The sequence below is a fragment of the Orbicella faveolata genome, unplaced genomic scaffold, assembly GCF_042242905.1.
Source record: "Orbicella faveolata isolate gen_17 unplaced genomic scaffold, um_ofav_v1 contig_4, whole genome shotgun sequence".
Lineage (NCBI taxonomy): Eukaryota > Metazoa > Cnidaria > Anthozoa > Scleractinia > Merulinidae > Orbicella > Orbicella faveolata.
In genome coordinates this window covers 9523430-9584377 of record NW_028301569.1, presented here as the reverse complement: position 1 = coordinate 9584377, position 60948 = coordinate 9523430, and the positions used below count along the sequence as shown (strand labels likewise).

General features: G+C 39.3%; 2 protein-coding genes across 2 annotated transcripts; both read right to left on the bottom strand.

Moving 5' to 3' along the window:
* Positions 1–24776: 24776 nt before the first annotated feature.
* On the bottom strand, positions 24777–25434 carry LOC149101371 (uncharacterized). The gene has a single exon (XM_089276439.1). The coding sequence runs from the start codon at positions 25290–25292 to the stop codon at positions 24777–24779; it is 516 nt and encodes a 171-aa protein (XP_089132565.1). The 5' UTR covers positions 25293–25434.
* A 26140-nt stretch (positions 25435–51574) lies between these two features.
* LOC149101370 (uncharacterized) lies at positions 51575–52257 on the bottom strand. The gene has a single exon (XM_089276296.1). It carries the CDS (start codon positions 52211–52213, stop codon positions 51749–51751), a length of 465 nt encoding a protein of 154 aa, XP_089132422.1. The 5' UTR covers positions 52214–52257; the 3' UTR covers positions 51575–51748.
* Positions 52258–60948: the final 8691 nt, after the last annotated feature.

The following is a 60948-nucleotide window of genomic DNA, read 5'->3' as shown; positions in this document are numbered from 1 at the left end:
ACGTCACCGTGTTCAGTTTAATTGTTCTGTCTGAGTGAACTCGCGCGATCAATCAACTATCGGTCAACCATTTCATTTATTTTTTGATCTATTTAAAACCACACTTTTAAATGAACAGGTATACAAACGGACAAATATTTGCGGAAACTTAAAGTAATCCCTTTTTATAAACGGTGATTTTTCTATTTACAATTATCTGGCGAGCTCAAAATTACTATACGCGATAAACTGGTCGTCGAAAAGTTTTAGCAAAGCCCACAAACCTTGAAAACATATTGTTTAACATGTTAAACAATCGAGAAAGCAATTGCCGCTGTACGTTGAGCTAATGTATTTAACTTTCTGAACACTCTGATGGCAGCCTAGTGTACGGTATTGCTCGGCAAATTTAAAGCTATTTGAATTTTCAATATTTTCCAAACACTACTAATCAATTTTTTTCACTGTTCTTAACGACCAAATAGGTTCACTGAAGAACTTACTGTGCTAGAGAGAAATATTTAAAGGAACGGTTAATATCGCTCCGTTGGATTTTCTAAACTTACCTCAGAGTCGTATCGTGTTCAACGTTGACTGAATCAAACGCCAACCGCTGAAGCTTTACGTCAACCACAACCCAGTGACTTCCAAAAGACGAGTCACTATCGCAAATGAAATAAGACAAGCTGTGTAAATACCGTTTATCAATAAATGACCCTGCTCAGTGTCGAATCATTACTTATGCTGCTGACCTACTGTAACACCTATATTTGTCTACTTCCTTATAAGGAATTTCCTTATAAGTATTTTCTCGCGGTTTATTTACGGCCAATCAAAGAAGGACTACTCGGAACACTTGTTTTGTTTTAATGACACGCACTATTCTGTTTGTTTGGTCTCATATATAATTCAAATTCGCAACGAGGTGGAAGTTTGCTTCAAATTTGAAAAGTGAGCAGGTTTTTACTAGATTTATCCCTTGTAAAGGATTCTTGTGTTTCTTCCTTCCTACCGAAGAATATCTCAATGCAGTTGTGCAACCCAGAAACAGATCGCTATCTGAAATTCGCAAAATCACGCTACCACGCGACAAAAGATTCGATATTGTTCTTCTTTCCCACCCTAGGTATCTCAATCCAGTGTGAAAATTATCACTGCATATCACTTCCGATCTTGACGAGAGATTCATTTGTTTATTCCATTTTGCTGAAGGGAGTCTTGCTAATAACATTTTTATGCTAGTCTTCCCTCAATCTTTCCTCTCTCTTTTATTTTAATTTATAGCAGATCTATGAGGGAACTAAAAAGTATTTCTAAACTATAAATAGGTTACGCAAACAGCCCAGATTATGCAAAGGAAGTGCCGACGGCAGACAAATTGTATTTTAATAACAATGGTCATATATCTTTGGGGTCACGTCAAACTTAGCAAAGGAAAGATAACTTTAAACAAAACGTGCTTTAAACGAAATGAACGCAGTACTCGCGCGATCTTTTGTTTTGGCTTCGTGAACACTTGTTTTCAAAACAACGAATCTAATCTGCATTTTAGGCGTTTAATAATTGCGTTGTTGATAGTTTTATTTCACCACGTCTTGGCACCCCGTGGTAATAAATTTATCATCACCATAATTATCACATCGACAAAGCCAAATTCGCAACGGTAAGTTAACCATGCCAAGAGACTAACATCTCTTGGCACATAAAAGTCTGAATTACGAGTACTTTTACAATTAAGGTATCATGGTAGGTGGATTTTTACGAAAAATGCGAAAAATCGTTTTTTGGCTGTTCAAATTGAGAAGACTGAGATAAGTCTTTTGCAAAAAGAATGGGGGAAAGGGCTTTTTTACTTTTTAAGTTAAAGCAAAAAAACTATTTTTGAATATTATTAACCCCTTACAGCGCGTTGACACCTCTAATTAAAATTCATCGCCAGTTGTCACAAGTAACGCGAATTGCGGTGTGATGTTTCATTTGTGCACGCGAACTGTTCTTGATCTGGTTGTTTCATCGCAAGTTGGCTTTCGTTCTTGTCAAATTTTCTTTATGTCGGGACGAAAAATTCTTGCCCATTTTCGTCTTCGAAGAGGCCGAAGAGGCGAAAATCTGGTGGAACCCACAGGTTCAGCGTCGAACAAGATCTTTGGCTCTGAGCGACCGTTAGGCTCGATTACCAGCCGCTGTTCGGGAAAAGAGCCCGGGCTCCTCCCCCGGGGAGGAACGTAGACCGGACTCGAGAAAGCGGCGGAAATCGAGCCTAAGCGACCGTGGGTCGCACTGTAACTAAGAAGAATGGTTGAAGAAACTCGAGGACACTAGTCTCGCCAATGAAGCTAAAGGACAAAATACAACAAGTGCTAGTCGCACGAAATTGTTGTAGAACGGACGCGATTCCGAAACTTCCACAACGAGAGAGTCAAGCGCAGATATAGATGTTGACAATGTAGACCTCGAGATTTCCTCTTTTTCATGCTTTTTGGCTTCACGAGACATGGTTTTCAAAAAATGTCTGGAGAACAAAGGAGTCTAAACTTAAGCAACATAATACCAATGCCGCCGACGACATCTTTTAAGTAAAAGTGATCACGGCAGTTTAACTTGTAGTTTGTCCCTTCTCGGACGACTCCACTGCGACGCGAGTTTCCCCGCCAGAATATTAGTCGTCTGTTTATTTCAAGTTGTCATAACCCATTGTTGTGGTAAACTGACCCATGCCGACATCTGTCAATGAGGAGGGGATTTTTAACACCTATTCATACAAATCTCATAAAAGGTTTTTCGTGGAGGTATGTTCTAGGATACCTCCTCCGAAAAAGCATGTCGGGCTTTGTTTAATTTCCCTTCCGTTCCAAAGTTATGGCCTCTTTTGTAGAAGGAAACGTTCCCATTACAAATATCAAAGTTTAGGAGGGTGTACAAAAAAAACCAAACCACATCTGGAAAATCGCAGGCAGGATTTTTGAGGGTGATGTGTGAGAAAACATTTCCGATGTAAATCGCGCCGCTCCGATAATTCACACGCGGAAGCGAACCAGTTCAAGCGAAGCAGTGTTTCTGGGTATTTCTTTTAATATCACTGCGACAATAACTTTTAAGAAAATTTCAAAGATATAATTGTATTCTATAACTATTAAGCTTTCAGAAAATGTATAGGTTGATGGGGTTTTCTTTCAAAGCGCCAGCATAAGAGCGCGATTTCCAAACACTGTCAATCCCCCTACCATGATACCTTAACACATTTTCAAGTTTTCCGAAGTTAGATGCAATGAGTTGCTATTCCATTTTAAACTTATACATTGATGATTGTATATTCGTAAACTGTACTTGGCGTCTGCAGTGCCAAGAAACTACATGTATCTTATTGAGTCTGTTTTATTACATTTTACAATAAATGATTACATGACTGTAAGGCCCAGTTCAGACGCCGAACTTTTCATGAGCCGAACTTAATTCGAATTTGGACCGACCCAAATTATCAAAAGTACACCTGTTGATTCAGGCGTCGAACTTAATTCGCCGAACTTCATTTAGTTTAAACCAAATCACATCGAAATGTCGGCGATTTTCAGGCAAAGTGAAAACTACTTGTACAATACGTTACAATAATTTATGCATTAGTTTCGGCACATGAAAAGTTCGACGTCTGAATCAAAGCCGTTCCAAAGCCGAAATTCCCGGCTGAGCTAGGCGGGAAGAACGTCTGGGCCGTTCCAAATTCAAATAGCCGTTCTTAACCGATTCAGACGCCGAACTTTTCATGTACTTAATTCAATGTATTTGGTTCGGCTCATGAAAAGTTCGGCGTCTGAACTGGGCCTAACTTGTGGCTTAATTGCATTTAATTTTTTCCACTAGAGAACATACGAGTTGAAAGAGAAATGTTCCAGCTATGTAACTACTTACCGGCTTGCTATATTACTTTAACTGAAGTTACAGGTGTTCTTCATTGCAAAAAAAAAAAAAAAAAGTGCTTGAGCTTAGTGCAGTGCTGAACAGAACAAAATGCGGACGATATTGGGCTTGCATTTACGTGGCTTTGATGTCCATAAAGCCATATGGAAGGATGCCTTTACAGCGCTTTAAAAGGGCATTACGGGCATAGTAAAGTACAGCTTTACGTGACGTGTCCATAAAGCCGTATGAAAGGATGCCTTTACATTGCTTTAAAAAAACTTTACGGACATTGTAAGGAACAGCTTCACGCAACTTTACGATGCGATAAAGTTCCATAAATGTATCCCCTTATGCGTCTTAACAGAAGCCCGTAAAGACGCTTAAAGTTCAACGTCACGATTTCGTAAAGATCCGTAAAGTTCCGTAAATACGAGCTTTATGGCAGCTTTACGGCAGCTTTACGGAACAGTAAAGTTGCCATTTCGTGCTATGTTAACGCTTAGGGAAATAGCAATGTCGGAGAATTTTGATCCAGTTTATGGTGACGACAATTTATTTTCCCAGGAGGCAGACAACAACTTCTTCAAATTTGCAGTTTACTTCAACTCTTAAGGTTACTTCCCACCTTCGCAGGTGCCCCTCGGGAAAAAAATCGTACGCGCGCCAGTTTCAATAAAACCCCAACAAACTATATATCATAAGAAAGCTTAATAAATGTACTTTACGAAAAAAATACAATTTCAGCAAAGTTTTCTTTTAGGAAGTGTCAGGAGGCGGTAAGGCGTGAAACGACCGAGGCTTCTTCTATTGAATTTATTGGGTATCGGATTCCGCAGTACGAGTAAAATGGCTACACAGTCTTATTCACAAGGCATCAATCAACGAAAGTGTGTCGGGCTTTTTCGATATTCTGATTGGTTGTCTAGATATCCACTTCTAAAGTTGGAGTAGCTAAAAATATGCGAGACGTGTTGCGTAAATGGACGCCACGGGAAAAATGTGTTAAATATCAAAATTTCCCGACACACTTTGGTTTGCCATTATCTCTGGAATGTTCTGGCAAAATTTCCCGAAAATCCGACAAATCTGCATACCCTATAAATTCGCCCAAAGTGGATGTATTCCTCCAAAAATCAAATGCGAGATTTTAGCTTGTAAAGGTTCGTAAACAACTCGCGCCACGCCCGGAGATTATCACGCCTAATAAAACCGCAAGCCAATGGAACAACAGGACCTCCTAGTGCCTATGACAATAGATCAAGATTTCCCGGGAAAAGCATCGCATTGCAACAGGGTTTTTTTATCTCGCTCAGTGGAGTTCAATTCAGGACGGCGACGTAATATAATGGGCAAAGACGCCAAAGGCAAAGGCAAAGGCAAAACCCGCGCCAAAAAGGTTAAAGGGGGAAAATGTGCCGCTGAAAAACAAGACGTTAAGGAATCGACGGACAGCTTAAGAAATACCCTTATTGCTGAAATGAGTTCCCCTGGGTAGGTTTCATTTTCTTCATCACTTCCGCCAGATTCCGACGAAGAATCTTGTTCGCAGCCTGCACTGACGTTAACTTTGATTTTTAAGCTACTTGCTCCAAGGATATTCGAACGCTCCGGATCTTCAGCAGACGCCGAAGATTGTCGAAGGCGTTTGGCCAAACCAAGGGCCTTTGTCGCTTTCAGCAAGGTTTTTCTTTTTTCTTTCCTTGACAATATGGAGCTTTTTCTTTCTTCTTTGAGCCGGTTTTTTCGTTTTCTTTACCCAAGGCCTTTTTTCTGCTTTTGATTTTTCCATAGGAGTTAGCGTAAAGAGCTTCCACGTGGGAATTTTTGTCAAGTGCGTGATGTAAATAAAAATATGCAAATGACATGAAATACGAGCGATGAGCGTTTGCCGCGAAAATTTCCCCAGGGTTCTCGCCCGTTGACAAGATTGTGACACCTTCCTAGTTTATTAACTTTATTTTAAAATACGTTTTTTTTCTAATTAACTCGGCCGCTTTTTGAGATCTTTAATGTTTTTCTTTTGGAAACACTAGATAAAATGACGAACTTAAATTTTGTCAAATAAAAGAAAAAACGATTTTTTTGGCCTCTGAAGGTGGGAAGTAACCTTAAGCTTTTGAAAAAAAAAAGAAAACCGGCTTAAATTTCTTTCGTAATTCCTTTCTTTCTTAGTTTTGTTTTGGATCTCAAAGTTATTACGAGAATAAGTCCAACAGGACAAATAATTGTATTGACTTACCTCAAATATTGGTTTTCCGTATTTTCAAGTATTGGTTTTCTGTATACATCAAGTATTGGTTTTACCTTAAGCACTTTGTTTACAGAACAAGTTAACAAAAAGCGACTCTGGTTTTAGCGGGAGTAGAGTCTTGGCCGGCTTATCTGAAAAACGACAAACACTAAATAGTTTTCTTTCTCTGATGACACCAGGATGTTTTGATAACCAATTTTACAACATAATGGGTTATCTGTATCGGAATACGATAATGCCGATTACGTAAAATCCTTCAAATCTTCGTTGTCACTAAGACTGATATCAAAAATTAAGCGCTTACGCAAGCGCTAGCTAAAACATCATTAGCATAAAAACACGAACATTTCATGCACTTGTATGATTCGAATGAATAGAAAACGAACATTTCCATTACTGACTTCTCGCGATCACAGACGCTCTCAGTATTATAACTGAAGCCAAACAAAACCTACAGGTCCTAAAGAACGTTTGGCACTTCTATTTAATCAAGAGAATAGAGGCGCTAATCGGTAGGAAAGCGTCACGTATTCATTGCCGGAATATTTTCGCCACTGAGGTCAAACGAACGAAAATAAAACAATCAGTTGTTTTATTAGTCCCATACCAAGCAAAAAGATCCACAATCTTGTAACTGAAAATATCTCACACAGTGTGCTACTTAATCTATTATTTGACTCATTTTGCGTCATCACGTACACACATCAATATCACATTCTTCTATCAGGACCAATGATATCTTTGTATTTTTGCTGCGGTTTTTAAGAAACTGAACTAATGACTTATCAGTAAGGGTTTTTTAAAACATTTGACAATAAAAATAAACGGAAATCACGTGAAGTCAAGCCGCCAGTCGTTAACCAACAGTCCCTTGTGTACCATTTTAAATGTGACCTGTGCGATGCAGGTTATGTTGGTTTTACGCGCCGGCACTTGCACCAACGCGTCGATGAGCACAAAAAAACCCATCGTCATCAATTGGAAAACATTTTCGCGAGGAACATTCTTTGGTCCCTAAAGATCTTACTAATAACTTTTCGATTTTAAAGAAATGTACAACCAAGTTTGACTGTCTTATTTTTGAAATGTTTTTTATTCACGAACTGAGACCAAGCCTCAATGTACAATCTGACTCTATTCGTGCGAAAGTTTTTAAATAATCTAAATATTTTTTTTTTATTAATTAGTTTTACATGTTTTTTATTGTTTTAAGTACTACTTTGTAAATTCTTTTACATACTTTTTACATATTTTTACTTCCTTAGTAATTTTCACACATTCTTACCTCTTTGTAGCTATATATATCTATGCAAATTTTACTTCTTACATCTTGCTTGATAATGACCGAAGAGCGGTCGAAACGTCGCAAACTTTTACCGTTTATTTTTATTGTCAAATGAACTAATGACGTTTATTTAATTGGAAGTGGCATGCCTTTTTCCCCTCTGAAGCAATTTGACTGGGTGGAAAACTTGCTTCTGACGTCATACTCGAAGGAACTGTTTCATTGCCTACGATATATAACTGATCTGTCACAGCGCTTCTATCGTAATTATTCGCTAGCGTTTTGGGGTTTATTCACGGTCAACTTATTTCATTTTTGATGAATCAATCGATCTGATAGGACAAAGCATCCACCCACTAAGGAACCCTGAAAATAACCAAGGCAAGTCCCTTAGCATCGATATCGAAGATATCGCATGGTCGGGGTTAACAAGCCACAAAAATTTTAGTTATCTTAGCTTGTAGCATTTGATAGTTTACATAACAATTCGATCTGTTGTCGCTAATAATGACTTGTACCTTGACGGCTGTTAGTAAAGCAGTGGCTGTATGTCAGCTTAAGCCTAACACAATTGGAATTTATTTTGAGCCATTTAGTTGTCAGTCTGCTGTTTGGCTCAATGTTGTTACTCGATAAAGAAAACAGGATAAAGAGAACAGTTTTCAATTCTTGTGTTACGTTATCATAGTTTTTTTTTTTTTTTTTTTTTTTTTCCAATAAACAAGGTAATTGAAAATGTGGACACAGTTCTTAAATTCAGTCTCTCTTTAGCTAACACTAATCACATCCAGCCTCTACTTTATGGTAAAGATATTCCGTGTTTTCAAAACCAATTCGAATAGACTTGCGGTCATCTGAGAAATATGGAAACCGACTGTTCAAAATTTCTCCGTTAGTTCCCTAAATTAACCTCTAGAAATTCCAAAAAAAAGAAAAAAAAAAACATTTCTAGCTTACATTAAAATGCAAACATGCAGGTGCAATATTGACTGATTTGTGGTCTGCGGTCTTAAAATTCTTACGAATCAGTCTGAATTAGTGCTAAAATTATGCCACCTTTTTCGGTATTTCTACACTCGATGACGTAAGTTGTACAGGCTGTCATGGGCCATTAGTTTTGTCGTAGTTTATTCAAAGATTGTAATGAGAATGAATCATTTTCCGTGTTGCTTGCATGTGTAGGATTAAAATAAACTGCCTGATGCCAAACACGCGGTTCGAGAGTAAGTTTCTGCCATTTTAGGCCTAACACAAACGGGTTCTGTCCTCGTGTACCGGTCCACAAGAACCGATACAAAAGATCCAACAATGTTCAGCAGCTAGACAAAGGTTCGTAAAGAATGGAGTACAATGGTTATTCCCTCTGTGTACCGATACACCAGGACACAACCCACAAACGTTCCGGTGTTTAGTCAGCATTTCTGAACTGAGAGTTGTTCGAGCGTGAATGTATCTTGGCAGTTGCTCAGGTGATGTATTTTGATCAGCCATAGGCTTCAGTCACGACATCTGTTGGAGACAGTGTAAGCTTGGTGTACATTGATGTTATAGTTATGAACGCTGGTATGCGCTACAGAACAGTGATTGAAGAGATCGAAAATACAATTAATACTTTTCATAGCATGAACCATTCAAGGCAATTTTTTCTCAGCCACCGGATGCTGCTAACTAGGAAGGGAAACGCCCTTCAATCTCGTAGCATTTATTCCTCAGCATCCAATGACAATATTTTGTTTGTCTAGTTAGCTTTTGCAGGTTCTCTATCGTGCTGAATGATTCAGTCTTACTAAACTCTTTAGAAACTACCCTTCAAAATTTCGTTGTACTAAGACATATTAAAAATTTAAGCGCCTACGCAAGCGCTAGCTAAAACATCATTACCATAAAAACACAAACATATCATGCACATGTGTGATTCGAATGACTAGAAAACGAACATTTCCATTTCTGACTTCTCGTGGTCTACAGACGCTCTCAGTGTTTTAACTGAAGTCAATAATACCTACAGGTCCTAAAGAAAGTTTCGCACTTCTCCGCTGCTGAATGGATCATGAAACTGATCCCTAGACCGGTGCTGTTTTGAAATGGCTTCTGCACGTGTGCAAAGAAACTGTCTGAATTACTCGTTGACTGTCAGACTTACCTTAAATATTGCCAATGTCGTTGGGCTGGTTGAAAATCAAATTGCAAGCTTGGTGGTGATCTCTTTGTAGACTCTACTAGAGGACCAGGGTAAATAATGAAGCTGTAACTTCAATATCTTTTTTTTTTTTTTGTAATTCACAGGTACTCCCAATATATATAATCCCTTTTGTTTGGAGGTAGGTAGGAAATAACTAACTAGCCACGGGCGGTAATCATAACCCGTTGACCCTTGAATCAGTGAATTAATCTGAGCTGTATCAATGTTTATCATTTTAAATTCTACTATCCCGATACAAAGTCCGGTCTACGACGAGTTCATCTTAAGCTATCTCAATGATAATGACTAATAATAATGACTTCTACCTTGACGGCTGTTAGTAAAGCAGTGGCTGTATGTCAGCGTAAGCCTAACACAATTGGAATTTATTTTGAGCCATTTAGTTGTCAGTCTGCTGTTTGGCTCAGTATTGTTACTCGATAAGGAAAACAGGATAAAGAGAACAGTTTTCATTTCTTGTGTCACGTTATCAAAGTTTTTTTTTTTCCAATAAACAAGGTACTTGAAAATGTGGACACAGTTCTTAAATTCAGTCTCTCTTTAGCTAGCACTAACCACATCCAGCCTCTACTTTATGGCAAACATATTCCGTGTTTTCAAAACCGATTCGAATGGATTTGCAGTCGTTTTAGAAATATGGAAACCGACTGTTCAAAATTACTCCGTTAGTTCCCTAAATTAACCTCTAGAAATTCAAAAAAAAAAAAAAAAACATTTCCAGCTTACATCAAAGTGCAAACATGCAGGTGCAATATTGACTGATTTGTGGTCTGCGGTCTTAAAATTCTTACGAATCAGTCTGAATTAGTGCTAAAATTATGCTACCTTTTTCGGTATTTCTACACTCGACGATGTAAAAAGCTGGAACAGGCAGGTGACAGCTCGCGTACGTCCCCCGCCGCAGTGGGATCTGACAATAAGGTAAGTCAAATAACCGGACAATAAGAAACAAAGCTTAGGCGTATACGATATTGAGCGAGTTCCGCCCACTCGTCCCTGTCAAACACCCTCGCGTTAATTTGGTATTATTGTTTATATTCCAGCTTTACCAAACTGACATAAGTTAATACGAAAGTTTTCAGTCAAGCCTGCTAATCATTCAGTGGCACCATTCCATGGACACCCTGTTTCTAAACCCAACCTCCACTTTAAGAAACAAAGATTCACAAGGAAAATATAACACCGAAAAACAAACTTGTACAGTAATCGTACGATCGAGTGGCTAGACGCGACAACTTGTTTGTCAAGCGCTGCCTCATGCCTCAATATCAAGGTGCTTCAAGATTGTTTGAAATGAGAGATGAAACAAATTGAACTCAAAACTTGAAACAATTATAATGGAAAAGAGAATGCTTGATACTTGTAGGAGTATGTTCTGTAATCATTGCAAGAATCTATTAGAAGAGACATATCTGCAATCCTTTTGAATATTGTTGTATTTGCAAATTAAGCTCTTTTGCTGATTTATATAATATAACATTATCCTGATAACTAAGATTATTCCCGTGTTTTGCTTCGTCGGAAACTGTTCATAGCATGCGCTCAAAATCGCCATCAATTTATATTTTTGATGAGAGAAAAGCGCCTTACTTGAGTCGACGAGTAAAGGATATCCTTCGAAATACAAATTTACATATACAAAGGAAAATGCAAATACCTCATCATAGGAGCGACAAGCTGTGAGCTGCTGGCCACTCAAAATATCTGGGGAATCCCCGAGAAATTGAACGTTTACATACGCCAATGATATGCTCTCAGCTTTACGTCGCTAGACAAATGTTTTTAGCGATACCGCACCTCTAAATCCCTGCGATAGAGCGACTTTTTTTACTTGCCATCGGGACTTTTGTATCTTTGATAAAGGATTTGATCCACAAAAACGATTTGGAACTATGCCTTTATTTACACAATCTTTCCCGCCGACTTATTTTTAGCTATTTTGACCTCTTAAGATCTTGTGGTCTTCGTTTTGTTTTTTAATCACCCACCAATTAGACAGCTTGATATCTAGATAAGTTTCTCAAAATGTATGTGGTCAGCAAAACATCCCATTTAAAAAGAACAAGAAAAAAAATAGCGAATTAGATTGTTGCATGAAAACAAGGCAGATTAAAAATTGGAAATTCAGAAGGAGTTTTGTTCAGACTTAGGTAAATATCACTCTTTCCTTTCATGCCTTCGCCCGATTGAGCGTGCAGTAGTCGACCTTTCATCGTTTTGTTTGAATGAATAAACATTCCCTGGCATTGCAATTGAATTGAATTTGACAAAACACGTTCAATCTAATATGCGATATCTGTATTTTCAGCATTGAACAGGACTTAAATTGTCAAAAAATACTTTCTCGACATTCCGCCACGAGAAGGATATTTATTTTTTGGAGTGGGGAACGGACCCCTTTAAACGCACCGGATATTATAAATTTGAAGGAGGTCTTCGTATTTCAAACCCATTATTGAACTGAATGTGAATGTCACAAAATTATTCAATCTTGCAAGCTTTCAAGTTCAACTTTCAGCTGTCAAACTGTCAACTTTTTAACCAATGAGATTTTATGGACTATTTTAAGTAGCCAATTAAAAAGCGAGAAAAGCTATTGACAATGTTCGCGTCATTTTGAATATAATTCACTTTGTTTACGGCAAGTTTGCGGCGTTTTTTCCCCTCATTTACTCCCGGAATTTGACCATTTTGGGGTCTTATTATTGTAAAAAACAAATAGACGTCCATTTTTTATGCGTTTGCCCTCTTATTGATGATAAATTTCGTCATAACATTGTCGAAGTGTCTGTGGAACCACGAGGCACAGGCGAGTGGTTCCTCAGTAAACTTTGACAATGTTATGACGAAATTTATCATCAATAACAGGACAGACGCATAAAAAACTGACGTCACTTTGTTAAGTGGCTCCCTACGGTTTTACGACCGCACGCGCGCTGAAGACGAAAGCTTTAGTAATTTGCGTGCGCTCCTCGGAGGAAAACAAGAAAAAACACTGGCAAAGAATTTTCTCTGCCCCTCGAACATGTGACTTCAAGGTTAGCCAGCTGGCGAGCTCGAAGTTTCCATAAACGATAAACTGGTCGTGGAAAAGTTTTAGGAAAGCCCACAAACCTGGAAAACCGCTGTACGTTGAACTAATGTATTTAACTTTCTGAACACTCTGATGGCAGCCTTGTGTACGGTATTGTTTGGCAAATTTAAGCTATTTGAATTTTCAATATTTTCCAAACAGTACTAATCAATGTTTTCACTGTTCTTAACGATTGAAAAGGCTCACTGAAGAACTTACTATGTTAGACAGATTTGTTAAAAGAAACGATTAATACCGTTCGGTTGGATTTTCTAAACTCACCTTAAAGTCGTATCGTGTTCAACGTTGACTGAATCAAACGCCAACTGCTGAAGCTTTACGTCAACCACAAACCAGTGACTTCCAAACGGACGAATCCCTATTGCAAACATAAGACAAGCTGTGTAAATAACTGACGTTTCTCAATTAATGACCCCGCTCAGTGTCGAATCCATACTTTTATGCAACTAGAATCCCGAACTATTGTAACGCCTATATTTGTCTACTTCCTGCAATGGGGCACTTGCGAGAATTGTGACTACGTCGTGAAATTTCATAGCCACTTGAACGAGCCGCGGTAGTGCTCTTCGAAACAGACAAAGTAATCTATTTTTGAGAAATGGGAAACACTTTCCCTCAGTCTAACGAGTTATAGAAACAGACATGGAAGTAATAGAACGAGAATGAGAAAGGAAACTGATATCTCATTCATTAGCCATTATTTCCTCGCGATATATTTACGGCTCGCTCGACGGGCCATCGAAAGAGAGACTAATTGTAGTCTAATTGAAAAGTTGATTTGTTTTGTTTCTCAACTCATTTATCTTTTGACCTTAATGACACGCATTATCCTTTTTGTCTGGTCTCATATATAATTCATATTCGCAACGAAGTGGAAGTTTGCTTCAAACTTGAAACGTGCACAAGAATACAATGCATTCAATAAGAGATACGCCGAGGCAGATTTGGTCCGCCCATTTTTGAAGGCTGCGCGTAGCAACATCCCGTGGTGATTAAAGCATTACACAAACGTTTCCGGTGCTTAGTCAGCATTTTCGACCTGAGAGTTGTTCGAGGTACAGTGGAACCCCGCCTTACGACCACTCCGTTAATACGTCCACCTCGTTATAACGGCCACTTTATTCTGACCCGAAAAAAAGCTCAGTCAGTCATTTTCTTATTTAAAGAACCGCTTTATTACGGCGACCCTGGTCATACGGCCAGATTTTTCTGGCCCGATGGTGACCGGATTAACGGGGTTCCACTGTAATGACTCTTAGCAGTTGGGCAGGTGTTGTATTTTGATCAGACGTAGGTTTCGGCCACGACATTCGTTGGAGACAGTATAAAGCTTGGTGTGCATTGATTTTGCCATGAACGCTCGTATGTGCTTCTTTTTTCAGCCAGCAGTAAAACGCTCTACAATCTCGCAGCATTTATTCCTAAGCATTCAGTGACAATATTTTGTTTGTCTAGTTGGTTCTAACGCGCTGAATGTTTCCTTCTTTCAAAAGTCTTTAGAAACTTTCCTTCAAATTTGACTGATATCAAAAATTTAAGCGCCTACGCTAACATAATTAGAATAAAAACACGAGCATTCCACTCGTGTGGTTCCAATGACATAAACGAACATTTCTCTCGCGTTCTACTCTCTCGCCAAAAGTACGTACCTAAAGGTCTTAGAGAACATTTTGCACTTCTCAATGCTACCTAAATCATGAAACCGATCCTATAAAGTGGAAATGCTGTTTCAAAATGGCTTCTGCCGTCCCGCCCCCCCCCCCTCCCCCCCCAAAAAAACTGTCTGAATTACTCGTAGCATAAGTCATTGATTATTAAAGGTTCTCTTTAGCAACTTCCTGAACAAAAAACCGTTGACTGCCAGGCTTACCTTGGAATATTGTCAAATGAATGCTGTCGCTGGTTGAAAATGAATACAAACTTTGCGCTGATCTTAAGAGTCCTCTTGATAATGAAAGCTGTATCTTCTAAGCAATATTTCATCGAGTGGCAGTTCATGGATTCAATTTGACATGGAGTCAATTTGCCCACTGTCAGTGAGTGCCTTATGATGGGTACATCAATCGCATTGGTTGACATGGCTAATTAAGCACTCAAGGACGATTGTTTAGCCTCACCCACAGACGTCGATATAATATATGTAATATTCTACGCGCGCCCCACTTCAAAATGATCAGTTGTCGTGTCAACAAACTCAAATTAAACGCAAAGAGTTATTAGCTAAACTGATGATAAAACACAAGTTAGTGTAAAACGATTAACACCTTTCGAAGATCATTCATCAATCTTTTAGCACTTGGGGGTGGCTCAAAATTAAACAGCAAGGATCTTAAGAAAACATGCTATAGTAAGCACAATTAGACAGATGCCTCACAGCATTTTTTTTTTTTTTTTTTTTTTTTTTTTTTTTCACCCCACGCAGATGTGCGTGAACAACTTTGCTTACGGTTTGTCAAAGGTATCGATACCGTGTTTACTTTAAATTCCTCTCTCTTCGTGTAAACAAAGTTTTCATGATCTAATATTTGATTTATACCCAGTTGTTATGATCCAAAAAGGAGAAAGATGAAAAGGAATACCGCAAGGTCGATGCGAAGTGACATTAATTAAAATAATCCCATTTGTTTGGGTGTGTGGGTGGGGGAAATAAGTAGTGGGGTTTTAAGCCGTATGTGACAATTATAACCCGTTGACCTTTGACTGTAAATTCTTCTGAGCTGTATCAATGTTTATCATTATAAATTCTACTATTCCAGTACAACGTCCGCTCTACGACGAGTTCATCTCAAGCTATCTCAATAACAGATCAGTGAATACCGGAAAACACAAACCATTTATAATGACTTCTCTTCTTTACGCTGAATCTCAGAAATCGTTTTGAATGTTCAATTTGTTTATTCTTTCCGTTTAGTGCGTTTTAAACCCAATGTTTCAAACTACCGAAACCTTGCATGTTGACAACAAAAGCTAATATGCCTGGGATTGACAAGATGACTTGTGTCCGGCAGGTGGCAGTACAAAATGCGACTGCCCCTCCCCTCCTCCTCCCCCAACAAAAACACCAAGAACTAATTTTTGTGAAGGCAGAGTACTGTAGTACTCTACGTAAGCCAGTCATCATGATGACATACGCTGACCAAATCATGTGATTGTCCAAGAGAGACACGATTAGGGGCATCAAATGGTCTTTGCCATAATTTGCGAGCATGCGAGCAGAGCGTGTATTTTTGCGAGTGATCAAATTTTTAAAATATAATACATACAGCGCGTCCAAATGGTTACTGGTTGAAATGCTGAAGAAAAACTGACAAGCTCAGAGATAAGGATGTGTCAAGCTTTTTGCCTTTAATCAAATCATAACTGATTTCAACAAGTCAAAGCAATCGAGCACACTTAAACGAGAATCCGAGCGTGCGAGCAGTTGGAAAAATTTTGCGAGCACGAGCAGGCGATTTCTCGTCTAATTTTTGGGAGCTCTTCTGAATTAAATGGGACCATTTGATACCCCTATTATTGTTTCAGTCAAAAATAATTACGCAGATTCTTTGCCTGCCCTACGCCGAAGAACACGGAACGTACCGTCGTATTCAAGGTAATTTCACTGCATAATATGGGAATTACTACCGAGGAAACATTTATATGTAGGCCGACAGACTAAATTATTCAGCCCCGAAGGAATAATAAGTCAAGAGTACAACTGGGGTACACACAATGCACTCCTTGAAATGAGTAGATGAATTCATGACTGACAGAAAAATATCAATTTTGCCTGACTGACCTTCAGTGCGAACTTTCCAAACATCGTATTTCGCTCACATTCACCAATAGCGCTCCTAGCCTTACAGAAAGGATCCCCACGTTTTTGAGGTCGTCTGCTTATGTAACGCGCATCAGTCCTTAATAAATGGCAGACTTCTGTACTTATTCTTCCTGTACTTATTCTGTACTTATTTGCTGTCGTGAATCAGACCTAAGTGTCACACGTGCATTAGGCATCGGAACCTGTTTATTTTTCTTTGGTCGGTCACTGTGATCTTCCAGAACGGGTTGAACTATAAACTCTTTAACGGAAGGAAATGCCGATGTGATTGATTTGTTGCGCAAGTTGGATCGTAGTAGTTTAACATTTATTTCTACACGGTAAATAAGCTGTTCATTGAAAAATATTCATACCTTCATAAGGTTAAATAAAGCTAAAAAAAAAGTTAGCTTTGCAAATCCAGAAAGTTTCCAGTGCGTTGCAGTCGGGAAATATGGCAATGACGTTTACAGAAGACATATGAAAGCTTATGGTTCCCCTGCTTCAGAAGAGGTGGTCCTAGAAAGAAGGGCATTTTGTATTCGGTCTGCAGTCTGGATTCGTACTGACCGATTACAAAACCTTTTAACGCTTCGTAAACTACTGCCCTTAGATTCGGATATCGAGCCTTGATTTCAGTGACAAGCTAGTATGTTTCTGCTCGATAAGAAACCGGCCGACAAAGTCTTTATTCAAGACATCTTCTAACGCCGCCAGCTTAGGTTCTTAAATATTTCCGCTTAAACAAAGATGGTCAGTTTCAATGCCATAAACCGAAAACGAAAAACCAGAAACGACTTGTAATCGTTTTCAACATTCGATACGAAAACGAAAAACGAAAGACGGAAAACGACTCGTAATCCGTTTTCCAAATTCTATACGAAAACGAAAAACGAAAAAGAAAATTAAAATCCGTTTTGTTATGGAAGTTGAAGTCCAATTTCGTTTTTACAGTTAAAATTTGAGTTTCATTTTCTTACGCAATTGAAAAAGGGTTGCCACTAAGGTAGAAGGATTTACTCTTGGAGCTTGAACTCCACGAGTCGAAACCAGTGTCTATTTGAGTAAACTGAAGCGATCTGCCAAGAATTGTACATGTAAAATTTGAGTTTCATTTTCCCACGTAATTGAAAATCGTTTGGCACTAAGGTACACGGATTCTTTAAATTACAAGTAGTCCCTCTTTTTATTAGCATAGTGAAAGAAAGAAACGTAACATGCTAGAAAAAAAGGCCAGGTGATCAAAGTCTATTTTCTCATCTCGACGTCAATTTTATCGATTACGATCCCATGGGAAGAATTCATCGCTAACTCAAGGTTCATTCATCACTTCTGGCAACTTAATTGTCTTTGTTCCCTCTTTTATAAACAGCTGGCATGGGGCTAAACAAGGTAGGTAGGTAAAGTCTGCATACAAGGGAGGGGGGGGGGGGGGTACAGGGAGGTCAGAACCTCCCGCCTCCCGTACCCTGCTCCTCCGCTTCCCGTACCCTGCTCTCCCGCTTCCCGTACCTTTCTCTCCCGCTTCCCGCCCTTTTTTGTGCTGCTCCCGTCCCCTGTAAATTGGCAGAGTCAAAACACATCCTAGTCATTTAGCTTCACAATTCTTAAGCATTTCCTTTGTTTTCAAATAATTTAACAAGATTACCACTGCCATATGTTTCAATTCAATGACGTTTTGACCTACTTGTTTATCTTCTTTGAGTTTCACTATTTCAGTCCATTTTCATCGGCTCTTCAGATTTGTTCCTGAAATCCGTTTTCAGTGACGACGGTCTCAAAAGTTAATTCTAAATTGTCTCGTGTTCTGATAAAGTATACGTATTTCAGTAACCAGTCCGGCGTTTATTGGGATCAGACAATCAAATCATGGAAGTAGGATTTGACGATAAAAATGTATGACAGGCCAAACACGACTCCTATTGCATGGTCAAGATAGGAAAACTTTGACCTTCAAAGCTTTACTCTAACAAGTACGTTTTTCAAAGATCTCCCTTTTCTGTATAAAACGGATGGTCTTTATAGATCTCCCTTAGCAGAGGCTGATTTTGTATTAAATGACATTTACTCATAAGAATGTTTTTAAGATTAGGCACAGATGGGCGATATTCTGTGACAAACGGCAAAATTCTTTTGCGTGTTTTTTGTTTATTTTGTAGAGCCGACATTCTTTCGCTAAATTTAATTTCTGAGAGTGTTTTCTGGAAAACCTCTGTCGCGTAATCTGCGTTTGAATTCTGTTATGTTTTCTTCAAATGTAGCTTTTGAAGAGTTGGTTCTCAGAAGTCTTAAGGCTTCGTCTTTGATAAAGCCTTCCTGACGCCTGGAGGGTGGCAGGAGGTGAAGTGTGTGTATTGGAAAGTTTCTGTCGGTTTGAAGTGCGTGCGCACGTCGAGAATGGATTCCTTCTTAAATCTTTCGTCCTTATAGATGCATGTTTACTGGAAAGTTATTTCTGTATCTGAAATTTCAGCCGTGAATTTATGGTCGGATGGTAGCTATTTGCTAGCTCTATAAACGTGTTTATTTCCTCTTTGTTTACCTTCTATAGAGAAAAGACATCATCGATAGATCTTTTCCAAGTGAGCGGCTTTAAGTGGCTGCGGTTAATGATTTCTGTTTCTACCGCGGCGATGAAAATGTTGGCAAAAGAGACTGCCATTTTTGTACCCATTGCGGTACCGTGTGTTTAAAGATAATTTTTGCCGTTAAAATGAAGAGTTTTCTTTTAAGATAAGCCTAAACATATCTCTGAGGTAGAGGGTAGGTATGGGAGGTTTGTTTAGGTGGAATGTTTCGTATGTTTTACATACAATGGTGATTCCTCCCTCTTGTGGGATGTTAGTATATAGGCTTGTAACGTCCATTGACACTAGCATTGTGTCCTTTGCGACCTTCGTTTTCTCTATAAAGTTTAAAAAATCTGTTGTATCTTTAAGGTATGATTCCTGAACTTTAGCAATAGGCTGAAGGAGGTAATCAACAAATGATAAGAAAAAAAATGAAATCTCAGAAGCGACTGAGAAGACGTTAAATGCAAGTCATATATATTTTGGGTTCTTATTTTTGAAAGTACTCTAAAGCGTTGTTGAATTAAAAAAGTTAGCGTTTCGTATTTCTCTCCCGCTTCCCGCCCTTTCCTCTCCCGCCTCCTGTACCCCTCCCGCCCCCCTGTCCACCCCCCCTCCCCAACATACATGCCCAGTGGCTCACCAGGCTGGAGCTTATCCTGGTTTCTGTAGCATGAGGCGACTAGGAGTATTTCTACTCCCCCCTGGATGGGATGCTACTCCATCGCAGGGTTACCCCCAGCATTAAATTCGCCGGTACCCATTTATACACCTGGGTGGAGAGAGGCACTTTGAGAGTAAAGTGTCTTACCCAAGAACACAACACAATGTCCACGGCCAGGGCTCGAGCCCGGACCGCTCGCTCCGGAGTCGAGCGCCTCCCGCTGAAATTTTCTTGGTTCCCTCTTTTATAAATAGCTGGGACTAAACAAGTTGTGCATAAAATTTAATTAACACGGTATGCACCCGATCACGTGATCCTCCAAGTGGCCGAGTTGTTTTCCATTTGATTATAACGGCACAAAATGTACTCAAAAACCTTTAACAAATGATATAGCAATTAAGTAAAATATTAAACTTTACGATTAAAGCCGAAAGGAAAACAGGTGTGGAATATTCAGCTCAGAACGAAACAATGATTAAGCGCACACGTGTGAATTCAAAGTAATCCCTAAATAAATAAGAATGATACATGTCAATTAGTGAAACATCAATGTATATATTCACTGACGGTGCCATAAATGCAACGGCGAATCCTAGAAATAAACCAAGAGCTCGAGACTTTCCGAACATCATATTATTATCACTGGCAGTGGAACCGTTCAATCTATGTTTAAACCAGGTAACCTGAAGCCGGGCAACTGATGAATCGCGCCGTCGACTGAATGAAAAATGTCTCAATTTTCGAGGTCATTTAGTTTATGTATGAAGAGCCCAATGGTCTCGAATTGCATGTTAGGATGGGGGGAATGTCCGTTGGGAAATTTTCCGCTGGCATGGCTGAGACAAGGAAAAGTACGGAAAAGTTCAGCTCAAAGTTGTCAGTCAGGAGACCAGTTCCCTTTTACAACAGGCTTTGTTTAAGTCGGTCGTTTTCCTATAGCGAAGAGATTTGATCCTTAATTTCTAGTTGCCGATCCCAACAGGTAGAACTGAGAACAAGTCCGAATTTAACATCGAGACAAGCTGGGAAATGATTGATTGACAGATACGTTTTCCTCGGTATTTCCGGACAGTCGCGTTCTTTTGTTCTGTAGGACACCACTGTTTCATTAGCTGCATTCGATGACTGTACTTTTAACGAAATGAATAATTTATTCATGAGCACACGACTTTGCTCATTGATCGACCTTGCTCCTGCCGCAACGCACGAGAGCATGCTCGCAGGCTAAAAACATTAAAATTATGTTTAGATCCTTGTCTTACTGTAAAGCTTTATGTAGTTTTGCGGTAGTGAGTTTGTTCTTCTTTTTAATAACTTGGAAATGCTCTGGATGATGCTGATTAAAACAAAAAAGGTAAATTGGTGGTGCGTCATAGAGCGGTTTTCAATTGAGTGTAGCAGCTAGTAACTATATCTCAAGCCGCACCTGTACTACCTTAAAAAGTTGCTATAACATATCGATTTGTTTTCATCTAAGTGAGTGACAAATTGCCATGTTTTGACTAATCGCTATTGGTCGATGACATATCATTTGTTTACATCTGAGTGAGTGACAACTGAAATTTGCATATCAATCACTAACAAAGTCGTTTCTACTCTTTGCGTATCCGCGAATAAAAAAAAATCGCAAACTACGTTGTTCAGATCACCAAGTCCGTTGTATTCGCAAATGTTTACGAGTTGCCTTGTGCCTCTGTTTCAAAACGAGTCCAAGTGCAAAACCATTTTTATGAAAATGACTTTGAGTTGCATGATCATGAACCTGTATGCAGAACTCATTTTCATATGAATGGTTTTCGCAATTGGACTCGTTTTGACACAGAGGGAAATGGCCTATTATAACACACCCACCTGAGGACCATTTTTTTTGTTGTTTTTTTTTGGTTTTTTTTGCTCTATCTGCAAAAATTCCCCGCGGGAACTGTCTTTATGAATGAAACGATGAATCGAGCTTACATTACCTGAGTAGACTTGAATTGTTTGGGTTCACCTTTGTTTTGTACACTTACTGGGACATTCGCATACCAGTACTTTAAGGACATTTTCGAGGCCCCATCGGGAGTTCTCGGGACACGGGATATTTAGGTGAAAAATAAACCGGGCCAGGGTATTTGACGGAAAAAATAAATGGGATATAGGATATTTAGAATAGATATCCCGGGATATCGAGTAGGAAAATTGATAGTATTTGTAATTGGATTAACAAGGTTCTGATGATATGCATATTCAGTTAGGCCAAACATTAACGGGATGGGGATACTCAGACCTCCCCCCTCCTCCACAAATGAGGCCTCGTTTTCGTGTCCCCGAAAAGAAGCTGAAATCCACAACTAGTTCTAAAATAGCTCAGATTTGATACGATTAGGAGCAACTGCCAGATGAAATCATCTTTCGTTTATTTTATTTGGAACATTGATATAAAAATAATTAGGAAAAAACTAGTCTTTGACATTTTTCTATAATTTTTCTGTGGAAAAATCATATCTATTTCCAGACTGTATAAGGTATGCACAAACAAACTGACCAAAATATCATTATAACTATATTGTCTGTATATCTTTATAAACTGAGAAATATTCTGCTTCTCTAAAACATAAAACGGGTGAAGGCTAAAACACTGTACATGTGCTGTGCAACTGAATTTCAAACTTGACAATTCATCTCGATATATAAACTGTTCTCAGATTTCCTTTTTTAAATAACAACTTATAAGCCATGTATGACTCATTTCATTTTCATTATCTTTAAAACTAAAAGTATAATTACTTTACTATATTATTTACATCTTTTAAATTACCCACGTACATATATTTATTTAATTTTAACGGCACAAATGCCCTTCTCAATAGATACATCCTATCTTATAGAAATGTTCAACATCTTAATGTTAATTTCGGTCGCTTAACCACACAAAAATATCACTTTAAAAAAAAAAAATTTACTTTAACATCGTACATTTTCTTTGACGAAAAAATTAAATTCCAAATAGGGAGCCTGTCGAATAAATTACATGTTAAAAATGATTTCCAGTCCGTAATGCACACTCTCGAGAGTTTGTTTTCGTTTTCTGCTTTGTGTCGTGCAAGACATCACGAAATGTGAACATTGCGCAACTGAGATAAAGTAAATTCACAGTTTCAAAACAACCGCCATTATGGATGCGAAACGGTCGAAGCTTTATGCTTCCTTTCTCATATTACTTGATGAAACAACTTGGCTGTAAAAATCAATGAAGCTGGAAAAAGATTTTGAAAGGCCTCAAAGATAAGGTATGTGGTCCGTAACGAATAACATCGATTCGCATTCCATCGAGTGAAAACTTATAATGTTTATAAGCATTAGGGTACTGAGACTGCCCAGTAGGGACTGGAAATCATCTTCACTGAAGTACGTTAAGTAATCAAATATTCAGTCGTAGATTTTTGAACTCGCAACTTAAAATATTTCGAAAACAAAGCTCTTCTTCTTTATGCTGCTCTTAAAGGAGAAGGTCACTCCAAAAAACGTCAATTTTTTGCCAACGGTAATAAAAACCTTGCACTAAGTTAAGCCACTCCCTGAAGTTTCAGCCTCTTAACTGCAGGTTTTCCTTATGAAATTCGTCTCCAAAGAAGACCAAAACTTCGACCTCACTGCCGCCATTTTGAACAGTACTCAGCAGCCATGCTGCGTATTTGTGACGTCATTCCGTCTAAGAGATTTTGGTCAAATGGCTTCCGACAAGCGTTTAAACTTCCACTCTGGGTTATGGCTGCTCTTGAGCCACATTATTTTAAGCCGAACATGCTCTAAATGCCGAAATGATAGCATTGAAGATGGTGAAGTGGATAATCACTTGGAAAAAAAATACATGTTGCTGACCTTGTGAAGAATGTAAAGTCAGTTGCAGGTTTTTCTCCTTCCCGTCAATTTCGAGTCGGACGGAATGACGTTAGATAAACATGGCCAGGCTGCCAAGACACTTTCAAAATGAGGGCCTCCGAAGTCTCTTCTTTCGAGACAAATTTCTTCAGAAAAGCCGGCACTCTGAGAGGCTGAAACCTCGGTGAGTGTAAAAGCTGAATGTTTACTTGCTATAGGCGAAGACATTTTACCGAATAGTCAGCCAGCGCTATCCTAAGTCTCCTGGTCAGATAATTGAAAAACCTGATCACTGTCTTTTCTTTTAAAACAGCTAAATGTCTGCCGTGAATCGTCAGATCCAAAACTGAGTGTGTTGAGGGTGTCACTGCTAGGGAAAATTTATGAGTGATTTGCCTCCCCCCTCCCCCCACATACACCCCTCACCCCTTATAAGTTAACAAATTTTGAAACTGACGATTTCTAACCGTATTGAAGTTTGCTGGACATCGGTTCGCATTCCGCTAATCAGATAAAAAGAGGATATTACATGTACATGGCTGCTCGGAGATATGAAATTTCTCTTCGAGAAATTTCGAAGCTCCAAGTGGCCATGTAATGTTCTATTTATTATATAAACACCAATAAAATCCCAAACGGTTTCGCTTTTGCTTCGAAAGGTGCCATTGTGTAACCATAGCAACGGTGATCTTTTCACATGTGAGGATAACATTTTCACGTGTGAAGTAATCATGTTTTCGCGCCAAAGTTCACCTGGCATTTCATTGGTTTTTATATTATATATAAATAAACGTCTCCACTGGCGATTGAGCTTATCGGTGACAGTCTTCAAATGACTCTGTTACTCGGCAGCATTAAGCTCATTTTATGGTGTCGGGGATTCCATCCACCAATACTGTTCAAAGATAAAAACACCGTCATGAATTACTATAGCAAAGAATTCAGGCGTTAGCTGACAAACATGTTCATCTCCACGCAGAATTCGATAACTACGTCCTATTTTTTAATAAAATGAAATAAAATAAGAATATTCTAATTTTATAATATCACCCGGCTGGTTATGACTAGTTTGACATAATGCTCAGGGTCAATAGAGTGTAGGTTAATTCTGCTTGCAATAATTACAGCAACATGGTGAATGCAAAAACGTTCGCTTATCTTGACTTGAAACTATTACTTACAAAGGACTTCTCCGTCTTCCTGTTCGGCCTCAGGGTGGTACCCTTCGTCCTCGTTTGGCTCATCCTGATATCCGTTCTCATCGTTTCCGTTGCCTCCTTCGTCGTTGTGATCATCATCGTCATCTTCGTGGTCGTGGACGTCACCGGTGTCATCATAGGCATTATGATAGACATTATTGTTGTCATCATCCTCTTCCTCTTCTTCAATCTCAACGTCTCCCTCCTCTTCCTCCTCCTCCTCCTCCTCCTCTTCCTCCTCCTCCTCCTCTTCCTTCTCATCCTCATCTTCTTCTTCCTCGTCCTCATCGTCATCGTCATCGTCATCGCCATCGTCATCGCCATCGCCATCGCAATCTTCACAATGACCATTGTCCAGTCTGTGTTCGTCATCGTCAACACCATTGTGCGCGGCATAGTCATCATCAACGTTATTCTCCATGGCTAATATGATTGTCATGATCCTTTCTATAACATCAGGGTCCATGGACGCTATAATCAATATAATCATCTTCTAACCTCTTTATCCTCACAAAAGATACCTTTCGACAGTACAGTGCTGAAAGGAAGATAAAACTAACATGAACTTCTTCATAACTTTAACACATATTTTTGCATGTGACATAATCAAGCCACAAGCTTATTGGCGTGAAATCTATCCTTGCCACGCTCCTTTTTTAGCTGATATTATTAGTAGAAATCGATAATTTAAATGATGCTTTATAATTTTTCGAGCGAGTTGGGGTGTCATCTCAAAAACCTGGGATTACAAAGGTGGGAAACAGGGTAAACAAATTATGCATGGAACAAAGAGGGTTTGTTGCATTTGCTAAGGCAGCAAATTAAAGCAAGTGTGTCTCAGGCCCTGTCCATACTGGACAGGAGAAATTTGAAAACGCACTTCATCTCTATGGTTAGGCCTACCGTCCACATTAATCCGTCACAAAAACAGAGCTTTTCGAAAACACTCTTCAAACTGGAGGAATCTGAAAACGTTGGCTTTGCGTTTTAGTGTGGACCAAAGGTAAGGTAAGGTAAAGTAAGGTAAGGTAACTTTATTTTAATTCGTAAACGTGGGGAGTGGTTGGCCAATCTCCCGAGCCAGGGGCTCATGACAAAAACGCACGACTATTTACAATAACATTACTTCTTACAATAACTATATTCGCTAAGATAAATCCACAATTAAAATATAAAATATTCCTAAAAGCAATTAGTCCTAATATTAAAAATTTGAGTTAGAAAATACAGTTGATACACCGAACCCTGCAAACTGTACACCATTCAAACGAGAACGAAATTGTGCCAAAGTGGTCGAAGATTTGGTGATGGCTGGTAACTGGTTCCATATGTGATCAATCTTATACAATATTATTTTTGAAAACGGAGTTTTCCAAAAACGATGACCTCACGATAATCATTTAATCAATTTCCCTTACCGAGTTTTCCTTAAACATAAATCCAAAATTACTGGTGACTGTTCATGCATGCGTTGTAAAATTTCTGCGGCGTAGTGTGGACGGAAAATATTTCATGCGTTTTCAAAGTGAAAACGCCGTTTTCAAATTTTTCTGGCGTAGTGAGGACGAGGCCTCGATGCAGTGTGAAAAGTATGTTTCGTTTATCTAAACCTTAACACAAATCGGTCGGATTACTTTCACTTTTGGACAAGGGATTCTTTTGTCTCCGCCATTTTGCTGAAGGGAGTCTTAATAACAACATTTTTCGCTAGTTTGTCTTCCACAGTTTCTTATTTTTTTACATAGGGAAGGTCTGCGAGGGGATTATTTCTACTCTAGATAGGTGAAAGAAAACCACCCCAGAATATCGCCAATGGAAGTTGCATGACAAATGTCAGGAAATTGCATTTTAATAATTGCTATATGTAGAGCTAAGTTTGAAATAGTAGTCAGCTAGTAAGGGAAAGAAGACTCAACGTAAAGCGTGCAAGTCGCGAGCACGTGCAGGAGACTCCACTAATCACGGTGGTTTGCTTCGAATTCATCAGCCGAGAAGCCACAAAAGTAGCTCCAGCAACATGTGCTAATTCACTGCATTCCTCGCTGAGATCAGCTGGCCTTCAGTATGAAACAAAAAGCTAGTTAAATTTGAGGGAGTATATCATTCTTTGCAATACTTTTGATTTATTTGGAGTAGCCACCAATTGGATTGTTTTTTGTTTGTTTGTTTGTTTGTTTTTTCGCTGCCATTAAACTTTCCAACCTCATCTATAATTTTGCGAGAACGAGTTTCAGTTAAGACAGGGTAACTGTGCCTCAGGGAATAACGGTATGCCATGTCAGATTATGTATAAAATATGGGCATAAAGACGGAATCTTGGCTTCATGCTAATGAAAAACCGTTTTCCGCATAGTGAACTCCATGGGTAAAGTGATGCTGCAGGAGTGTCCACGGGACAACCACCGCCTGTTACTGTTAAGTATTTCTTCAGATATGATCCGAGGCGCGCTGCTATCATTTCATCTTCATCCGCGAGGTAAGGAGTCGCGCGAAGGTCTGACGGCAAACCAGGGAAAAGCGCTCGCATTACATCGTGCCGCATGACAATGTTCTCGTTGCAGGCCAGGGTCGCTTTCAGACCCTTCTCAAATAGAAGAGCAAGTCTCTCTGCATTCGTCGATGCGAACAGGATCGACTAGTCTTCTCTCGAAGGCGGCGATGAGGTCTTCTGGCAAGTGTTCGGACGGCTCCCATGTCAGTTTTCAGTTGAAGGACAATTCTTTCACTGAATAAAATACTCTACCTTGCCTCCTTGATTTCGTTTGGACACTATGCGCTCAACTTTATAACTACCCATGACAACGGGCTTTTGCTTGGGTCGGTACTTATAACTGAGGCCACGATCAAAACGTCATCAAATAATGATGCGAAAGCCGGGTCGGTGTCTCGCACGCTTTGACATGTTACTCCAAGGAGGTTTTTAACAACTGAATACTCGAAACTGGGCCTTTTATATTATGTTTTGACCAATTAAAACGGATCCAATTTTGAATAATTATCTCACACAAACAATGGACAACAATGCTCGCTCAGTTGTAAGACGCGCTGCGTGCCTTTTTTGATATCTAGTCAGGACTTCAAACAGAAATGTCATTTATTTTTGTTTTCCCCACCATCTTACGAATAGTAAAAGACCTGTGTTGTCTTTTAAGTTATGGATCAACGTACAGACTACGTAAACCGATCGAGTAAAAGACTGCGTCCAATGAACTACTTGAAGCTTTTGGTTCCCGCGCTCGAATCATTCAAACCATATTGAACGTACAAAAGATATGTATATGCACTGACATTTTTCAAAATTGAACTAGCTACCTCAGATGACGCAGATCTCCACCGCGCTCTGAAGTATCGGTGGGTTCTGCTGTCGAACAGCGAGTAGTAATCTACAGCCTCTAAAGTCACTATAAAGCGCTACGGTAGGTTCACCATGTGTATTTGCAGAGCACTTATTTTGAATTGCCCGAAAATTGCGATGTAGGAAAATGTTGATTTAATTAGCGGTGGAACAATTTCTTTCTGATCAAATTGTAGGCGACACTCAAAAGTTGCTTTTGGTCTGCAAGTTTTTTGAGCAAAGTAACCCAGCTTCGATTCCTTTCGCCCTTTCCCTTGCTATAGCTCTACTGACAAGACATCTAGTACTTTACATAAGAATTGGAAGACTTACCTCAAGTAATGGTTTTCCGCAGAACAAGCTAAGGTGTCAGACTAAGGTGCTAAAGAGCGACAATGGTTTTTGAGTACGCTCTTGTTTGGCTTGCGTCAAAGTGACTTTCCGGTGATTTATTAGTAGTGTTTCCGATGATGACGGGATGTTTTGATAGCCAATCTATCATATCGGGTCATATCTATATATCTATTTCGGGAAATCAAGCCCATTGTTTATACGCAGAAATGAGATTACGTCAGTGTGCAGAAATAAGATTATCGTTTCCATAACATTTACCCGATAATTGGCTTTCTACAGAGCCTACAAGCCAAGAGGTCGGCTTATCGATCAGCCTATTTGTTTAGACTTGGTCCCCTACTTTGTTGAATGTTTCGGCCAAAATAGCCTTTCACAAAAGTTTCCGACAGTTTCAAAGTAACATAACCTAATTACCGCTTCGTTTCGGAAATGTTAACATCGCTGTGAAGTTGCGGTTTTAATATACCTTCTCAAGCGATTAAAGTGGTACTTAAAATTAAAATGGGCGATAACCTGTTTTCACCTTGAATACTCCAGGATGGCGTAAACGATTATGATTATCCGGTGAGTTCGAAGTTTCCATAAACGATAAACTGGTCCTCGAATATTTTTACCTTGATAAGATATTGTTAAACGACTTAAACATGTGAAACGGTCGGGAAAACGATTGCTGCTGTACGTTGAACTAATGCATTTAACTTTCTGAAATGGCAACATTATATTATAAGCACTGTTCGGCAAATTCAAAGCTATTTGAATTTTTAGTATTTTCCAAACAGTACTAATTGATTGACACACTTCTTAGCGTTCATATAGGTCATATAGGTTCACTAAAGAACCTACTGTGTTCAGACAAATTTAAAAGGAATGGCAACTTAACCGAGCGCGCTCGAATAGCATTTTCCAAGCTTACCTTACTCCCGGACCTTACTCAGAATCGTATTGTATTCAACGCTGGTGTATATTAACTACAAACCAGTGACTTCCAAAGACGAATCACTATTGCAAAGGAAATAGGACAAGCTGTGTAAACAACTGAGCTCAGTAAATGACCCCGCTCAGTGTCAAGTCAATATTTTAATGTATACAATCCCACCAGGTGTAACGCGTATATTTAGTGTATTTGTCTGTTTTCAGCTGCCGTGGGGTATGACATAGCGATGCAGTAGAATTTGCTTTCCGAAATGGACTATGCAATTAATTTTTGAGAAAGAGAAAACACTTTCCGTCAATCTAACGAGATGCATAAATCTACTATCCGTTCCGTGACGAATGCCATGTTCTGATTGGCTACGCTACTCACTTTCTATGATTCTGTTGTAGATAGTGAGTAGCTCAACAGTGTGCGGTTTTTTCCAAAATGACGGCCACTTCTTTGTGTTTTCGAAGTGATCTGTGAAGATAATTTGGTTAGAGTTTTGAACGCCAAGCTAAAACAATTCAAGTAGATTATTCGCTCTCGAATAGTCGACTCGCATTCTTTTGTTTCTGCAATCTTTCCCACTGAATTAAAGTGCGTCTCAATTTTATTTTAATAGTGTGAAAATAACACACGGAAACGAATTTCCGATCTCTTTAATTCTCACTATACTTTTATACAACTACAATCCCGAGCTATGGTAACGCCTATATTTGTCTACTTCCTGCCCTGGGGCACTTGCGAGAATTGTGACTACGTCGTGGAATTTCATAGCCACTTGAACGAGTCGCGGTAGTATTTACTTTTCGAAACAGACAAAGTAATCTATTTTTGACAAATGGAAAACACTTTCCCTCAGTCTAACGAGTTATAGAAACAGACATGGAAGTAATAAAACGAAAAATGAGATAAACTGAGAAAGGAAACTGATATCTCATTCATTAGCCATTATTTCCTCGCGATATATTTACGGCTCGCTCGACGGGCCATCGAAAGAAAGACTAATTGTAGTCTAATTGAAAAGTCGATTTGTTTTGTTTCTCAACACATTTGTCCTTAGACCTTAATGACACGCAATATATTTTTTTTTTTGTCTGGTCTTATAGTCTTGCCTTTCGATGGCCCGTCGAGCGAGCCGTAAATATACCGCGAGGAAATAATGGCTAATGAATGAGATCTAATTCATATTCGCAACGAGGTGGAAGTTTGCTTCAAATTTGAAACGTGCACAAGAATACAATGCATTCAATAAGAGGTACGCCAAGGCAGATTTGGTCCGCCCATTTTTGAAGGCTGCGCGTAGCTACATCACGGGGTGATTAAAGCCTTGCACAAACGTTTCCGGTGCTTAGTCAGCATTTTCGACCTGAGAGTTGTTCGAGGTACAGTGGAACTCCGCCTTATGACCACTCCGTCAGCCACGACATTCGTTGTAGACAGTATAAAGCTTGGTGTGCATTAATTTTGCCATGAACGCTGGTATGTGCTACAGAACGGTGATTGAAGAGATCGAAAATACAATCAAAATAATTTCCATAGGCCGACCACCCAAGATAATTTTTTCTTCTTTTTCCAGCCAGCAGATCCTGCTTGCAAGGAAGCGAATTAAAAACGTTATTTAAAACGCCCTTCAATTTCGCAGCATTTATTCCTAAGCATCCAGTGACAAAATTCTGTTTGTCTAGTTGGCTCTAAGACGCCTTCAAATTCGACCTGATATCAAAAATTTAAGCGCCTACACCTACATAATTAGAATAAAAACACGAGCTTCCACTTGCGTGGTTCGAATGACAGAAACGAACATTTCTCTCGCGTTCTACTCTCTCGCCAATAATACGTACCTAAATGTCTTAAAGAACATTTTGCACTTCTCAATGCTACCTGAATCATAACACCGATCGTATAAAGTGGAAGTGCTGTTTCAAAATGGCTTCTGTCTGTCCCCAAAAACTGTCTGAATTACTCGTAGCGTAAGTCATTGATTATTAAAGGATCTCTTTAGCAACTTCCTAAACAAAAAAACTGTTGAATGCCAGGCTTACCTTGGAATATTGTCAAATGAATGCTACGGCTGGTTGAAAATGAATACAAACTTTGCGCTGATCTTAAGAGTCCTCTCGACAATAAAAGCTGTATCTTCTAAGCAATATTTCATCGAGTTTGGCATGGAGTCAATTTGCCCACGGCTATCTTTAAATGGGGAATCGGGGAATGGGAATGGGGAACGGGGAACGGGAAACGGAGAATGGGGAAGGGGGAAGGGGAACGGGGAACGGGGAACGGGGAACGGGGAACGGGGAACGGGGAACGGGGAACGGGGAACGGGGAACGGGGAACGGGGAACGGGGAACGGGGAACGGGGAACGGGGAACGGGGAACGGGGAACGGGGAACGGGGAACGAGGAATCTTTAAAATGGGGAATCTTTAAAAGCGGGAATCTTTAAAATGGGGAATCTTTAAAAGCGGGAATCTTTAAAACGGGGAGTCTTTAAAAGCGGGAATCTTTAAAACGGGGAATCTTTAAAAGCGGGAATCTTTAAAACGGGGAATCTTTAAAAGCGGGAATCTTTAAAATGAGAAATCTTTAAAAGCGGGAATCTTTAAAATGGGGAATCTTTAAAAGCGGGAATCTTTAAAACGGGGAATCTTTAAAAGCGGGAATCTTTAAAAGCGGGAATCTTTAAAAGCGGGAATCTTTAAAACGGGGAATCTTTAAAAGCGGGAATCTTTAAAACGGGGAATCTTTAAAAGCGGAAATCTTTAAAATGGGGAATCTTTAAAAGCGGGAATCTTTAAAATGGGGAATTTTTAAAGTGGGGAATATTTAATAGCGTTAATCTTTGCTGAAAAGTGAACGAGAATCTCTCAGTTTCCCACCGGAAGCTATTTATTCTCTCACATGTATCAACTCAACAGGTACACAGACAGTTGTGGAATTTATTCATTGTAATTTTATTGCACGCTATTAAAGCACATCGATTTCGCGGGATAGTGGAGCGGTTCAAATCTCGATTCTCACTCTGAGATCCGCTAGACCGACCAAAGAATCTAACCGCCTGGATTTATCTTAACTCCGGACTGTGACGTTTAGTTTCGCAGCGATTGATATTTGTCGTAGCCTTATCATGTGCTAATGGAAGGACTTACGACTTAACGACAAATATATGGCAGGGAAAACACGTTTTTGATTGTTTAATCGATAAATCAACAGTCCCCTCAGATGACGTCGCTAAAATTCAAACAACAAAACTATTAATCATCCTGAGATTTTACTTTCATGATATGTAAGAGCAGCTGAAAACTAATAGTCATACAAATTTTTGCTCCAAGTGGGTTCTTGGTTTTGTAATAGACTGCGCTTGAATTTCTAATCTTTTGGGTGACGCGGCATTTACATGACGGGCAAGAAAGCTGTCATGTTGGTTAAAAGACTGACTTATTTCGGGGAATTTGGCTATCTGAACAGTTCATGTGTTAGAAAAAGTATTATTTTTAAAATGTTTTTGAGTTCCTGAAGAGATAAATTCACGCTTTTGTAGCAAAACTCAGTGACAGATGTTTCTGTTGGTTTCTGGCCGCCATCCGGATGGGCGCCAGCATGGCGTCTCCATCAAAATCTCTATAAATTTGGGTAAAAAAATTCTCCGCATGTCTTGCGTAAGAAACATTGCTGGGACCTGAATCTTAGCGAAAGTCATTGCATATTTACCTTCTTTCTCTTCAAGATTCTGGACTTTATCGTTTGAACTGTTTTGATTTTTATTTTGTTTATTTTGAATGGCATGACACTGAAAACCGGCAATAAAGCAATTCGATGCTCGATGCCCGAACGATGTGACGGCGAATTTCGCGTATAATCCGTCATTGCGTGCTTAATGATACCTCTTTCTAAGCCATGCAGTCATGCGAAGACAATTTCAAAGTGCCCATTGCATTCACTTTAAAGAAGAAAGAATCGGTCGCTTTGAAGGTCTTCCACAGTTTAAGTGGAATGATCTCGGCGAACAAGATGTGATAGGGGAAGGGTCGTTTGAAGTCGTTTTTATCACAAAAACCAGGAACAAGGACGGAAAGTCAAAACAGTGGTTGACAAGAAATCACCCGCTTTTAATAAAGATTCCCCATTTTAAAGATTCCCGCTTTTAAAGATTCCCGCTTTTAAAGATTCCCGCTTTTAAAGATTCCCCATTTTAACGATTCCCGCTTTTAAAGATTCCCCATTTTAAAGATTCCCGCTTTTAGAGATTCCCCATTTTAAAGATTCCCGCTTTTAAAGATTCCCCGTTTTAAAGATTCCCGCTTTTAAAGATTCCCCATTTTAAAGATTCCCATTTTTAAAGATTCCCCTTTTTAAAGATTCCCCGTTCCCCGTTCCCCGTTTCCCGTTTTAAAGATAGCCATTTGCCCACTGTCAGTGAGTGCCTTATGATGGGTACATCAATCGCATTGGGTGACATGGCTAATTAAGCACTCAAGGATGATTGTTTGGCCTCATCCACAGACGTCGATATAATATATGTAATATTCTACGCGCGCCCCACTTCAAAATGATCAGTTGTCGTGTCAACAAACTCAAATTAAACGCAAAGAGTTATTAGCCAAACTGATGATAAACCACAAGTTAGTGTAAAACGATTAACACCTTTCGAAGATCATTCATCAATCTTTTAGCACTCTGAATTAAACAGCAAGGATCTTAAGAAAACATGCTATGAGCATAATTAGACAGTTGCCTCAGGGCAATTGTTTTTTTTTTCACCGCACGCAGATGTGCGTGAATAACTTTGCTTACGGTTTCTCAAAGCCATCAATTCCTCTCTCTTCGTGTAATCAAAGTTTTCATGATCTAGTATTTGATTTATAACTACGTTGTTACGATCCAAAAAGGAGAAACATGAAAAGGAATACCGCAAGGTCGATGCGAAGTGACGTTAATTAAAATAATCCCATTTGTTTGGGTGTGTGGGTGGGGGAAATAAGTAGTGGGGTTTTTAAGCCGTATGTGATAATCATAACCCGTTGACCCTTGATTGTAAAGTCCTCTGAGCTGTATCAATGTTTATCATTAGAGAGGTTAAGCATGACGTTAACGGCAGACGGCAAACGGCAAAGATAACTTCTGATTTTGAGTTCTTTTCTTCTAATCCGTAAGTAAAGCACACAAAAATGGAATAACGTCTCCTACTATTCATTGCAAATACAAATAATTTCACTCTAGTGTACACACAACTGAAGGGAGACGGCAAAAGTTTCATTTTTGCCGTTTGCCGTTTGCCGTTTGCCGTAAACGTCATGCTTAACCTCTCTATTATAAATTCTACTATTCCAGTACAACGTCCGCTCTACGACGAGTTCATCTCAAGCTATCTCAATAACAGATCAGTGAATACCGGAAAACACAAACCATTTATAATGACTTCTGTTATATACGCTGAATCTAATAAATCGTTTTGAATGTTCAATTTGTTAATTCTTTCCGCTTATTGCGTTTTAAACCCAGTGTTTCAAACCACCGAAACCTTGCATGTTGACAACAAAAGCTAATATGACTGGGATTGACAAGATGACTTGTGTCCGGCAGGTCGCAGTACAAAATGCGACTGTCCCTCTCCCCTCCCTCCGTTTTAGATGACTTAAGGCGGGGGTTAACATAAAGGCCGTATTTTTGCTGGGTATTATGGTTTGAATGAAAATATCTCGTTCACGTTTCAAGGATTAGTAAAGGATTAGTAAAATTTATGAAAATATGAAATATTGAAGATTTGATGCTGTTTTAAAATTAGAATTTGAAGTTAGAATTGGTGGACGTACACCAAACAGTTGCCCACCAATCCGGGGAGCTCTTTTAGGGGCAATCAACTGTCTGGTGGTGTTCCAAACTCCTTTTTTTTCCTTTTAATCCCTCTTTAAACTTCCTAAAATTTCACTAAAATTCATGTGTACCCCCGCCTTAAGTGCTCTACTGGCCCCTTGGCTTGCATTTTTCTAACTTCGAACAAAGTGTTGTTACTGCTTTTCAGACTTTTGTCCCTTGTCGACTGTTTTGACTTATAAAGAAAAAACAAACAAACAAACAAACAAACAATTTTTGTGAAGGCAGAGTACTGTAGTACTCTACGTAAGCCTGTCATCATGATGGCATACGCTGACCAAATCATGTGATTGTCCAAGAGAGACACGATTACGGGTATTGAATTGTCTTTGCCATAATTTGCGAGCATGCGAGCAGAGCGTGTATTTTCGCGAGTGATCAAATTTTTAAAATATAATACATACAGCACGTCCAAACGGTTACTGGTTGAAATGTTGAAGGAAAACTGACAAGCTCAGAGATAAGGATGTTTCAACCTTTTTACCTTTAATCAAATCATAACTGATCTGACCAAGTAAAAGCATGATTCATGGAATTTCGAGCAATCGAAAACACTTAAACGAGAATCCGAGCATGCGAGCAGTTGCAAAAATTTTGGGAGCTCGAGCAGGCGAGCTCTCATCTGACTTTTGCGAGCACTTTTGAATTAAATGTGACTATTCGATACCCTATCATTGTTTCAGTCAAAAATAATTATGCAGATTCTTTGCCTGCCTTACACCGAAGGACATGAAACGTACGTACTCAAGACAATTTCAAAGCATGATATGGGAATTACTACCGAGGAAACGCCGGTTTGTGTATGTAAGCCGACAGACTAAATTATTCAGCCCGAAGGAATAATTCAAGCGCACAACTTGTGTACACACGGTGGACCCTTGAAACGGTATAGCTGAGTACATGGCTGACAGAGAAATATCAATTTAACCTAACTTACCTACAATGCGAACTTTTCAAACATCGTATTTCGTTTACAGTTCAGACTGTTGTAAACACATTCACGGATAGCACTCCTTATAGGGGGATTCATGCTGACGTTATTGCTACTTCCTGCACTTATTCTTTGCTGTTTAATATCAAACAGACCTAAGGGTCACACATGCATTTGACATCACCACCTGTTTGTTTTTCTTTCGTCGGTCACTGTGATCTTCCAGGACGGTTTGAACGCCAATGTGATTAAATTGCTGTGCGAGTTGGATCGTGGTAGTGTAATATTTATTTCTACACGGAAAATAAGCTGTTTTTTGAAACGCTAGAACAGAAAAATATTCATACCTCATTCACTCATTCATTTATTCATCAGGTTAAAATAAGTTTAAAAAAGTTACCTTTGCTAATCCAGAAAGTTCTCGATGTGTTGCAATCGGAAAATATGACAATGACATTTGTAAAAGACGTATCAAAGCTTTTGGTTCTTCTGCTTCAGAAGAGATCGTCTTCGCAAGAAGGCTAGGGTATACAGACACAGTCAGCGACGTCGACATATCTTAGCATCCGCCCAGCGCAGTTGATATTGTACACGCGCCCTACTTCAAAATGATCAGTTGTCGTGTAAACAAGAAGATCTGTTAGATCTTATAACCGCGCTTTTAAAATTTAACTGTTCGCTTAGCACTACCGTCGGAACGCAGTGCACATTCCAAAGCAGTCATTGATGATTCTTTTCTTACTGTAGACATCACATCACTTGATCAACACAAACTGTATTATTGCACCATCAGTGGTAGCCGTTGACAAATCTCCGATGACTTAATGGTCTTAATCTAGAACTTTCTTCGGGATATGTATGGGCATGAACGATATGAACGACACAATAATAACACTATTAACAACAGCTTTCTTTCTTAAAAGTCATGATTAAATTTAATTGGTGTTTTCCACGAGTAAAGGGCTAGCAAAGTAGTCACACAAGTCATATAATTTAATAATAAAACTCTATCCCGACCGATGTATCGATTTTGGTCACTCCAGTGACCACAGATTGAAAACGTGACAGAAAATTGGCGTTACTTTTGATTCTCACCAAATTTGTCGTATCCCCCCCCCTCGGGAGAATTTTGTTAAGTTAGCTAATTTAGTATGCAAGCCACCGTAATGGCGGTCGCCGCCGGCGAAATGTTTATTTGCTCAAAATTGGGGCAAAATCTTTCGGAGATAGAAATCAGGACATTTGTAAGGATACAGAAAGTAATTTGGGACCGGTTGCTGGCTTCTAAGGCTGAATTTATCCAGAAGTAAGCTGTATTTTCGTTTTCGTGTCGAAAGCCACGCGATGAAATATTATCGGCTTGTTCTGCCGGCTGTCTTGTTCTGTTTTTTCTCTTTGTCGTTTTTGTAGCCCGCCGAGGCCAGTCTTTCGTCTAAATCAGTTGAAAAAGGTTCGAAAAAGATGTTCCCATTCAAGTTTAAACTCTCAGGCGATAATTCTGGAGTTTTTTGGCCGAAACGTCGGCTTTGTTATGTTGGTGTTTTTCGGTTGCTATGGGCGACCGTTGCTTCCTTTGTTAGGACAAGTCTGGGAAGTGAGGTCACAAAAAAATTCTAATTAATTCTGGTTTTGTTCGATTTCGATGAAATTTTAACACGATAAAGCTGCATTGTTAAGGAATAGATTTACCGCCTGCCGATGTGTGGTAGCTATTAACGCTGAAGTGTTATATCGCTTCGAAGTCAGGGTTTTGAAGAGATTTTTTTGCAACATGTGGGTTCGGCGTGATTTTGTAATCTGAGGTTTCGGTTGACCCCGAAGGAAAAATATCCGGAAAAGGTCATTTCATCGACGATTCAAACAAATATAAATATGTATATGTTCCGAACTAAATTTCTCGTGAAAAAATATAATTTTTGACGAGCGCTGGGTTTTTAATTTTTTCCCGCGAAAGATGAGATTTATTGTTTCAACAGCTTTTGGCGAGTAAACATCACAGGTTGCGTGACTCAAAATTTGGCCGAGTGGAAGCTTGGGTCTGCTCGCACCGAAGTCGAAAAAAACAAGAAGATCTGTTAGATCTTATAACCGCGCTTTTAAAATTTAACTGTTTTCTTAATACTACAGTCGCAACGCAGTGCATATTCCAAAGCAATCTTTGATGATTCATTGATTACTGTAGACATCACAGCACTTGATCAACACAAACTCTATTATCGCACCATCAGACGTAGCCGTTGTGACATCTCCGATGACGTAATAGTCTTAATCTGGAACTTTCTTCGGGATATGTATGGGCATGAAGATACGAACACTATTACAAACCGCTTTCTTTCTTTAAAGTCACGATTAAATTTAATTGTTTTTTTCCCTTGAGTTAAGGGTTAGCAAAGAAGTCACACGAGTCACATAATTCAAGAATTGCGTTATCTACGGCTATCTTTAGTACGGTGGTTATTTCCCTATCAATGACGTAATCTTGGCACGTTCTGACACGTTCTTTGCTTGGCTTGCAAATATTTAATTTTGCTTCCGATCTATGAACTCGCTGCGATGAAACAGTCAAAGGATTTACTTCATTTGCCTAAAACCGCAAGGAATACTGGCAAAATTACAAATAAATTAATGACCGTCGCTTCTGCCGAAATAAACTTGCAAAGTAAACACGATCTTATTTGTCACGTAGCGAAAGTGAAAGCTGCAACGTCAGCGCATTCCATGGCTGACGTAATACCTTTTTTCACCGTATTTATTATTCCCTTTAAATCCAACGCTTTGATAAAACGAAAAGAAAATATATTTTACCCACAAAAAAGAAAACAATATCCGTAAAATTGTCCGTGTATTTATGTTTTAACAGCTTCTGGCGGAAAAACATCACACGTTCCGTGACTCAAAGTTTGGCCGAGCGGAGGTCTGCGTCTGGTCACCGACAAAAAAAAAAAAAAATAAACCACGGGTAAACCTAGAACCGCGCTCGGCCCATGGCCGCGCGGTTAAAAAAACCACGGGTAAACCATGAACCGCGCTCGGCCCATGGCCGCGCGGTTAACAAACTCAAATTAAACGCAAAGAGTTATTAGCTAAACTGATGATAAGCCACAAGTTGGTGTAAAACAATTAACACCTTTCGAAGATCATTTATCAATCTTTTAGCACTTGAGGGTGGCTCAAAATTAGACAGCAATGATCTTAAGAAAACATGCTATGGGCATAATTGGACAGTTGCCTCAGGCCATTATAGATGACTTAAACGCGCTACTGGCTCCTTGGCTTGCATTTTTCTAACTTCGAACAAAGTGTTGTTACTGCTTTTAAGACCTTTGTCCCTTGTCGACTGTTTTGACTTATAAGGACAAAACACAGGAATTAATTGTTATGTAAGCAGAGTACTCTAGTACTCTACGCAAGCCAGTCATCATGATGACATACGCTGACCAAATCATGTGATTGTCCAAGAGAGACACGATCAGGGGTATCGAATGGTCTTAGCGATAATTTGATAATAAACTTTTCAAATATAATGCATACAGCGCGTCCAAACGGTTACGGGTTTAAATGTTGAAGAAAAACTGGCAAGCTCAGAGATAAGGATGTTTCAACGTTTTTGCCTTTAATCAAATCATAACTGATTTGAACAAATGAAAGCAGGATTCATGAAATTTCGAGCACACTTAAACGAGAATCCGAGAATGCGAGCAGTTGCAAAAATTTTGGGAGCTCGAGCAGGCGAGCTCTCATCTGATTTTTGCGAGCACTTTTGAATTAAATGTGACTATTCGATACCCTATCATTGTTTCAGTCAAAAATAATTATGCAGATTCTTTGCCTGCCTTACACCGAAGGACATGAAACGTACGTACTCAAGACAATTTCAAAGCATGATATAGGAATTACTACCGAGGAAACGCCGGTTTGTGTATGTAAGCCGACAGACTAAATTATTCAGCCCGAAGGAATAATTCAAGCGCACAACTTGTGTACACACGGTGGACCCTTGAAACGGTATAGCTGAGTACATGGCTGACAGAGAAATATCAATTTAACCTAACTTACCTACAATGCGAACTTTTCAAACATCGTATTTCGTTTACAGTTCAGACTGTTGTAAACACATTCACGGATAGCACTCCTTATAGGGGGATTCATGCTGACGTCGTTCAGTTGCTACTTCCTGTACTTATTCTTTTCTGTTTAATATCAAACAGACCTAAGGGTCACACATGCATTTGACATCACCACCTGTTTGTTTTTCTTTCGTCGGTCACTGTGATCTTCCAGGACGGTTTGAACGCCAATGTGATTAAATTGTTGTGCAAGCTGGATCGTAGTAGTGTAATATTTATTTCTACACGGAAAATAAGCTGTTTTTTGAAACGCTAGAACAGAAAAATATTCATACCTCATTCACTCATTCATTTATTCATCAGGTTAAAATAAGTTTAAAAAGTTACCGTTGCAAATCCAGAAAGTTTCCAATCTGTTGCAATCGGAAAATATGACAATGACATTTGTAAAAGACGTATCAAAGCCTTTGGTTCTTCTGCTTCAGAAGAGATCGTCTTCGCAAGAAGGGTATGCAGACACAGTTAGCGACGTCGACATATCTTAGCGTCCGCCCAGCGCAGTTGTGATATTGTACACGCCGCGCGCCCTACTTCAAAATGATCAGTTGTCGTGCCGTAAACAAACTCAAATTAAACGCAAAGAGTTATTAGCTTAGGTGTTAGGTCCTAGGTCTTCGTTTTCTAGACACCCCTTGAGGGTGGCTCAAAATTAAACAGCAATGATCTTAAGAAAATATGCTATCAACATAATTAGACAGTTGCCTCAGGGTGTTTTTTTTTTTTTTTTTCAACACACGCAGATGTGCGTGAATAACTTTGCTTACGGTTTGTCAAAGCCATCAATACCGTGTTTACTTTAAATTCTTCTGTGTACATGTAGTGAAAGCTTTCATAGGAGCAAATGTGATAAGGAATACCTTAAGGTCAATGCGAAGTGACATTATTTAAAATAATCCCATTTGTTTGGATGTGTGGGTGGGGAAATAACTAGTGGCGTTTAATTATAATCTGTTGACCCTTGACTGTAAATTCTTCTACGCTGTATCAATGTTTTTCATTTTAAATTATGCTATCCAAATACAACGTCCCAGTTACGACGAGTTCATCTCAAGCTATCTCAATAACAGATCAGGAATACCGGAAAACACAAACCATTTTTAATGACTTCTGTTATATACGCTGGATCTAATAGATTGCTTTGAATGTTTAATTTGTTTATTCTTTCCGTTTATTGCCTTTTAAACCCAGTGTTTCAAACCACCGAAACCTTGCATGTTGAAACAAAAGCTAATATTACTGGGATTGACAAGATGACTTGTGTCCAGCGGGTCGCAGTACAAAATGCGACTGCCCCTCCCCCCTCCCTCCGTTTTAGATGACTTAAGCGCGCTACTGGCTCCTTGGCTTGCATTTTTGTAACTTCAAGCAAAGTGTTGTTACTGCTTTTTAAGACTTTTGTCCCCTGTCGACTGTTTTGACTTAAGAGGGGGAAAAAAAAAAAAACAACTAATTTTTGTGAAGGCAGAGTACTCTAGTACTCTACGTAAGCCAGTCATCATGACTTACCCTAACCAAATCACGTGATTGTCCAAGAGAGACACGATTAGGGGTATCGAATTGTCTTTGCGATAATTTGCGAGCATGCAAGCAGAACGTGTATTTTCGCGAACGCGAGCAGTGATCAAATTTTTAAAATATAATATATATAGCGCGTCCAAATGGTTACTGGTTGAAATGTTGAAGAAAAACTGACAAGCTCAGAGATAAGGATGTTTCAACCTTTTTGCCTTTAATCAAATCATAACTGATTTGAACAAGTCAAAGCAGGATTCATGAAATTTCGAGCAATCGAGCACACTTAAACGAGAATTCGAGCATGCGAGCAGTTGGAAAAATTTTGCGAGCACGAGCACACGAGCTCTCATCTAATTTTTGGGAGCTGTTTTGAATTAAATAGGACCATTTGATACCCCTGTTATTGTTTCAGTCAAAAATAATTACGTAGATTCTTTGCCTGCCCTACGCCGAAGAACATGAAACGTACGTATTCAAGATAACTTCAAAGCATAATATGGGAATTACTACCGAGAAAACATTTATATGTAGGCCGACAGACTAAAATATTCAGCCCCGAAGGAATAATAAGTCAAGAGTACAACTGGGGTACACACAGTGCACTCCTTGAAATGAGTAGATGAATTCATGGCTGACAGAGAAATATCAATTTTGCCTGACTGACCTTCAGTGCGAACTTTCCAAACATCGTATTTCGTTCACATTTACCAATAGCGCTCCTAGCCTTACAGAAAGGATGCCCACGCTTTTGAGGTCGTCTGTTTATGTAACGCGCATCCTTAATAAATGGCAGACTTCCTGTACTTATTCTTCCTGCACTTATTCTGTACTTATTTGCTGTCGTCAATCAGACCTAAGTGTCCCACGTGCATTAAGCATCGGAACCTGTTTATTTTTCTTTGGTCCGTCACTGTGACCTTCCAGGACGGGTTGAACTATAAACTCTTTAACGGAAGGAAATCCCAATGTGATTGAGTTGTTGGGCAAGTTGGATCGTAGTTTATTTCTACACGGTAAATAAGCTGTTCATGGAAAAATATTCATATCTTCATCAGGTTAAATAAAGCTAACAAAAAAGTTAGCGTTGCAAATCCAGAAAGTTTCCAATGCGTTGCAGTCGGGAAATATGACAATGACATTTACAGAGGACATATGAAAGCTTATGGTTCCCCTGCTTCAGAAGAGGTGGTCCTAGAAAGAAGAGCATATTGTATACGGTCTGCAGTCTGGATTTGTACTGACCGATTACAAAACCTTTTAACGCTCCGTAAACTACTGCCCTTAGATGTGGATATCGAGCCTTGATTTCAGTGACAAGCTAGTATGTTTCTGCTCGATAAGAAACCGGCGGACAAAGTCTTTATTCAAGACATCTTCGAACGCCGCCAGCTTAGGTTCTTAAATATTTCCGCTTAAACAAAGATGGTCAGTTTCAATGCCATAAACCGAAAACGAAAAACCAAACACGACTTGTAATCGTTTTCAACATTCGGTACGAAAACGAAAAACGAAAGACGAAAATTAAAATCCGTCGAGTAAAAGAGCGTCAGAAAAAAGAAAAACGGAAAACAACTCGAAATTCGTTTTCCAAATTCTATACGAAAACGGAAAACGAAAAAGAAAATTAAAATCCGTTTTTTTATGGAAGTGGAAGTCCAATTTGTTTTTTTGTTTTTTTGGTTTTTTTTTTACAGCGCAAAGAAAAAAGAAAAACAAAGTTAAAATTTGAGTTTCATTTTCTTACGCAATTGAAAATGGGTTGGCACTAAGGTAAATGGATTTACTCTTGGAGCTTGAACTCCACGAGTCGAAACCAGTGTCTGTTTGAGTAAACTGAAGCGATCTGCCAAGACATGTACATGTAAAATTTGAGTTTCATTTTCCCACGTAATTGAAAATCGTTTGGCACTAAGATACACGGATTCTTTAAACTACAACTAGTCCCTCTTTTTATTAGTATAGTGAAAGAAAGAAACGTAACATGCTAGAAAAAAAAAGGCCAGGTGATCAAAGTCTATTTTCTCATCTCGACGTCAATTTTATCGATTACGATCCCATGGGAAGAATTCATCGCTAACTCAAGGTTCATTCATCACTTCTGGCAACTTAAATTGTCTTTGTTCCCTCTTTTATAAACAGCTGGCATGGGGCTAAACAAGGTAGGTAGGTAAAGTCTGCACACAAGGGAGGGGAAGGGGGGAGGAGGGGAGGATAGGGAGGTCAGAAACTCCCGCCTTCCGTACCCTGCTCTTCCGCTTCCCGTACCTTTCTCTCTCGCCTCCCGTCCTTTTTTGTGCTGCTCCCGTCCCCTGTAAGTTGACAGAGTCAAAACACATCCTAGTCATTTAGCTTCGCAATTCTTAAGCATTTCCTTTGTTTTTAAATAATTTAACAAGATTACCACTGTCATATGTTTCAATTCAATGAAGTTTTGACCCACGTGTTTATCTTCTTTGAGTTTCACTATTTCAGTCCATTTTCATCGGCTCTTCAGATTTGTTCCTGAAATCCGTTTTCAGTGACGACGGTCTCAAAAGTTAATTCTAAATTGTCTCGTGTTCTGATAAAGTATACGTATTTCCAGTAACCAGTCCGGCGTTTATTGGGATCAGACAATTGAATCATGGAAGTAGGATTTGACGATAAAAATGAATGACAGGCCAAACACCACTCCTATTAGTCAAGATAGGAAAACTTTGACCTTCAAAGCTTTGCTCTAACGAGTACGTTTTTCAAAGATCTCCCTTCTCTGTATGAAAGCAGGTGAGGGTCTTTATAGATCTCCCTTAGCAGAGGCTGATTTTGTATTAAATGCCATTTACTCAAAAGAATGTTTTTTTAAGATTAGGCCCAGATGGGCGATATTCTGTAACAAACGGCAAAATTCTTTTGCCTGTTTTTTGTTTATTTTGTAGAGCCGACATTCTTTCGCTTAATTTAATTTCTGAGAGAGTGTTTTCTAAAAGGTTATCTGGATAACCTCTGTCGCGTAATCTGCGTTTGAATTGTGTAATATTTTCTTCAAATGTAGGTTTTGAAGAGTTGGTTCTCAGAAGTCTTAAGGCTTCGCCTTTGATAAAGCCTTCCTGGCGCCTGGAGGGTGGCAGGAGGTGAAGTGTGTGTATCAATCTCGTTCCCTGAGTCTTCGTTCCCCTTGACCAGCGGTCGGAAAACGAGAGCGCTTGGAGCAACCATTTTGAAATAACCGAATTCTGGTGATTCTGCCTATCCGGTTTCACTGCGCAGTGTGCATCTATGGCGCATGCCTGAAGTGGTTGCTCCCAGAGCTCTCGTTTTCCGACCGCTGTTCAAGGGGAACGAAGACTCTGGGAACGAGATTGTGTGTGTTCTGGAAAGTTTCTGTCGGTTTGAAGTGCGTGCGCACGTCGAGAATGGATTCCTTCTTAAATCTTTCGCCCTTATAGATGCATGTATCCGGGAAAGTTATTTCTGTATCTGAAATTTCAGCCGTGATTTTATGGTCGGATGGTAGCTATTTGCTAGCTCTATAAACGTGTTTATTTCCTCTTTGTTTACGTTCTATAGAGAAAAGATATCATCGATAGATCTTTTCCAAGTGAGCGGCTTTAAGTGGCTGCGGTTAATGATTTCTGTTTCCACAGCGGCCATGAAAATGTTGGCAAAAGAGACTGCCATTTTTGTACCCATTGCGGTACCGTGTGTTTGAAGATAATTTTTGCCGTTAAAATGAAGAGTTTTCTTTTAAGATAAGTCTAAGCATATCTCTGAGGTAGAGGGTAGGTATGGGAGGTTTGTTTAGGTGGAATGTTTCGTATGTTTAACAAACAATGGTGATTCCTTCCTCCTGTGGGATGTTAGTATATAGGCTTGTAACGTCCATTGACACTAGCATTGTGTCGTTTGCGACCTTCGTTTTCTCTATTAAGTTTAAAAAATCTGTTGTATCTTTAAGGTATGATTCCTGAACTTTAGCAACAGGCTGAAGGAGGTAATCAACAAATGATGAAAAAAAAAATGAAATCTCAGAAGTGACTGAGAAGACGTTAAATGCAAGTGAAATATATTTTGGGTTCTTGTTTTTGAAAGTACTCTAACGCGTTGTTGAATTAAAAAAGTTAGCGTTTCGCATTTCTCTCCCGCTTCCCCTCGTCTTAGAACTCCCGCTTTCCGCCCTTTCCTCTCCCGCCTCCCGTACCCCCCCCCCCCCCCCCCCGCAACATACAAGCCAAGTGGCTCATCAGGCCGGAGCTTATCCCGGTTTCTATAGCATGAAGCGACTAGGAGTATTTCTACTCCCCCCTGGATGGGATGCTACTCCATCTCAGGGTTACCCCCAGCATTAAATTCGCCGGTACCCATTTATTGCTGGTTTTCAGTGTCACGCAATTCAAAATAGATCAAAATAAAAAACAAAACTGGTCAATAGATAAAGTCCAGAATCTGGGAAATAAAAGAAAGTAAATATGCAAAGACTCTCGCCAAAATTCTGGTCACAGCAATTTTTCTTATGCGAGATATGCGAAGAAATTTTTTACCCAAATTTACAGAGATTTGTATGGAGACGCCATGCTGGTGCCCATCCGTATGGGCACCAACATGGCGGCCGGAAACCACCAGAAACATCTGTCACTGAGTTTTCCTACAAACGCATGAATTTATTCCTCGAGAAACTCTAAAACATTAAAATAATACTTTTTCTAAGACATGAACTGTTCAGATAGCCAAGTTCCCCGAAATAAGTCACTTTTTTAACCATCATGACAGCTCTCTAGGCCGTCATGTAGATGCCGCGTCACGCAAAAGCTTAGAAATTCAAGCGTAGTGTATCACAAAACCAAGAACCCATTCGGAGCGAAAATTTGTAGGAATATTAGTTTTTAGCTGCTCTTATACATCATTAAAGTAAAATCTCAGGAAGGTCAAAAGTTTTGTTGTTTGAATTTTAGTGACGTCATGTGAAAACCAGCTATACACCTGGGTAGAGAGAGGCACCGTGAGAGTAAAGTGTCTTACCCAAGAACACAACACAATCTCCACGGCCAGGGCTCGAGACCGTACCGCTTGCTCCGGAGTCGAGCGCCTACCCGCTGAAATTTTCTTGGTTCCTTCTTTTATAAATAGCGGGGACTAAACAAGTTGTGCATAAAATTTAATTAACACGGTATGCACCCGATCACGTGAACCTCCAAGTGGCCGAGTTGTTTTCCATTTGATTATAACGGCAAAAAATGTACTCAAACACCTCTAACAAATGATATAGGAATTAAGTAAAATATTAAAGTTTACGATTAAAGCCGAAAGGAAAACAGGTGTGGAATATTCAGCTCAGAACGAAACAATGATTAAACTCACAAGTGTTAAAGTAATCCCTAAATAAATAAGAATGATACATGTCAATTAGTGAAATATCAATGTATATATTCACTGACGGTGCTATAAATGCAACGGCGAATCCTAGAAACAAACCGATAGCTTGAGACTTTCCGAACATCATATTATCGTCACTGGCAGTGGAAGTGTTCAAACTATGTTTAAAACCAGGTAACCTGAAGCCGGGCAACTGATGAATCGCGCCGTCGACTGAATGAAAAATGTCTCAATTTTCGAGGTCATTTAGTTTATGTATGAAGAGCCCAATGGTCTCAAATTACATGTTAGGATGGGGGGAATGTCTGTTGTGAAATTTTCCGCTGGCATGGCTGACACAGTGAAAAGTACGGAAAAGTTCAGCTGAAAGTTGTCAGTCAGGAGACCAGTTCCCTTTTACAACAGGCTTTGTTTAAGTCGGTCGTATTCCTATAGCGAAGAGATTTGATCCTTAATTTCTAGTTGCCGATCCCAACAGGTAGAACTGAGAACAAGTCCGAATTTAACATCAAGACAAGTTGGGAAATGATTGATTGACAGATACGTTTTCCTCGGTATTTGCGGACAGTCGCGTTCTTTTGTTATGTAGGACAGCACTGTTTCATTAGCTGCATTCGATGACTGTACTTTTTAAGGAAATGAATCATTTATTCATGAGCGCAAGACTTTGCTCATCGATCGACCTTGCTCCTGCCGCAACGCACGAGAGCATGCTCGCAGGCTAAAATCATTAAAATTATGTTTAGATCCTTGTCTTACTGTAAAGCTTTATGTAGTTTTGCGGTAGTGAGTTTGTTCTTCTTTTTAATAACGTGGAAATGCTCTGGATGATGCTGATTAAAACAAAAAAGGCAAATTGCTGGTGCGTCATAGAGCGGTTTTCAATTGAGTGTAGCAGCTAGTAACTATATCTCAAGCCGCACCTGTACTACCTTAAAAAGTTGCTATAACATATCGATTTGTTTTCATCTAAGTGAGTGACAAATTGCCATGTTTTGACTAATCGCCATTGGTCGATGACATATCATTTGTTTACATCTGAGTGAGTGACAACTGAAATTTGCATATCAATCACTAACAAAGTCGTTTCTACTCTTTGCGTATCCGCGAATAAAAAAAATCGCAAACTACGTTGTTCAGATCACCAAGTCCGTTGTATTCGCAAATGTTTACGAGTTGCCTTGTGCCTCTGTTTCAAAACGAGTCCAAGTGCAAAACCATTTTTATGAAAATGACTTTGAGTTGCATGATCATGAACCTGTATGCAGAACTCATTTTCATATGAACGGTTTTCGCAATTGGACTCGTTTTGACACAGAGGGAAATGGCCTATTATAACACACCCACCTGAGGACCATTTTTTTTTTGTTTTTTTGTTTTTTTTTTGCTCTATCTGCAAAAATTCCCCGCGGGAACTGTCTTTATGAATGAAACGATGAATCGAGCTTACATTACCTGAGTAGACTTGAATTGTTTGGGTTCACCTTTGTTTTGTACACTTACGGGGACATTCGCATACCAGTACTTTAAGGACATTTTCGAGGCCCCATCGGGAGTTCTCGGGACACGGGATATTTAGGTGAAAAATAAACCGGGCCAGGATATTTGACGGAAAAAATAAATGGGATATAGGATATTTAGAATAGATATCCCGGGATATCGAGTAGGAAAATTGATAGTATTTGTAATTGGATTAACAAGGTTCTGATGATATGCATATTCAGTTAGGCCAAACATTAACGGGATGGGGATACTCAGACCTCCCCCCTCCTCCACAAATGAGGCCTCGTTTTCGTGTCCCCGAAAAGAAGCTGAAATCCACAACTAGTTATAAAATAGCGCCGATTTGATACGATTAGGAGCAACTGCCAGATGAAATCATCTTTCGTTTATTTTATTTGGAACATTGATATAAAAATAATTAGGAAAAAACTAGTCTTTGACATTTTTCTATAATTTTTCTGTGGAAAAATCATATCTATTTCCAGACTGTATAAGGTATGCACAGACAAACTCACCAGAATATCATTATAACTATATTATCTGTATATCTTTATAAACTGAGAAATATTCTGCTTCTCTAAAACATAAAACGGGTGAAGGCTAAAACACTGTACATGTGCTGTGCAACTGAATTTCAAACTTGACAATTCATCTCGATATATAAACTGTTCTCAGATTTCCTTTTTTAAATAACAACTTATAAGCCATGTATGACTCATTTCATTTTCATTATCTTTAAAACTAAAAGTATACTTACTTTACTATATTACTTACATCTTTTAAATTACCCACGTACATATATTTATTTAATTTTAACGGCACAAATGCCCTTCTCAATAGATACATCCTATCTTATAGAAATGTTCAACATCTTAATGTTAATTTCGGTCGCTTAACCACACAAAAATATTACTTTAAAAAAAAAAATTTACTTTAACGTCGTACATTTTCTTTGACGAAAAAAAAAAACGATTTCTTAAATTCCAAATAGGGAGCCTGTCGGATAAATTACATGTTAAAAATGATTTCCAGTCCGTAATGCGCACTCTCGAGAGTTTGTTTTCGTTTTGTGTTTTGTGTCGTGTAAGACATCACGAAATGTGAACATTGCGCAACTGAGATAAAGTAAATTCACAGTTTCAAAACAACCGCCATTATGAATGCGAAACGGTCGAAGCTTTATGCTTCCTTTCTCATATTACTTGATGAAACAACTTGGCTGTAAAAATGAATGAAGCTGGAAAAAGATTTTGAAAGGCCTCAAAGATAAGGTATGTGGTCCGTAACGAATAACATCGATTCGCATTCCATCGAGTGAAAACTTATAATGTTTATAAGCATTAGGGTGCTGAGAATGCCCAGTAGGGACTGGAAATCATCTTTACTGAAGTACATTAAGTAATCAAATATTCAGTCGTAGATTTTTGAACTCGCAACTTAAAATATTTCGAAAACAAAGCTCTTCTTCTTTATGCTGCTCTTAAAGGAGAAGGTCACTCCAAAAAACGTCAATTTTTTGCCAACGGTAATAAAAACCTTGCACTAAGTTAAGCCACTCCCTGAAGTTTCAGCCTCTTAACTGCAGGTTTTCCTTATAAAATTCGTCTCCAAAGAAGACCAAAACTTCGACCTCACTGCCGCCATTTTGAACAGTACTCAGCAGCCATGCTGCGTATTTGTGACGTCATTCCGTCTAAGAGATTTTGTTCAAATGGCTTCCGACAAGCGTTTAAACTTCCACTCTGGGTTATGGCTGCTCTTGAGCCACATTATTTTAAGCCGAACATGCTCTAAATGCCGAAATGATAGCATTGAAGATAGTGAAGTGGATAATCACTTGGGAAAAAAATACATGTTGCTGACCTTGTGAAGAATGCAAAGTCAGTTGCAGGTTTTTCTCCTTCCCGTCAATTTCGAGTCGGACGGAATGACGTTAGAGAAACATGGCCAGGCTGCCAAGACACTTTCAAAATGAGGGCCTCCGAAGTCTCTTCTTTCGAGACAAATTTCTTCAGAAGAGCCGGCACTCTGAGAGGCTGAAACCTCGGTGAGTGTAAAAGCTGAATGTTTACTTGCTATAGGCGAAGACATTTAACCGAATAGTCGGCCAGCGCTATCCTAAGTCTCCTGGTAAGATCATTGAAAAACCTGATCACTGTCTTTTCTTTTAAAACAGCTAAATGTCTGCCGTGAATCGTCAGATCCAAAACTGAGTGTGTTGAGGGTGCCATTACTAGGGAAAATTTATGAGTGATTTGCCTCCCCCCTCCCCCCACATACACCCCTCACCCCTTATAAGTTAACGAATTTTGAAACTGACGATTTCTAACCGTATTGAAAATTGCTGATCATCGGTTCGCATTCCGCTAATCAGGTAAAAAGAGGATATTACATGTACATGGCTGCTCGGAGATATGAAATTTCTCTTCAAGAAATTTCGAAGCTCCAAGTGGTCATGTAATGTTCTATTTATTATATAAACACCAATAGAATCCCAAACCGTTTCGCTTTTGCTTCGAAAGGTGCCATTGTGTAACCATAGCAACGGTGATCTTTTCACATGTGAGGATAACATGTTATTTTCACGTGTGAAGTAATCATGTTTTCGCGCCAAAGTTCACCTGGCATTTCATTGGTTTTTACATTATATATAAATAAACGTCTCCACTGGCGATTGAGCTTATCGGTGACAGTCTTCAAATGACTCTGTTGCTCGGCAGCATTAAGCTCATTTTATGGCGTCGGGGATTCCGTCCACCAATACTGTTCAAAGATAAAAACATCATCATCAATTACTAGAGCAAAGAATTCAGGCGTTAGCTGACAAACATGTTCATCTCCACGCAGAACTCGATAACTACGTCCTATTTTTTAATAAAATGAAATAAAATAAGAATATTCTAATTTTATAATATCACCCGGCTGGTTATGACCAGTTTGACATAATGCTCAGGGTCAATAGAGTGTAGGTTAATTCTGCTTGCAATAACTACAGCAACATGCTGAATGCAAAAACGTTCGCTTATCTTGACTTGAAACTATTACTTACAAAGGACTTCTCCGTCTTCCTGTTCGGCCTCAGGGTGGTACCCTTCGTCCTCGTTTGGCTCATCCTGATATCTGTTCTCATCGTTTCCGTTGTCTCCTTCGTCGTTGTGATCATCATCGTCATCTTCGTGGTCGTGGACGTCACTGGTGTCATCATAGGCATTATGATAGACATTATTGTTATCAGCATCCTCTTCCTCTTCTTCAATCTCAACGTCTCCCTCCTCCTCCCCCTCCTCCTCCTCCTCTTCCTCCTCATCCTCATCATCTTCTTCCTCTTCCTCATCGTCATCGCCATCGTCATCTTCACAATGACAATTGTTCAGTCTATCGCCGTCATCGTCCTCATCATTGTGCGCACCATAGTTATCACCAACGTTATTCTCCATGGCTAGTATGATTGTCATGATCCTTTCTATAACATTAGGGTCCATGGACGCTATAATCAATATGATCATCTTCTAACCTCTCTATCTTCACAAAAGGTACCTTCCGACAGTACAATGCTGAAAGGAAGATAAAACTAACATGAACTTCTTCATAACTTTAACACATGTTTTTGCATGTGACATGATCAAGCCAAAAGCTCATTGGCGTGAAATCTATCCTTGCCACGTTTCCATTTTACTTGATATTATTTGTTGAACTCGATAATTTAAATGATGTTTATTTTTCGAGCGGGTTGGGGTGTTATCTCAAAAAGTTTGGATCATAAAGGTGGGAGGCAGGATATAGGGGGCTTGTCGCATTTGCTAAGGCAGCAAATTAAAGCAAGTGTGTCTTAGGCCCCGTTCACACTGCACCGGAGAAATTTGAAAACGCACTTCATCTCTACGGTTAGGCCTACCGTCCACACTAATCCGTCACGAAAACGGAGCATTTCGAAAACACTCATCAGACTGGAGGAATTTGAAAACACTGTCTTTGCGTTTCAGTGTGGACTAAAACTATTATTAGCTTTTCAAAGACGATTGCGTCACTATGATCACGTGATTTCCCTGCCCGAGGTTTCCTCAAACACAAATCCAAAATGACCGCTGATTGTCGTGTTGTCAAATTCCTCCGGCGTATTGCGGACGGAAAACCTTTCATGCGTTTTCAGAGTGAAAACGCCGTTTACCAATTTTTCTGGCGTAGTGTAGACGGGGCCTCGATGCTGCATGTGTGAAAACTACATTTTTTATTTATCTAAACACAGAAACAAATCAGTCCAATCACGTTGGCATTTTTACAAGAGATTTTCTTTTTTTTTCTCCTCCATTTTGCCGGAGGGAATCTTATTAATAACACTTTTCGCTAGTTTGTCCCCAGCCGTGTGTTTTTGTTTTTTTGGGTTTTTTGTTTTTTACATAGAGAAGGTCTGCGAGTGGATTATTTTTATTCTAGATAGGCTGAAAAGAAAGCCAGCCCAGGAAGTTTCATTTTTTCATGACTGATGTCGGGAAATTGCATTTTAACAATTGATATATTTAGACTCAAATACTCAAAGACTCAAAGTAAAACGTGCAAGTCGGCAGCACGTGCATGAACTTCCATCACGGTGGTTTGCTTCGTCAGAGAAGCCAGAAAAGTAGCTCCCGCATCATGTACTAATTCACTGCCGGCATTCCGCGCTGAGATCAGCTCGGCGTTCAGTCAGGAAAAAAAGCTGGTTAAATTTTAGGGAGTATCTCATTCCGTTTGCAACACTTTTGATTTTTTTTAGAATAGCCACCACTTGGATTGTTTTTTGTTTGTTTGTTTTTCGCTGCCATCAAACTTAAATTTCCAGCCGCTTCTATAATTTTGCGAGAACGAGTTTCAGTCGTGTATCTGCAGTATCTGTGCCAACGGGAAATAACGGTATCAACGGTATCAACTATGTCAGATTATGTATAAAGTATAGGCATCGAGACGGATTCTTGGCTTCATATCATGCTAATATAAAACCTCGACAGTTTTGCGCATATTGAACTCCATGGGTAAGATGTGCAGTATATTCATATTCTGTATGCTTAATATGCTCTGAAATTTCAGAATCGAACTAGCTAGCTCAGAAAAGGTAGAGTTTACTTCCACCACTCTCTGAGGTGCCGGCGGGTTCTGTTGTCGAACAGCGACTTGGAATCTACATCTAGCCTCTAAAAGCACGACAGAACCAAAGTCTCTAAGCTCAGCACTACGGTCGGTTCGCCATGTATATTTGCAGAACTTGTGACTCTTGTCCAAACAGCACTTACATTAAATTGTCCGAAAATTACGTGTAGGAAAATATTGATTTATTAGCGGTGGGACAATTTCTTTTCCCGATCAAATTGCAGTGTAATTGCACTTTTCTTGCACCAGGCCACAGACAAGAGTCTGTTTTTGGTATCCAAGTTCTCTCTTTTTTTTTTTTTTTTCCAGCTTCGATTCCTTTCGTCGTTCCTTCCTTTGAATTTCTCAATTTTGTTTTAGTTATAGTTCTCAAACAAGAAGTACTTTCTATTAGACTTTAAGACTTACCTCGAGTATTGGTTTTCCGCAGAACAAGCTAAGGTGGTAAAGAGCGATAATGGTTTTTAGAGTACACTTTTGTTTGGCTAACCTCAAAGTGATAAAAATGTTCACGTTACTTTGTTATCATTTTGCCGATTACACCTTGATGCTTTGATGGCCAATATCAGATGGCGCGGGTTACATCTATTTCGGGAAATCAAGCCGATTAATTACGTCAATGTGCAGTAATCCCAACATTTACCGCATGATCGGTCAGTTTATTTGTTTAGACTTGCTCCTCCTTTTGTTAAATGTTTGCCGCAATACATTCGCGTTGTTGAGTCGCCTTTAACAAAAGTTTCCGACAGTTTCAACGTAACATAGTCATTTATTATTGCCGCTTTGTTTCGGGGGTCGGTTCGATAGTGTCGCCGGGTAGGCAAGGTTTATACCTTCTTGAACAAAGGTTTTAGTGGTACTTATGAGCTATAAATGGGCGATAACGTGTTGACGCGTTAAGTACCGCTCCGGTCATAATCAGTCACTCAAATTGAAGAAGGACAGATGTTTCATTTTGACCTCCGACATCCCTAAGCCTAAGCGAGTCAGTATCTTGTCTGTCCTCCAAAATTCTTTTGGAACTCCCATTCAAATTTTCGTAGTACTCATTAAAAGTTTGACATCTTTGGTTTCTCAGCACGTCAGAAAATAACTCAATTAAATTGACGGAAGTTTTATCCGAATGTTGACACAATACGCCCCAGCTGGTACGAAGTATAACAAAAACTCTTGTCGCAAATCAAAAGATGATTTCCCGCCCTGAAAACTGCGTTAGGTCTGGCAATGACCATGACGTGGAGAAACAGTTGTGAAATCAAAACTTCCACCAGAGAAATAAAAAGAAAGTGTTGTCATCCAGACTTCCGGTTCCCCTTTTTCGTCCGAGGGTAAATGTGCTTAACGCCAAACTGTCACGACGAGCGAGCATGGAGCTTTTGAATAACATTCAAGTCTTCTCCCCCGTCAACAAGATACCAAGAATATTAATGACTGGCACTGAAATAACGAACGTGCTAATACAGGATATTGATGGATGAACCTCTATCTCATTCTCTCATTCAATAATTAAAATTACACGAGGCTAATCGACTAATCTTCCGCAAACAGGCAACAGAAGCAAAAGTGAAGCCTTTGAGCCACTGGCTCATAGCTGCCGGAGCTTATCCCGGTTTCTGTAGCATGAAGCGGCTTGGAGTATTTCTACTCCCCCTGGACGGGATGCTCCGCAACTTGTTAGGCTTCCCCAACAATTCGCCGGTACTCCTGGGTGGAGAGAGGCACGATTGAAATAAAGTGTCTTGCTCAAGAACACAATACAGTGTCCCCGGCCAGGGTTCGAACCCGGACCAGTCGATCCAGGGACCAGCACACTAAACAAGCGCACTAAACAGAAGCAAGTTGATACATTATTATTTTATAATTCAGACAACAGCTTCGATTCATCAGCAGAAAATTATCAAGGTCGCCGGTGATCTTTTGAGGCAATGTGCTTGACAAGCCATGACCGTAAAGGCCCCTGTGTGGATGCACGTCATGTCTTTTTAAGAAACGATTAAGAAGTGGTGGTATCGATGTTTTTTGCTCCTTGACGCTACCAACTTTTACAGTTATAAGCACCCACACGTACCCAGGCTAAAACAATCAATCCACTCACGTGATTCCAATGACGAAAACTGAACAAACATTTCTATTCCTGACTTCTCACGTTCTGCATTCTCAGATTTGAAGCATTCAGTTATTCAGTTAAGCCAATAATACGATCCTAAAGAAAATTTTGCTCTCTCCAGTGCTAAGTAAATCATGACTCTGCTGACCATCTATAAGTGCTGTTTTGCAATGGCTTCGAGCAAGAAAACTGGTTGATTTTAAAAAAGGATCTCTTCAGTCAACTGCTGTAGAAATACAGAATAAACCGTTGACTGCCAGACTTACCTTAAATATTGCCAGTGTCGTCGGCTGGTTGAAAATCAATGCAAGCTCTCAACAAACTTTTCGCTGATTTAACAGGGCTCCAGATAATGAAAGCTGTATCTTGTACGCAATATCTCTTCGAGTGGCAGTTCACGGATTCAATTTGGAGTCAATTTGTCTACTGTTACTGAGTCTTTCATTATTATCATTATCCATGTCATCTGCCTTGGAGGACATGGATAATTAAGCACCGAGGGATGATTGTTTGGCCTCTTTTCATCTACAGACGTCGTCGATCTTAGATATCTTACCAGTCGGCTAACGGGTATGATATTGTACGCGCCCTATTTCAAAATGATTAGTTGTCGTGTAAACAAACTCAAATTAAACACGGGCTTTACTGATGATAAGCCACAAGTTAGTGCTAAACGATTAACACCTTTCTAAAATCATCCATCAAAACAGAAAGCATTTTTACTGAAATCTGCTATGAAGACTATGAACGTAATTACACATGCAGTTGCTTCAGGGCATTTTTTTTTTTCACCGCAAAGATAAAAGCAATGCCCTGTGAGTGATAACCTTTACTTCCCGCAATTCGGTTTTCCCAAAGCCATCAATACTGTGTTAACTTTAATTGTGTTCTATCTACGTGTAATCCAAGCATTCATGGTCTAATATTTGATTTGTTACGATCCAAAAAGGTGATAAGGAATACCTTCACTATGCAGAATTAAAATCCTCTATAAAACAAAACCTTCCGAAAAGTTTACCATATATTTTAGAATTTTTCCATTGAAGTCAAATCGCCATTCGTGATTATTTAGCCTGAAAACAAACTCACTTTTACGGAGCAGAGGACGACTTGCTATTCGTCGCTAGCGCGTGTGACTTCAAGGTTAGCCCGTTTGCAGACTAGTGTAGGATTATTAAACAACTCTAAATGTACAGGTGTGCAAACATTTTCGTAAACTTGAAGTAATCCTAATTAAGGAACCATGATTTCCTTTTCGCTTAAAAATTGTGCGGCGAGCTCGAAGTTGCGATAAACTGAAACCGAAAATAACCTTTGATTGCTGCGTTTTCAATTTTCTCCGGCGTAGTGTGGACAGGGCCTCGATAAAGAGTGAAAAGTATGTTTTTATTTCTCTTAACACAGAGACAAATCAGTCCGATCACTTTAATCTTTTGACGAGGAATTCAGTTATGTCTCCTCCGTTTTGCTCAAGGGAGTCTTGCTCGTAATAATAGAACTGTAACCAGGAGCATTTTAACAATGGTTAAGTTCAAAATAGTAGTTGGTTAGTTAGTTAGGGAAAGATGACCCAAAGCAGAAGGCGAAAGATAACAAATGCCAAGATGCGCGACAACATGTAGGAAAGGTGGATATTGTACGCGCTATTTTCAAATAGATATAGTGGCTGTGTAAGCAGATTAAATTCAAATGCAAAGAGTTAATTCTTAGCTAAACTGATAATAAGCTACAAGTCAGTGTCAACCATTAACCTTTTCAAGAAAATCCATCACTCTTTTACCACTTAAATTCAAATGCAAAGAGTTAATTCTTAGCTAAACTGATAATAAGCTACAAGTCAGTGTCAACCCATTAACCTTTTCAAGAAAATCCATCACTCTTTTACCACTTGAGGGTGGTCCAAAATTAAACACAAGCATCTTGAAACAACATGCTATGAGCTTAATTAGACAGTTGCCCCTAGGCATTTTTTTGTTTTTCATCACAGTACAGATAGAGTATCGCGATGTGCGACGTTAGTGACGTCAGCGTGTTTAGTTTGAGTTTTCTCTCATCCCGCGATCAGTCAACCATGGGTCAACCATTTGATTTAGTTTTTGATCTATTTAAAACCACACTGTTACGATCCAAATTGGAGCAACATGATAAGGAATACCTTCACCATGCAGAATTAAAATCCTCTTTATTAGACTAAACCTCCCGAAAAGTTTACCGTCTATTTTAGAATTTGTCCAACCGCCTTTCGTGATTATTTAGCCTGAAAGCAACCTTACGTTTTGTGGCTACGTCATGAAATTTCACAACCACTTGAACGAGCCGCGGTAGTATTTACTTTTCGAAACAGACAAAGAAATCTATTTTTGAGAAATGGAAAACACTTTCCCTCAGTCTAACGATTTCTATGCATGATAGAAATTTCGAACTCATAATCTAATCGCTAATAGAAACACAAATGGAAGTAATAGAACGAGACATGAGATGAAGTGATAAAGGAAACTGATATCTCGTTCATTAGCCATTATTACCTCGGGGTTCATTTACGGCTCCCTCGACTCACCATCAAAAGAAGGACTACTCGTAGTCTAATTGAAAAGTTGATTTGTTTTGTTTCTTAACACAATTATCCTTTGACCTTAATGACACGCAATATTCTTTTTGTTTGGTCTCATATATAATTAGCTATAATTCAAATTCGCAACGAGGTGGAAGTTTGCATTTGCTTCAAATTTTGAAAGGTGCACAAGTTTTTACTACATTTATCCCTTGTAAAGGATTCTTTTGTTTCTTTTTTCTTTCCTGCCGAAGAATATCTTAATGCAGTTGTGTAACCCAGAAACAAATCGCAATCTCAAATTCGCAGAACCACGCTACCACGCGACAAAAGATTCGATTTTGTTTCTTCTTTCCCACCGTAGGTATCTCAATCCAATATGAAAATTATTACTCGCTTAACACGGAAACAAATATCACTTCCGACCTTGACGAGAGATTCATTTGCTTATTCCATTTTGCTGAAGGGTGTATTGCTAATAACATTTCTATGCCAATCTTCCCTCAATCTTTCCTCTCTTTTTTATTTTAATTTATATAGCAGTTCTATGAGGAGACTACAAAATATTTCGAAGTATAAATAGGTTACACAAACAGCCCAGGGTATGCAAAGGAAGTGCGGACGGCAGACAAATTGCATTTAATAACAATAGTCATATTGCAAACATAAGACAAGCTGTGTAAATAACTGACGTTTCTCGATTAATGACCCCGCTCAGTGTCGAATCAATACTTTTACGCAAACACAATCCCGAACTATTGTAACGCCTATATTTGCCTCCTTCCTGCCCTGGGGCACTTGCAAGAATTGTGACTACGTCGTGAAATTTCACAGTCACTTGAATGAGCCGCGGTAGTATTTACTTTCGAAACAGACAAAGTAATCTATTTTTGAGAAATGGAAAACACTTTCCCTGAGTCTAACGAGTTATAGAAACAGACACGGAAGTAATAGAACGAGAAATGAGATAAACTAAGAAAGGAAACTGATATCTCATTCAGTAGCCATTATTTCCTCGCGGTATATTTACGGCTCGCTCGACGGGCCATCCAAAGAAAAACTAACTGTAGTCTACTTGAAAAGTCGACTTGTTTTGTTTCTCAACACATATATCCTTAGACCTTAATCACATGCAATATATTTTCATACTCTTTCCTTTCTCACGGGGTGATTAAAGCCTTACACAAACGTTTCCGGTGCTTAGTCAGCATTTTCGACCTGAGAGTTGTTCGAGGTACAGTGGACCCCCTCCTTACGACCACTTTATTCTGGCCCGAAAAAAAGCTCAGTCAGTCATTTTCTTATTTAAAGAACCGCTTTATTACGGCGACCCTGGTCATACGGCCAGATTTTTCTGGCCCGATGGTGACCGGATTAACGGGGTTCCACTGTAATGTCTCTTAGCAGTTGGGCAGGTATTGCATTTTGATCAGACGTAGGCTTCGGCCACGACATTCGTTGCAGACAGTATAAAGCTTGGTGTGCATTGATTTTGCCATGAACGCTGGTATGTGCTACAGAACAGTGATTGAAAAGATCGAAAAGACAATCAAAATAATTTCCATAGGCCGACCACCCAAGATAATTTTTTCTTCTTTTTTCAGCCAGCAGATGCTGCTTACAAGGAAGTGAATTAAAAACGTTATTTACCAGCGATAATACATTGAACAGTAAAACGCCCTTCAATCTCGCAACATTTATTCCTAAACATCCAGTGACAATATTTTGTTTGTTTAGTTGGTTCTAACACGCTGAATGTTTCTTTCTTTCAAAACTCTTTAGAAACTTTCCTTCAAATTTGACTGATATCAAAAATTTAAGCGTCTACGCCTACATAATTAGAATAAAAACACGAGCATTCCACTCGTGTGGTTCCAATGACAGAAACGAACATTTCTCTCGCGTTTTACTCTCTCGCCAATAGTACGTACCTAAAGGTCTTAGAGAACATTTTGCTCTTCTCAATGCTACCTGAATCATGAAACCGATCCTATAATGTGGAAATGCTGTTTCAAAATGACTTCTGTGCCCCCCAAAACTGTCTGAATTACTCGTAGCATAAGTCATTGATTATTAAAGGATCTCTTTAGCGACTCTCGCTAAACAAAAAACCGTTGACTGCCAGGCTTACCTTGGAATATTGTCAAATGAATGCTGTCGCTGGTTGAAAATGAATACAAACTTTGCGCTGATCGAAAGCTGTATCTTCTAAGCAATATTTCATCGAGTGGCAGTTCATGGATTCAATTTGGCATGGAGTCAATTTGCCCACTGTCAGTGAGTGCCTTATGATGGGTACATCAATCGCATTGGGTGACATGGCTAATTAAGCACTCAAGGACGATTGTTTGGCCTCACCCACAGACGTCGATATAATATATGTAATATTCTACGCGCGCCCCAGTTCAAAATGATCAGTTTTCGTGTCAACAAACTCAAATTAAACGCAAAGAGTTATT

Bases quoted from the DNA above. Each gene is read 5' to 3' on its own strand.
- LOC149101370 (XM_089276296.1), bottom strand. From the start codon at position 52,213: ATGATCATATTGATTATAGCGTCCATGGACCCTAATGTTATAGAAAGG.
- LOC149101371 (XM_089276439.1), bottom strand. From the start codon at position 25,292: ATGATTATATTGATTATAGCGTCCATGGACCCTGATGTTATAGAAAGG.